The sequence below is a fragment of the Setaria italica genome, chromosome VIII (genome assembly GCF_000263155.2).
Source record: "Setaria italica strain Yugu1 chromosome VIII, Setaria_italica_v2.0, whole genome shotgun sequence".
Classification (NCBI taxonomy): Eukaryota; Viridiplantae; Streptophyta; class Magnoliopsida; order Poales; family Poaceae; genus Setaria; species Setaria italica.
The window spans coordinates 38,081,368-38,150,892 of record NC_028457.1 but is presented as its reverse complement, the minus strand read 5'-3'; the positions used below and the strand labels follow the sequence as shown (position 1 = coordinate 38,150,892).

The 69,525-nt window shown below is 43.3% G+C and overlaps 6 protein-coding genes and 1 long non-coding RNA gene across 15 annotated transcripts; 5 read left to right on the top strand and 2 right to left on the bottom strand.

The window, feature by feature from the left end:
• The first annotated feature begins 2,871 nt into the window (after positions 1–2,871).
• On the top strand, positions 2,872–5,452 carry LOC111258201. Of its 3 annotated transcripts, none has more exons than XR_002678809.1 (4): positions 2,872–2,955; positions 3,678–4,017; positions 4,220–4,997; positions 5,110–5,452. It is a non-coding gene; the product is annotated as an uncharacterized LOC111258201 (long non-coding RNA). The 3 variants fall into 3 exon arrangements; XR_002678808.1 differs by having other exon boundaries at positions 4,180–4,997; XR_002678810.1 differs by having other exon boundaries at positions 2,880–2,955; positions 3,873–4,017; positions 4,180–4,997.
• A 10,540-nt stretch (positions 5,453–15,992) lies between these two features.
• LOC101760261 (ATP-dependent DNA helicase Q-like 1) lies at positions 15,993–20,243 on the top strand. The gene is made up of 10 exons (XM_004980799.4): positions 15,993–16,248; positions 17,386–17,774; positions 17,987–18,247; positions 18,340–18,503; positions 18,663–18,759; positions 18,861–18,904; positions 18,994–19,108; positions 19,187–19,540; positions 19,632–19,856; positions 19,943–20,243. The coding sequence occupies exons 1-10, from the start codon at positions 16,128–16,130 to the stop codon at positions 20,045–20,047; spliced, it is 1,875 nt and encodes a 624-aa protein (XP_004980856.3). The 5' UTR covers positions 15,993–16,127; the 3' UTR covers positions 20,048–20,243.
• A 6,386-nt stretch (positions 20,244–26,629) lies between these two features.
• On the bottom strand, positions 26,630–27,118 carry LOC105915003 (protein MID1-COMPLEMENTING ACTIVITY 2). Its single transcript, XM_012848284.1, has one exon. The coding sequence runs from the start codon at positions 27,116–27,118 to the stop codon at positions 26,630–26,632; it is 489 nt and encodes a 162-aa protein (XP_012703738.1).
• A 962-nt stretch (positions 27,119–28,080) lies between these two features.
• LOC101784675 lies at positions 28,081–43,866 on the top strand. The gene is made up of 20 exons (XM_022828986.1): positions 28,081–28,155; positions 28,262–28,386; positions 28,463–28,544; positions 32,389–32,666; positions 32,831–33,339; positions 33,886–33,984; positions 34,234–34,310; positions 34,509–34,575; positions 35,141–35,239; positions 35,470–35,546; positions 35,755–35,821; positions 38,857–39,106; positions 39,204–39,685; positions 40,250–40,367; positions 40,452–40,897; positions 41,172–41,269; positions 41,741–41,999; positions 42,111–42,333; positions 42,484–42,619; positions 43,287–43,866. Exons 2-20 carry the CDS (start codon positions 28,289–28,291, stop codon positions 43,497–43,499), a joined length of 3,678 nt encoding a protein of 1,225 aa, XP_022684721.1. The 5' UTR covers positions 28,081–28,155; positions 28,262–28,288; the 3' UTR covers positions 43,500–43,866.
• Positions 43,867–58,097: 14,231 nt separating this feature from the next.
• LOC105915002 (protein MID1-COMPLEMENTING ACTIVITY 2-like) lies at positions 58,098–58,771 on the bottom strand. Its single transcript, XM_012848282.1, has 2 exons — positions 58,332–58,771; positions 58,098–58,191 (listed from the first exon to the last, which is right to left on the bottom strand). The coding sequence occupies exons 1-2, from the start codon at positions 58,769–58,771 to the stop codon at positions 58,098–58,100; spliced, it is 534 nt and encodes a 177-aa protein (XP_012703736.1).
• A 620-nt stretch (positions 58,772–59,391) lies between these two features.
• LOC101785068 lies at positions 59,392–66,283 on the top strand. 6 transcript variants are annotated; one of them, XM_022829415.1, is made up of 13 exons: positions 59,392–59,696; positions 59,813–59,990; positions 60,067–60,148; positions 60,438–60,673; positions 60,752–61,278; positions 61,870–61,938; positions 62,183–62,259; positions 62,468–62,534; positions 63,123–63,221; positions 63,466–63,542; positions 63,751–63,817; positions 65,651–65,910; positions 66,027–66,283. In XM_022829415.1, the coding sequence occupies exons 2-12, from the start codon at positions 59,863–59,865 to the stop codon at positions 65,743–65,745; spliced, it is 1,524 nt and encodes a 507-aa protein (XP_022685150.1). In that variant the 5' UTR covers positions 59,392–59,696; positions 59,813–59,862; the 3' UTR covers positions 65,746–65,910; positions 66,027–66,283. The 6 variants fall into 6 exon arrangements, with proteins under 6 accessions (XP_022685150.1, XP_022685152.1, XP_022685151.1 ...); XM_022829416.1 differs by having other exon boundaries at positions 59,398–59,696; positions 60,477–60,673; positions 61,840–61,938; XM_022829412.1 differs by having other exon boundaries at positions 59,399–59,696; positions 61,840–61,938.
• Positions 66,284–66,400: 117 nt separating this feature from the next.
• On the top strand, positions 66,401–69,061 carry LOC101785470 (heavy metal-associated isoprenylated plant protein 47). 2 transcript variants are annotated; one of them, XM_022829418.1, is made up of 5 exons: positions 66,401–66,512; positions 67,447–67,533; positions 67,781–67,841; positions 68,105–68,206; positions 68,339–69,061. In XM_022829418.1, the coding sequence occupies exons 3-5, from the start codon at positions 67,800–67,802 to the stop codon at positions 68,714–68,716; spliced, it is 522 nt and encodes a 173-aa protein (XP_022685153.1). In that variant the 5' UTR covers positions 66,401–66,512; positions 67,447–67,533; positions 67,781–67,799; the 3' UTR covers positions 68,717–69,061. The 2 variants fall into 2 exon arrangements, with proteins under 2 accessions (XP_022685153.1, XP_022685154.1); XM_022829419.1 differs by lacking the exons at positions 66,401–66,512; positions 67,447–67,533 and having other exon boundaries at positions 67,540–67,841.
• The last annotated feature ends 464 nt before the right edge of the window (positions 69,062–69,525 follow it).

Genomic DNA, 69,525 nt, shown 5'->3' with positions numbered 1-69,525 from the left:
AGAAGGAGAAGGCACTATCTAAAAAACTACCTTATGATATGACAGATGAGGAGTCCCAAGCTGCAGCGGCTGCTCAACATGAAAAATGGAGACAAACTTGTAAAGAAGAAAGGTTGAAGAAATAGAATCTGGAGAAACCACGGGATACGTGTAAATTTTTGTCTTTGATCAAAAGAATGGAGGAGGAACAAAGGAAAAAGCCAGAGAAACCTCCGCTATCTGATTACGATAGGCAGATCACAAAGCACAAAGCAGGTAGCTCATAAGAGGAAGATAAGTGGGAAATCTATTTCTCAACTCGGAGAGCAATCCAACCAATCGGCTGCCCCACTTGTGATACTTTCTGACTGGGAGAAGAACCTGATGGAATTCAGTAAAGATACTAATCTGACAATAGCACAACTTTGAGGGGAGGATCAAATCCCAACGCTCCCTGTGCCTAACAAATGGCAATATGAGTATGGTAAAGAGCGTGAAATATCTCCCAACAAAGATGTACAAATTGCACCAGTGGTACATGTAGGCTGCATCAGATGGTTTTGCCACGATGGAAGTTTGGATTAGTCATCAACATTACTTCCGTGGTGATGACATCATACATGTGCCCCTGGAGGAACCGTTCCAGCTATACAATCAAGAAGCACTAGACAAGTCACTGATCAGTTGCTGGGTCTTGGAAGTCTTGAGTATATTCCTCTAACTTCAAAATCCTCACTCTAGTCAATTTGCGATATATTAACCCCTATTCGATTTTGTATCGTGCAGGATGGAGATGCAATATTGTCGCAGGATGGGATACCATCACATAGGCTTCATGGAACCCTACATTATTTTTCAAGATAATCTAAGGAAAAAATGAGATGATACTATGAAGAATATATATAAGTTCCTCGACAAGCACTGGGAGAAAAGCCGCATATTACTACCTTGGCACTTCGAGTGAGTATTTTTCCCAACTCTTTCTTTTTCGAACTAGCACTTACACATAATACTAACTACCTTCAATTTGGATGTACAACTACCATTGGGTACTAGTTATTATTATCCCCGATCAGAGCTTAGTGACTATCTGGGACTCCTTGAGGAAACCCAAAAAAAGTTTTGATGACCTCATGGACACTCTGAACAAATGGTGGACTCGATTGCATCAAACTCACAAGTGTGATTTCAACGAGAAACTTGTTTTGCATATAGATTTCCCGGTATGTGTTCAATTCACATCTCGTGACACTTTCTTTAACACAATAAATATTTCATAACTTTTTTTCCATATATATAGTGTTTGAGATAGCAGGAGGGTACACATTATTGCGGATACTACGTTTGCGACTTCATCCACAAATTTGTGGGTCCGATACATACCACCGAACACCAAATAACCGTACGTATACAAAATTAATATGCTTATACTTCAAAAAAAGTTTCAATTCTTCAACAAATTTGGATTAAGTATTTCTAATTCATTTGCCAATAACACAAATGATGAACATGAAGGAAAAACTCCTCCACTCCGAAATTTTCAGGAGAATACGAGATCAACTATGTGGATTTCTTCTGGACGAGGTCACAAATCCTGCGTGGGAGTTCTATAGTTCAGGATCTAGTCTAGTGCCAAATTTTGATTAAGTTTCAATTGTAATATTATTCATATATGTGTATGCACAATATGTATATATATAATATTATCTTAAATGTTATATTAAATCTAAATAGAATTTTTCATAAATTAGCGTATTGGAACTAGTATACGTAAATATGAAATAAGAAACAGAAATAAGAAAATAAAGGGAGAAAAAACTTAGTACCGGTTGGGGATACCAAACGGTACTAATGAGGGCACCTCCCCGCGTGGCGTGGGAAACCTGTTAGTACCGGTTGGTATCCCCAACCAGTACTAAAGGGTACCTCTAGTACCGATTGGTCAGTACCAGTTGCGCAATCAGTACTAAAGGGGGTTACCGACCAGTACTAGTGACCCGACCATTTTGCACCGCTCCACACTGACGATCGATCGTCTTGTGCAAACAAGAGTAAAAGGGGACAAGAGTAAAAGGGGACGATGAACGATGTCGATCGATGGCTCTCGATATGCTTCTGCACGCAGTCGACCTCTGCATATATAGGTTCATCAAAGCCAGAGCGAGCGATTAAGGTTTCATGCATGCACAGTTGCATTGAGCCATTGGCTAGCTACTTGGTCTCGAGAAGAGATGGGCTTGGTCATAACTCATAAGCTAGTTAGCCCTGACCTGCAACAATGCATGTCTTGGATCAGGTGCAGGAGGGCTTCAGCACGAGTTACCCTGGCGCCATGTGAGTACGGAGTACCTTGGTTCGTGTTCTGGAAGCCTCTTCGTTTTGCTGCTGCTCCCGGATGGAGGTTTGGGGGACTCCACCGGACTTCCCCCGGGGGCAGAAGCAGAACAGAATGCAGGACGCTTCAGATGCATGCATGGTGGCTCAGTTTGTCTTGTGTGTTTGAAGAGATGCATTTGGGTGCAACTGCAAGCGCAACTGGGAGCAGTTGTTGTCAAATCGATCATTAGCAAATGGTTACTCTAGCACCTCATTGTCAAATCATGGACTAATTAGAGTTAATAGATTCGTCTCGCGAATTAGACTTCATCTATGCAATTAGTTTTGTAATTAGCATATGTTTAATACTCCTAATTAGTATCCAAACATCCCATGTGACAGGTGCTAAATTTTAGCGGATGGTACTCAAACACCCCCTTAATACTTCTAATTAGTATCTAAACATTCAATGTGATCGGAATTTTAGTCCGGACTGAATAACCCAAGCCTGTCGGAGATTGAATTCTTGATTTCACTGTTTGCTTGAAATCTCGCCTGACTTTCTGGGGACCAAACAGCTCAACTGATGACACATCTCGAGAGGGAACTAAACGTAGAAGACGACGGACTCCGTCTTCAAGAAATGCTAGGAAAACTGAGGTACTTTCAGCCTGCCTGTTGGGCTTATAATATGCTTCACAAACTGCATGATTTTACAGCAGTGTTCTTCAATATATAACTTTTCTTTTTTTATTCGGAAAACGCGACCCAGTCGTCCCTCCAAATGAATTGCACTGAAAATTCGAACTCCAAAGTCAAATGTGAAATTTTAAAAGAAAAACCAGCATCATGTTTGGATTCCTTTTGATCTTGTCACCATAAATTTAACTGCATCGAATTTTAGATACCCAGTATACTGCAATGATCGGTACTAACTGTTGGATTTAGGCGCCTGTGTGGCCTAATATGAAAATTCCAAAACATGCACAACCTTTAGTCTCATATAGCTAATTTAAGGAGAGGTTGTCTTGCTTAAATATAGGAGTCTCCTTTCTATGCAAAATAGGTGTATATGAGAGAGAAGGAGACCGTTGCTATGTATAGCAGGCTATTATTTGTGCGGTTTCTATTTTTTTATGCTGAGCCTAATGGCTCTTCAATGTGGTTGAAACTACCATTTTAAATAGCAATAAAGTGCGACCAGTTCTGCTATTTGATTGTAGCAGTTTCAATCATTCAAATGGGCAGTTTCTACTGCTTGATGAGAGTAAATTGATGCGCTATGAGGCCTATAACACCAGGAGACATCCTGGTTGTAAGGCATGCTGTCACACGCTCGTCTCTCACTCACGCACTCCATTTTCGTTGTGTCATTCAAATAGGTAGTTTCGACTTCTTGACGAGGGGAATTTGATGTGCTATGAGGCCTATAACACTATAACACCAGGAGATGTCCTGGTTGTAAGGCACGTTGTCACACGCTCGTCTCCCCACTCGCGCACTCCATTTTTGCTGTACTAAACCTCTTGCTATTGCGCCTCGTCGACCTTTGAATTCGACGTGCACCGGACTTGAAGGAAAGCGGGATCTCCGAAACTACTATCGCGCGACACTTGCACGGGGTGGCAATCAGGTTTTTTGGCAGCGTCTACACGCGACCGCTTAGTGATTCTGCAACATCTGCTTCAACACGTTTGACTTTGTTCTACGTGGGATCATTGAGTAATTTCCTTATCCTGTTCTAGTCAGTATGTTGCCTGTTTACATGTGTTATATCCTTGCATCATTTTTTATATGTATTTTTCCTCCAATTAAAATCTAAACTGTACTTTAGGCACGTATTTCCAATATCCAAAAACCTGATTGCCTATTTATGTGATCTAGTGACGGCAAATGCATTTGATGCCATTAAGAACTTCCGCAGATGGCAGACAAGGGCCAAGTTTTGGCTCATGTCATTGGGGCTATGGTGGGTGATATACTCTGTGTTTCCCTTCACAGAAGAGCAAACTATGCAGTTTGAGAATGCAAATAACACCGCATTGGGTTGCATCCAAACCATCTTGGCGGACTAACTCTATGATGTGTATATGAATTACACATCGACCACTGTGCTGTGGGAGGCTTTGGAGCAAAAGTATGCAGAAGCCGAAGCCGAAGCCAGTCGCTGGCTGTATGTGTGTGGAAAGTTCTTTGATTTCAGCATGGATAGTGCTAAATCAATTGTAACTCAAGCACACGACCTCCAGTTTCTAGTTGGTGAGATTGCACATTTGGGATGTGCTCTACGTCCAAAGTTTGTTGCAGTAGCGATTGTTGCTAAACTTCCTACAGAGTGGCGTGATTTTGCTACATCTCTGAAGCACAAAAGAGAAGATATTTCTATAGAAGATCTCATTGCAGCTCTTAATGTGGAAGAGAAGGCAAGGGTAAAAAATGTGCAGGTGAAGAACGTGCATAACAGTGTCAATTTTGTTCAAAAGAAGAAACAATTTAATAAGAAGAAAGGGTCCCAAGGCTAATAAGATTACTAGCTTTAAAGAGAAGAAAACAGAGAAGAAGGATTTGAAGGACATCACCTATTACGTGTGCGGTAATCCTGGTCACATTGCCAAGGATTGTCATGACCGCAAGGATAAGACCACTGAACTGAGCAAAAAGTTAACTCATGTGACCATTGGCAAGGCCTCGATTTCAGGAGGGTACGGTAAATCTCCTATTGTTTATTCTGCATTTCAGTCTATCGACTGGTGGGTTGATACTGGTGCAAACGTTCACGTGTGTTCTGATGTTTCCTTTTTTTCTTCATATCAGGCAGCAGGGGCTTCCAGCGTCCTAATGGGAAACGGAACGCGTTCTTCTGTTCTTGGTGTTCGTACGGTAGATCTGAAGCTTACTTCAAGGAAAACCATCTAATTGAAGAATGTCCAGCATGCGCCTGCGATAAACAAGAACTTGTTGAGTGGGTCTCTCCTATGTAGGAGTGGTTATAAGCTAGTATTCAAGTTGAATAAAGTTGTAGTGTCTAAATTTGGGGTGTTTATAGGAAAAGGCTATGACAGCGGAGGCTTGTTCCGCCTAAGTACTATGGATTCTTTTTATAGTTTGAATTTTACTACTGGTTTGAATAAAAATTCTGCTGATGTATGGCATTCGAGGTTCTGTCATGTTGGTTTTGATACAATTGCTAGAATGTCCAGATCTAAGTTAATTCCTAAATGTGATATAGTAAAAAATTCTAAGTGCCAAACTTGTGTGCAAGCAAAACAACCTTGAAAACCTTTCCAGGGAATAAAGTTTGAGAAGAATCTGGCACCACTAGATTTGATCCATTCTGATTTATGTGAGATGAATGGTGTTTTGACTAAAGGAGGAAAAAATATTTTCTTACTTTTATTGATGATGCAACGCGTTACTTTTATATTTATTTGCTGAAGTCTAAGAATGAAGCGCTGAACTATTTTATAATATATAAGGTAGAGGTTGAATACTAGTTGGAAAAGAAGATTAAGAGACTTAGGGATGATCAAAGAAGATTAAGAGACTTAGGGATGATCGGGGAGGAGAGTATGTCTCTACTAATTTTTCTAATTTCTGTTTTGAGCATGGGATTATTCATGAATTTACACTGCCCTATTCACCACAATCAAATGGTGTAACTGAGAGGAAAAACTGATCACTTACAGATTTGGTGAATGCCTTATTAGAGAGTGCCGGTATGCCTAAGATGTGGTGGGGGGAAGCAAGTCGTGCTCAATAGAGTTATCACCAAGAGAAGTGACATAACTCTATATGAGGCATGGAGGGGCAGAAAACCCAATGTCAACTTTCTACGAACGTGGGGATGCTTGGCGAAAGTCAACATTCTAGAGCCGAAGTAAAGAAAACTTGGGCCGAAAATAGTCGATTGCATTTTTATAGGATACGCTCAGAATAGTCCTGCCTATAGATTCTTGGTAGTTAAATCCGATACTCCAGAGATTATAGTTGATACAATAATGGAGTCTAAGGATGTTACTTTCTTTGAGGATATCTTTCCTATGAGACCAACTAGCAGTACTTTAGAAAATGTGGATGCAGTCATTCCTAACTCTGAACAAATTGAGAACATACCTCTGCGAGAGGCTACTGAGGAGGGTAACAATTTAGTCATGACTCTGTGCAGGAGACAAAGGGTTGAGAAATCTTTTGGAGATGACTTTATTGTATACCTTGTGGATGATGTGCCTATGACTCTGGTTGATGCTTATGCGTTTTCAGATGCTGAGTATTGGAAAGAGGTTATCCGTAGCAAGATGGACTCCATCATGGCAAATGAGACTTGGGAAATCACTGAATGTCCTGTTGGGTGCAAACCTATTGGATGTATGTGGATTTTCAAGAAAAAGATGAGACCAGATGGCATGATTGAAAAATATAAAGCGAGGCTTGTGGCCAAAGGCTTTACCCAGAAAGAAGGTGAAGATTATTTTGACACCTATTCACCTGCGCCTAGGTTAACCACCATTAGGGTGCTCATTGCATTAGCTACCTCCTATGGTCTACACATTCATCAAATGGATGTGAAGACAACTTTTCTTAATGGAGAGTTGGAGGAAGAGATCTATATGGAGCAACCTGATGATTTTGTGGATAAGGGATAGGAGGGTAAAGTATGCAGATTGTTAAAATCATTGTATGACCTAAAACAAGCACCCAAACAATGGCATAAAAAAATTGATCAAACCTTAACGTCTGTTGGTTTTGCTGTAAACGAAGCAAAAAAGTGTGTATATTGTCGCCATGGTGGGGGTCAAACAGTGATCTTGTGCTTGTATGTGGATGATATACTTATATTTGGGACTAACACTGTCGTGATTGATGAAGTCAAATCATTCTTATCTTCATGCTTTGACATGAAGGATTTGGGAGAAGCAAATGTTATCCTGAATATTGAGTTGACCAAAAATAAGAATGGGATTATTCTAAATCAATCTCATTATGTAGAAAAATAACTGTGTCGTTTTGGCTTTGAGAATGCCAAAGTATCCCCTACGCCCTACGATGCTAATGTAAAGCTAAGGAAAAATAAAGGCGAAGGGTTGGACCAATTGAGATATTCACAAATAAGCGGGCTCCTCTTGTATCTTGCTGGTGCAACATGTCCAGACATATCTTTTGCTGTGAGCAAATTAAGTCGTTTTACTTCCAATCCAGGAAAGGATCATTGGGAGGCACTAGAGAGAGTATACTGTTATCCATATGTATTGGAAGGATATAATGATTCCAACTAGATTTCTGATGCGGATGAAATTAAAGCCACGAGTGGCTATGTGTTTACACTAGCAGGTGCTGCAGTTTCATGGAGGTCATGTAAACAGACCATTTTGACGCGGTCAACCATGGAAGCTGAGCTTGTAGCACTTGACATGGCTACTGTTGAGGCCGAGTGGCTAAGAGAGCTACTCATGGACTTGCCACTGGTAGATAAACCAGTTCTAGCAGTCCTTATGTACTGTGACAGCCAAACGGTATTGATCAAGTTTATGAGTACTAAGGATAATATGAAGTCCTCGAGACATGTGAAGCGGAGGCTTAAATCTGGAAAGCTAAAAAACTCCGAAGTAATCGATGTGAATTATATTCGTAGTGAGAAAAATCTAGCAGATGCCTTTACAAAAGGGCTTGCACGGACTGCGTTTTCTGTTGCATACATGGACATGGGGATGAGACCCATTTAGTTGCAAAGTAATGGCAACTCATTTCCTTTGATATGAGATCCCTGATTTGGAAAATGAGAAAAAACAAGTTACTGTTGTAACGAGGAGTACCGACTATTTAAAATTACCCATATTCCATAAAATGTACTCTCTTCTGCATGGAAGGCTGGCTATTATGCCTTAATATGTTCTAGTGTCCACCGAGGGAAAAAGGTATCGTCCTGCAGGATATCTAAAATGAATACACCTATCTGAGCTAAACTGTTAGGTCACAGTTCATCAGAGTGGGGTACTCTCTGGAAAGCTCATGAGAAGATCAGGGAGCAAGACCTTTAAAGGCTCCGTTTGGACTTAGTGTTTGGTAGCCTAGTACTAGTTTGATCTTCAAAAGAAATTTGATAGCAAAAAGCTATGAATTCAAGGCTTAGTCCATTCACAAGTTATTGGAAGATGGACCTTGTTGATCTAGGTGAAAGTTCAACCCGTACGGGACTTATAACTGAAAATCTGGTATATATAAAGAATGTTCAGTACAACAATTTTTTTTTGTTCAATCTCACTGCATTGGAATTGGTGAGGGATTGTTGGATTTAGGCCCATGTGTGGCCCAATCTGAAAATTCCAAAGCATGCACAATCTTTAGTCCCATATTGCTAATTTAAGGAGAGGTTGCCTTGCTTAAATATGTGAGTCTCCTCTCTATGAACAATAAGTGCATATGAGAGAGAAGGAGACCGTTGCTACATGCATGCGCAACCCGCACGTATTTTCGCGTGAAAAATAGCGTGACTTGTGACTTGGGACGAGCACGACGCGTATGTGTATAGCAGGCTATTATTTGTGTGGTTTCTATTTTTTTTATGATGAGCCTGATAGCGCTTCAATGTGGTTGAAACTACCGTTTTAAATAGCAATAAAGTGCGTCGGTTTCTGCTATTTGATTACATCAGTTTCTGTCATTCAAATGGGCAGTTTCTACTGCTTGATGAGAGGATTTGATGCACTATGAGGCCTATAACACCAGGATACATCCTGGTTGTAAGGCACGCTGTCGCATGCTCGTCTCCCCACTTGCACACTCCATTTACGCTATGCTGAACCTCTTGCTAATGCGCCTTGTTGACCTTTGAATTCGGCGTGCACCGGACTTGAAGGAAAGCGGGATCTCCAAAACACTGCCGCGAGACTCCTGCACGGGGCTGCAAAATCAGGTTTTTGGGTAGCGTCTACACGCGACCACTTGGTGATTATGCAACATCTGCTTCAACACGTTCAACTTCGTTCTGCGCGGGATCATTGTGTAATTTCCTTGCACAATCCTGTTCTAGTCAGTATGTTGCCTGTTTACATGTGTTATATGCTTACATCATTTTTTATCTATGTGTTTTTCCTCCAAATAAAATCCGGACTGTATTTTAGGCACATATTTCCAACACTAACGGTTACCATTCTTTTTTTTTTTGAAGGAGCTGTTAACATGATCTCAGGACAATGAGATCCTAGAGATGCTAAAATTACTCAATCTGAAGTTTGACAAACAATCGAAGCAGAATAAGGATGACATTAGTGAAATACGCAAAGAATTGCAGGAGCTTATTGAAATAAGGATGACACTAGTGAAATGCGAAAACAGTTGGAGAAGGTTCTTGAAAATCAAAATGTTCAGAGCAAAGAATTGTAGAAGCTCCGCAAACAGTTAGAGCTTCATACTAACGGCACAAGTCATGCTTCTGATGCTCCAAGGTATTGTCTGCTACATACCATCATATCATTTGTTTTCCGGGCGCTACCAACAGTGAATAGTGAAGTTATTAGCTTCACTCTGTTTTTTCACTTCATAAATTAAAAAACACAATAATCAACACAATTGAGTTGAGTTGAGGGTAATAATGATACAGCAATTGAATTGAGGGTAATAATGATCAAACTGTAGAAAATGGACACGATAATCAACACAATTGGTCCAGAGAGGATTTTGAGTGCTATATGAAAAAACCACGTCGTGGAAATATGGCAACAGGAGATGTGGATCAGTCAGTAAAATCAATAGTTAGTAATTGCCGATTTAACCTTGTTCACGGGGCTAAATGTCACCTTGGTTCTACAATATTCGAAACTCTAGTAACAAGAAGGTTAGGCTTGGGGTGATGGTAGTGTCGCCAACTGAAGAACGAGTTCTAGAAGGATTATCAAATCCTTTCTTTGTGCGGGGCCATGACCGGCCAGGAAGACAAAATAACTTGCGCCATAACAGCTCAAACAGACAAAGTAAGTCTATTCTTTCTCAGATTCTATGATACAAGTTGTTCTGTGTTTGAAACTTTTTTAAGTTAGTAGTATTTCATTAATTGGAACCTTTTCTACTTCACATTGTTAAGAGTTTACAATCTCTACACACCTACTGCACGTGTAAGTATTAGAATTCTAGGCTTTTAATTGGAATATAAATTAGAATGTAATTTTGTGAAGCCGCTATCTAAAAAATATTTTTTATTTTCCACCAGAAGTGTATGAAACCAACTCTAAATAAAATAAAATTATATAATTTAAAAAATTATATACGCACATATATAGTTAATTTAATCATACTATTGTTCAAAACTTGGGAGTATATAATGAGTCATATTCTTTAGAATAAAATAAAATAGAAAAGAACTTTCTTAATTTCTTTAAATTAATATTATTGAGAAAGAATCTCGTTCCAACTTGATTAGGCACATTACCAGGCATTTTGATTATATTAATACTACTGTTTTAATTTGATGCTCTTAGTTTTGGTTTCTTTGGATGAAAGTTTAACACTTTTGTAGGGCAAGCTCTGGTTGACAATGATTATCAAGAACAAAATAGCCCAATGCCTAACCTGCCACACCCGTCACGGATAAATTCAACTCAAACCACAGAAATGGTAAGGCTTGAAATTCTTTTCTTTTTGCTCCTTTTTTGAAGAGAATGCAAGGAAATGCATGTTCTACCTGCATATTTATACCTCAAAATCAGTGAACATTAAGAATTAGTATATTGCTGGAGCCCTAGTACGAAAGGTGCATGCCCACACCCTTAGGCCTTAGCAGCCTCGCTGTAAACCAGCCTCCTTGTTTTGTGCTTTTATTCTGAATGATTTAGATCATTATGTTTCCTCCTCATTTTCAGGATTGGATATAATTGGGGGACAATCACAGCTTCCATTTTCAGATCTACCAGTGTAAGTAATTGAAAAAATAGGCCACAATTTATATGTAGGGCACACAGCCCTGACTATATCATGACACTAGGTTTTGATACACATAGTTAATCATGATAATCATAAAGGTGAGTGCTTAAGGTGGGTCCAAGGCTTTATTTTACTTCCACTCCATAATGCGGCACACTAGTTTTATTTGTCATCTGTTTGTTATTTTGTCCAACTACAAGCTTTGATACCACCATACCTTAATCCTAATTTGCTCAGGGTGGCCCAAGCTATTTGCAGACAAAACGGTATGACACTTCTGTTAATTGGATGGTGATCCTGTTTTGATTCCTACAAGTGATGGGTTAAGTGGGTTACTATGGGGATTTATCTCCCATATTTTTTATATGATTTGAACAGATAAAATATAACTTGCAAAATCCCATAATCCCGACTCACAAATTCGATCAACGATGCAGGTCGTGGTTGGAACACACACTAGCAAGTGCCTCGACTCACAATGAGGACCGCCCCATGCTGACCGGTTGAGACACACAAGTTCACGGCTCCAAAAAGAATATAAAAATGTTCAGCCTCCGACAGACTCCCAGTCGGTCGCAGGCTCGGGGGCTAGACCCACCAGGTCCGCTCGTGTGAACCTGAGGCTCGGGGGCTAGACCCACCAGGTCCGCTCGTGTGAACCCGGCGGAAGACAGGCTATTGACAAGTCTCCACCTTGGGGGCTGGGCACCAACGTCCACTCAGCTTGCCTCCGGTTCCAGAAAAGAGTACGAAAGTGCTCAGCCTCCGACTGACTCCCCAGTCGGCCGTAGGCTCGGGGGCTAGATCCACTGGGTCTGCTCGTGCGAACCCTGTGGAAGACAGACTACCGACAAGACCCCTCCTCGGGAGCTGGGTACCTGTGCCTGCTCGGCGCGCCTCCGCGGCCTTCACCAGATCTCCCCTCAGGGCCTGGGCGTCTATATCTGCCTAGGGGCTAGGCACCTGATTCTACTCGGCTACCCTACGCAGCGCGACGAACAAAGGGGAAAAACGCCGAAGACTCGGAAGACTCGGCAGAAATCCGCCTCCACGGCGCAATGGGCACAGGAAACACATATCGAACAAAAGCTTTCATTGAGCTAAAAATAGAAGCCTCAGGCTTTTACAATATCACGCAAAGCGTGTGAACACAGAAGCCCCAGGTTTTTACAATATCATGAAAAGTGTGTGAGAACAACCCTGGGACTACTCTACACCTCGGAACAAAGAGGCGTCAGGCACCAAAGAAGATAACAGAACTCACACAATAAATAGGAAGCTGCGCTCAAAGTTCTCTCCTCCCTCTGCGACGACCTAGATAAAGAAGAAAAAGCGTCGGAAGGGCCAGAGTACGAGCACGACATTTCGATGACGATGTGAGGACTACGATGACCTGGGTAAATTGCCTTGAGATCGAAGCGTCAGAGAAGCCGGAGTACGAGCGCGGTACTCTGACAACGACGTGCAGTTTTCGGCAGCCAAGGTGAAGAGCGAGGACAAGGAAGCCATGCTTCCCCTTCCTCCCTCGACGATGCCCTCGTCCTCCCATCCAGCCTTCGGGGCAAGTTCCGACTAGGGCGCACAATGCCTTCTCCTTACGAGAATTCTTCTAGCATCGTGGCCTCTGGACATGCTTGAAGAGGCTTCAAGGGAAAGGAACACCTGGCGCCTACTACGAGAAATATTCTGGCATCATGAGGAGTGGCCAAAGCTGCCCCTGGTAAAAAGCAAGAGCCTCAAGCCTACCAGCGCTACAACTCAAACCATGAGCACTCCAGATGTAGAGGCAGTCCTATTTATAGCCAGGCCACTAGCCACCATCCTGGAGTGCCACAGTACCCGCCCGTGACCGCGCAATAAAAGGTGCCTGGAATCGAGGCGACGGTATAATGACTGCGCAATAAAGGCGCCTGGAATTGAGGCGAAGGTACAGGGGCACGAGGCGTATGTACGGTACTGCATATAGCTTATCCTTATCTTGAAGGATACGGGGCCGGTCCCCACACGCGGCCCGTACCTCTTGCAACAAGACAAAAACAAACAACACTCTTGTGTGTTCCCCCTGACAAAGCACAAATCCGCCGACCGAAATGCGACTGCCCCTTCAAGGCTTCAACAAAGCCCTAAAGGGGCTCGGGGGCTCCTGACGGGTCTATAGATCTGGGGTCCCCAATGGGCTCGCTTCCCGCAACAACTAGCCCAACAAGAAGCATGGTTGGGTCGGCCTAGCAACACGATGCCAGGCCAAGGCCTTGATCCGGCTACCGACCGGCACCTCCAACCAAGAGGCCTGGTTGGCGTCCCGACCAGGCGAGTTCCCCTGACCGCGAATGTGCCGTACCGACCGGGACAACTGACCGGGGACGCCCACTCGGTGTCGACCCGGGGAGCAGGTAGAACGGATAAGGGAAAGCCCTCAGGTCAACCATCATAAGAAGAGCCGTACCGCACCACGCCCTGCGCACGCCCCGCACAACTGAGCACTATGCAACCTACCCGCCACAACAGAGTGGCCTGACGAGATGAACAGGGACGGAGGATGGCTGCCATACCATACCCGACGACGTGGGCATCGACAAGACTAGACAACGCCCGCACACTCTCTCTCCCCCTCTCTCTGACTTGTAAGGCCGTCCCCTTGAGCTATAAAAGGGGACGGACCCTCAACACGACAGATAGGTCATCAGAGCACGCGATAAGCACACACTTTCGAACACATAGCGCACGTTTGAGCTCTCGTTACTCTCTCTCACTTGGGCTAGAGTACGATCGGGATTCGTACACCCCCCTCTCGTTCCTCTCATGTTTGTACCCCCATTGCAAATTTCGAGCACTTGGGCTCAGGAATATAGTCGACTGACCAACTCCTACTGGACGTAGGGTCCGTTACCCGAATCAGTATACATCATGCGTCATTGAGTGCTAGGTCACATTCGATCAAACGCACGGCAAAATTATTAATATTTACTAGTTGGCCAGATTCCACACCGACAATACTCCTAATTAGTATCGAACATCCGATGTGATAGGAGCTAAAGTTTAGCCCTAGGAAACAAACACCCCGTGTGGGAGCTCGGCAGCTCGGCGATAATTCTATTTGGCACCGAAATTTTTGGTTGTGAAAAAGGAGCAGTAAGTAGCTTCGGTGGAACCTTGCCCGTAGCTTGTGTGGTTAGCATTTTGGCGGCTGTAAGCATCGATTTTGCACTCTGGTTTTTGGGAGCAACAAATGGTCGGTCATGCTTTCTCAATCGTCGGCTGGCTACGAGCCTACCGGAGTTACTACCTACGAGTCAGTCGTGCAGGCCCACGTGCGCGTGCGTGCGGCGCCCATGGGCCGTGTCCGTCCGTGTGGGCTAGCTAGCGAGGAGAGGCCGCGTCGCTGCGCGTGGGTCCACAGTATGGACGGCAGGCAGCTGCCCCGTCGATCCGTACGGGGTGACGCGGCGCACAGTGAAGCTAGATACGGCCGCTCACAAACCATAGCCATAGCCATCTGCAGAGCAAGCAGCGCGCCCTAGGTTCCCGTTCCGTTCCGTTTCCCCATGGCCATCACGTCACCGCCGTCCTTCCTGTAAGTAACGCGGCCGAACACGTTCACAGAAAAAAAAAAACGTTGCCAACACAACAAATTGAGACGAAACGATTTATTGGTTCGAATCGGCCCACCAACAACCCGCTCTACTCCTTCCTGGGCTTGCATGGACGTGGTTAAGCAAGCCCACCACATGGACCGCCCACCGGCCCACAACCCTGCCAGCCCAACTAACTAACCTCCCCGTTCCGCGAGCCAGCGGCAGCCCATCACCGCCAATCCTCTATGGCTTCCGGTAGCCGGTTCGTGCCATCAACCTCGTACCGTTGGATCCATCCCGAGCTTCCTCAGCCCTACTAAACCATACCTTCAATTTAAAAACCGTTTGAACGTGATATATTTTGGAATTAATGCTCAAAAATGAGATCCAATATGATACTTTAATTTTTTATGTAAAAAATTCAACATTTCAATAGACTAGTTCAACATTTTTATATGATATTTCCATATTTTTAATACACTACTCCAACATTTTTTCAAAATATGTTGAATTGGTTTTGGTAAAATGTTGCACCGTTTAGAAAAAATATTGAATATTATATTATTTCAGCATTTTTCCTCAAAATATGAATTCTTTTTGGTTTAGAAAAATGTTGAATATTATGTTACTTCAACATTTTTTAAAATATGTTGAATTGGTTATGTTAAAATGTTACACCGGATTAGAAGTCGGAAATTATAATATTTCAACATTTTTCAAAATATGTTGAAATGGTTTTGTTAAAATGATGAATGTTATATTATTTCAACATTTTTTTAAATATATTAAATTGGTTCTATTAAAATGTTACACCAATTTAGAAAAATGTTGAATCTAAAACTTCAAATTGTTGAATATAATAGCTTGATGTTTACTCATGTTATTTTAGAAAAAGAAAAGTAAATATCACCGGCTTTAACTAGAGGGAGGAAATAATAAAGAAAAAGTTACATCCGTGCCACGTGATGATGGGCTTCTGACCATTTGCTGCTTGCCTGCCTGAAACCACTAACGGGCGCGCGGACCAAAAAGTAAAAGCTCCGAACTGCTTTTGTTCTTCATGGGCTGTTTTGGGCTATATTCGTTGGGCTGCTAGCGAATCAAAGATATATTAACTATCCATAGGCCCAGGCCCAGCACCCCCACCCCCACCCCCACCCAACCCGCTACGGAACGGAATTCACAGAGCGCGCCGCCGCACCCGTCCGTTCCCGCCACTTTCCCTTCCCCCCCTTCCCGACACCACACTCCGCTCCGGCGGCGGCGGCGGCGGCGGCGGCGGCACTAGGATCCCGGGCGCGCGGCGGCGTGGGAGCCCGGACCCTGGCCACTGACTCGCCGGCGATGGACCGCGCGCGGAGGGACCGGGAGCGGGAGGACCGCCGCCTGCTCGACCTCGCCGTCGACTGCGGCTTCGACCGCAACGTCGCCTCCAGCTGCCTCGCCCGCCTCCTCGAGGTCTACGGTACGTGGGCCCCCCCCCCACCCCGGCCGCCGCTTCCCCCCTCCTCAGGCCGCGGCTGCTCCCCTTCCGATCCGGGCTGCCTGTGCCTCTGCGGCCGGCCATCAATCACTTCTGGAGGGAAAAAATTCCGTGACCCTCCTGAGGAGGCTGAGATCCAGATGTTTCTCTGCCTCGTTTCCCCTAGTGAAAAAGTGGTCGGACTGGTAGTTTGAGGAGACGAGGAGCTGCAAAACCTTTTCCTTTTTTTTTTCTACGATGCTGCCCCTGTACTACTGGGTGTGAACCAGTGTGATATCTTTTTTTTTCAATGTGGTGGCTGTTGTCTAGGAGAATGTATGGGTATGTTCCTCACCTTGTTGGCTCTAGAATTGGGGCAAATTAACGAGATGTTGCTTGTAAGTGGTTCAGTCCGAAAATGTATCATGTTTTGAATATTGTTAGTACCGCTGCAACTGTTTGGGAATGGTGGAATACGACCAGTACACATACCGTGTACTTTTGGCTGCTGCGCTGCAGGGAAAATAAAAAATTTTATGTGCTGCTACTAGACCTGCCATTTTGCTTAATTTTTGTTGTTTGCTTGTGGTGGTGCAAGGTTGAATTTTATACGTTTCTGTGGCTGATTTCCCATAGTAAAATAATAATGGCTGTTTATAGTTTCAGTAAAAGAGGAGCTGTTCAACCTTTTTTATTATACAATATTGCTCCAGTGATGACTATGAACCTTTTTTTTTAAAATATGTGATTATGTTTTCAGTATTATCATTACTGATTTACTGCTGGAACTGTTTGGGGGTATTTGAACACTATCCTCATAATGAAATATTGACTATTGATATTGAGGAAAAGAGGAGTCATTAAACCTTTAGAATATTGCGTCCATCGTCCATAGTGAGTATGATTGTATGAATCAGTGTGTCAATTTTACATGTGGTGGCTAGGAATATGATAATATTTCATTATGCTTCTCAGTTTTCTTTTCACAAAAAGAAAGTTGTACTGTACTACTTCAGGGGCAATCAGAAAGGTTGTTGCACATTTACATTGTTGAATCTGGAAACCTGCTCTCATGTTTGTTTTTGTAATGTTTACTGGGATTGTCTGCTCACTGAGATATGGTTGCTTCTTCTGGTGCAGGGGAGGATGGCATGGGTTTGGTTACCGTCGAGAGCTGTGGCGATGATTTCCTTGCCTCATTGGCTGATGCTACGCAACCTACTGATGACTGGGATGACTTGAAAGGGATTGAGACAGAAGCATGTGGCAATTTGAATGATATGATGATGAAGAATGTACCTGACTGTAATGGAGGAGCTGCTATGGACAGTTGTCGTACCGTTAGAGAGGCAGATTCGTTTAGTCGCCATGCTCCTGATGATTTGGAGGCTTTCGATTCCCCCCCAGATGATTCAGATTTTGACATGGGGGATGGAATTGATAACTTTCGCAACAATTCTTCCAGTACGCAAAGGCAGGCACAATCTCGAAACTCTGGAATGCAGAGCCGAAGCTCGGCAAAGTCTACTGTAAGCCACTTATCTTGGTCTTCCTCTACTAGTCATTTCCATTCTCATTTTAGTTTTGCGTAAGGTGATACCATAACTTAAGACGATTGAGCCTTAAGTTCATACAAGATACCAAACATGCTATTATGGTGTTCTGTGCTTTCAAACAAGTTTATGTGGCCTTTTGCCTTTCTGCTGCTAATTTTTGCTCATATTTATCTTTCCTATTGAAGGTGACCAGGGGAACCAACAGATACAAGTCAACAACTCCCACTTCAAATAGAGAGAGGCACCCAGCTGCATTTCATCAAAAGAGAGAAACTCTGAATTATGAACAGCTTAGCTGTCTTGACGATGTCAACTTTGCTAATGTTGTCATCTTTGGCAACAAAAGCTTCAGACCTCTGCAGTATGAAGCTTGCAGGTCTGCAATGGATAATAAAGACTGTTTCATACTTATGCCAACTGGTGGTGGGAAGAGTCTTTGTTATCAGGTCAGCTAATTCAATGTTCTTGTTCAGCATTGTTCTTTCTATTGGTTGGTGTCAGGACCTGGAACACTTCATCAAAATTACTGTTCTTGCAGCTTCCAGCAACATTGCACCCAGGCGTCACTGTTGTTGTATGCCCTTTGCTGTCACTTATCCAGGATCAGATTGTGGCATTAACCTACAAGTTTGCGATACCGGCAGCATTCTTAAATTCTCAGCAAACTCCTGCTCAGGCATCTGCAGTAATCCAAGAGCTCAGGTAAACATTATGTGGTCTCTGTAACATTCGTGATTAGATCTATAATTTACCTTCCTTTGGAATTTCCTGTCGTCCTGCAGAGTACCTAATCACCAATGAAACAAATCACATATTGCTGTATGCATGACATACTGTCATGATCTGATTATCTCATTGCAGATCTGTCAAGCCATCCTTCAAACTTCTGTATATTACTCCAGAAAGAATTGCTGCGAACTACACATTTATGGAGATCCTGAGAGGCTTAGATCAGAGGGTACTAGTCTGAAACTTCGTCTTTTAAATTCTACTTCTGCAGATACACTTTTTTTATTTAAGTTTAGCTGACAAAAAGGTATTATAAATGTCTTTGAATAGGGACTGCTAGCAAGGTTTGTGGTCGATGAAGCACATTGTGTAAGGTAATACATCAATTCAGCATCCGTGATGACTGTTTTAGAAGGAAGCGGCTATATCCTGACAGTATTTCATATTTTTGTTTCTAAACCAGTCAATGGGGACATGACTTCCGTCCTGATTACCGTGGTCTAGGATGCCTCAAGCAGAACTTCCCTAGGGTCCCAATCATGGCTTTAACTGCAACAGCAACTGAATCTGTCCTTAAGGTAATAAAGCACTCTCTCACACTACAGCTTGCATACGATTGCACAAATTGCTTACTGTTAAGTGGATGGAATCTGCAGGACGTACTTGGTGCTTTAAGGATACCAAATGCTGTAATTCTCAAGAGGAGCTTTGATAGACTAAATCTCAACTATGAGGTGATCGGCAAGACAAAAACTGCCCAGAAGCAGCTGGGTGATCTCCTGAAAGAGCGCTTCATGAACAAGTCTGGCATCGTGTACTGTCTCTCGAAGAATGAGTGTGCAGACACTGCCAAGTTCTTGAGGGAGAAATACAAGATCAAATGTGCACATTACCATGCTGGCTTAGCAGCTCGTCAGAGAACCAGTGTCCAAGAAAAATGGCACAGTGGGGAGGTTAAGGTCATCTGTGCTACCATAGCCTTTGGCATGGGGATCGACAAGCCTGACGTGGTACGTGTTTTCAGCCTTTGTTTGCGTATACCTCTGTCTGTGGTCTGTTGGTCTCTGCAAGTTTCGTCACGCTAATATCTTCACCATGCAGCGCTTTGTCATCCACAACACCATGTCGAAATCAATAGAAAGCTACTATCAGGAGTCCGGGAGGGCAGGAAGAGACGACCTTCCGGCACACTGTATTGTCTTATACCAGAAGAAAGACTTCAGCCGTATTGTGTGCATGTTGAGGAACGCAGACAATTTCAAAAGCGAGAGCTTCAAGGCAGCGATGGAGCAGGCTAAGAAGATGCAATCATATTGTGAGCTGAAGGTAAATCTACAGATCAGTACACTATGTTGCCAAAAGTTGCGCATAAAACTGAACAATATGGGTGATCATTTCCCTATTTCTTGCAGACTGAATGCCGGAGGCAGGCCCTGCTGGAGCACTTTGGTGAACACTACAACAGGCAAAGGTGCAGAGATGGTCCAAGCCCTTGTGACAACTGCCTGAAGACATAGTTTTGGGAAAATCAGGCTTGGCCATATTGTCAGTGATGCTTGGTGATGCTTTGAGCTTTTGAAGGGTGTCTCCCACAGGATCTAGAGATGAACTTGTCACGTCAGGTTACACCTGTCTCGATCTGTATATATAGCATCCAGAGCCCAAACAAGTGCCACAACTTTATATGATTGTAATGCGTTCATTTCAATGGCCTCTTGAGGTGCATGCTTTACTCTGTTGACTTGCTAAGCACAGCAAGAAGTTATCAAGAGATCCTCGTTGCTGGAGACCGTGACGATTGCGAGGTCCTCGTTGCTGGGTCTTGTTCTTGGTGTAACCACTCGTGCGAACTGTTGCCTTCCCTGGAGCATCATCGGGGAAGGGTTGATGTTGAGGAAGGCCATCGCCAGAGAGTGGGTCGGGAGGAATGCTGTCAGTTGCAATCGGGGAAGGGACCTCACTAGGATTTTCTTGTGGAGACAGTGTAGGGGGACTCGAGGAAGACGAAGGGACGACGGTTCAATTGCCTGGAAAACATTGTTGGTGTCCCAGAAGAAAGGGGTGCGCTGCGGGCAGTTGTTGGGTCCAGAGGTCAGGGATGGAGTTTCTTTGAACCATGTATGTTTTACATGAGGTGACCAGCAAGTAGTTGGGATCATAGAGAAGTTACAGGTAAGTGAGGATCCACATCGTTCGATGAAGCATTGGAGACCGTAGAAAAGATCACAATCTCGCTGGATATGCCTCCATTATTTGTAGTGCCAACATTGGATGTTTTGGCGGCTGATTCTTGGGTAGTTGGGGGTTAAGCCCCGGGAACAGTAACTGCCATCTGCTACAATGACAGGCCTCGAAAAGGTAGCAGGCTTAAAAAAGGTTGGGCCTTGAGATCCACTACCCAAAGCAGTCCGTTGACCAGACAAAGTTTGAAAATAATTTGAATTTCGGAAATGCAACCGCTCAAACACCGAGCGTCTAGGAAAAGATAATCTCTGGAAAATCGGGATTCTTGGCTGCTGAATAGATTTCTGGCTGTGGGGCATTGATCTTGAGCGGGCAAAGGAAAAACCAGAAGAAATCCGACCCAAGGGTATAGCACTAACCCTGAAAGGGGAGTTGATCTTGAACGGGCAGTAGGAAAACCAGGAGCATTCTGACCCAAGGGTGATGAAATCCGACCCAAGGGTATTGCATTAGCCCCAGATAGGGGAGTTGATCTTGAACAAGCAGAAAAAGAACCAGAAGATTTCCGACCCAAAGGTAGAGCCTTAGCCCCAGAGAGGGGAGCTAAGTTTGATTTCACTGCTTCTGCATAGGACAACCTGTTCTTCTTAGGAGGAACTCTTTCCCAGCGAAAAGATGGACCAGAATCCAATTTGGAGAAAGAAACAGCTTTGGAAAAACCAGAATCATGCAGAGCAACCTGTGAGGTTTATTCCTATCCTGCTGCTTGGATAGCTGGATTTTGATGTGGGTCGACGGCGGCGGATACATCATTTTGATCGAGGTTGGATGCTTGATTTAACTGTCATTTGGTGGAAATGATAGTGTCATCTGTCATGCTCCTGTGTGGGCTGCTGGTTAATTTACGATAATTTTGCTGTTGTTGGTTTTTTTTCTTTTTTTTAAACTTAGGACCCGGCTGAGATTACCGGGCTCGTATTATTTAAAAGAGGAGATAGTGACAAGGTCAAGGTCCAAAAAAGGAAGAAAAAGTGGCAGAACAACCCAAATTAACCTGGCTAAAGTGTGCTCAACTTCGCCTCACATGCGAACACTTTAATCAGGTTAACCTGATAGTCTGTCGGGTTTCACCTGATAACCACTTATCTCGGATCAAAACAAAGTATACTCACACGAAGGTGAGTCCAGAGATTACAACAATCCAAGTAGATTAATACAGATCCAACTTCACTTATTACACCACATGAGTTCGAAATTGCATAAAGTAAAGTGTTCAAAGTTTAAGCAGCGGAGAATAATGATAGACTAGACATCGATGCAGAGATGCCATGGTGAAGTCTGCCATGTCACCAGTTACTGCGATCCTCGCCGACCGAGGATGGGTCCCATTCGACCGTCCAACCCGGAGGGAGCTGGGTCGGCCAAGTCAAGCTAGCAGCACAGTCATCGACATCTACCATATCACCTGAAAAACAAGCCAGCAAGACTTAGGCGGTAACTACTCCACCGACTCCTAGACATGCAAGGCTTTTTGGCTGAGGATTTGTTTTGCCAAAAGCATCTATAGTATAGTAGGTCCTTACTTTCAAGTTTTAGCATCAGATTCTAGGTGCTTAACCATTCTAAGTAAGCACTTATTCTAAGCAAGCATGGTGATCAAGCAATTAATTTCAAGCATCAGTATTTCATGATCATCCTTTGTTCTACTTCTTACTCAGTGCAGAAATGCAATCAAGCAGTCTCAAACTATGAGAGGCAGCTTGCAAGTTGAACCTAACCCCATGACATATGCGTACCTTGCCGGGTCCACACATGCCAGCCGTCCCTGTCAATCCCCACGCACGTGTCAGGGCCACTTCCCTTGGATACAATGCCCCACGGTCCCGGACGACGCCATACCATGACTGCACTTGTACCCACATGATGCACTAGGGGAACTGAGTTCCAGAGAGAGTGGGGCGGGCTGCTCACGTCCCGGTTCAATCAGGTTCTAGGCTTCCCCATCCCATACTAGGTATGAGATTAGTACTTTCAAACACTTGACCACAACTCTAAACACATTTTGACCTTAGCAGCTTTCTTCTAGATAGATGGGGCAATCCACCAATTTAGACCAATGCCCGACCCCACCCGTCATCCTTATGGTTCCAGTAGAAGTAAGCAAGTAACTCCTATAACTCGCGAGTGACAGGAAATCACTCGACTTTTATCGAGTCCCTTTTTAGCATTGAAGCTACTCGACCTATCATACTATTGTTCAAACATAGGTACTTAGGATCATGCAGCTATGGTTTTAAACAACTCCTGTGAACTTAAATGCGCAAACATTAGTATAGATATTGCATGAACTTTAAATTTAGGATTATGCTCCGGGGCTTGCCTTCCTAAACTAAGTTAGTAGGCGGGTCGTTGGAAGCTTGGCTGGGGTCCTGCTTGGCCTCGATCTGGTGCAGCTCTGCAGAAGGTTCCTCCTCGGCCGTCGGAAGCAGCTCGTACATCCCGTCAGCAAGATTCGCTTCTACACGAGATGCATATGCAATAATTCAAGATTTCATGACTTCATATGCAAAATGCATTTCAGATGTTATTGCATAAGTACAAAGTTCACAATGACCACATTCACCTAGATAAGAATTTAAGTTTGTTTTCTTCGTGAAGTAAGGTTGTTTTGCGATTTAAACCTTGGGTTTGATTTGATGGTGATTGTGTACATATATATTGTTTCGAACACTTGAACTTCATAAAGAAAGGTGGGTTCATCTAGGGTTGCTCAACTTTCATTTGGAAAGTTATCCTATTTCTGAATTTTTAAACAACTCAATTTAACATTTACTATTTCACTCTTCTTATTCAATATTTGTTATTATTCCATTTAACTAGTTATTAAATTTAAAAATTGTTTTTGATTGCATCAAGTAATATATGGTACTAAAAATTTAAATTTTACAGAGGCTTCCTAACCACATCAGTGAGCTACTGTAAAAGTTTGGGATTCCTTTTGCTTCTACAAAAATTACTAAAATTAAAACAGTACCCTATGGAAGATTATATATATCTATTTTTATCTCAAGTTTCAGTGACAGTTTGACTCTGAAATTTTTACAGGAGGTTCCTAAGTCTTAAGAGAGGCTATTGTAAATTTTTTTAAGATTTATTGAGCATGCTAACTATTTATCCTATTTTAAGTGTATTAAACCTCATGCACTTATTAAACTTGGCAAAACATGTATCCAACAGTAACCAGTATTTTTCCTAGGGAAACATGTGTATTAGGAACTCAACAAAATTGATCTTGTATTTTTTACTATTTTTCTTCCATTTATAGAATAAATAACAAGATTAAGCCTACCATTCTAGTATTTGACTCAAATCAGTATGTTTAACCTCTACACTAGTGTTGCAAAATTCATATCTAGAAGAATCATGTCAAAAGTGATTCAACAAAGGTGGATTCACATTTTTATCATTTTCCATAATTTATGGTGCATTTATTAGCTTAAACACAAAATAAATCCCAGAGGGAAATCTACAATAGTAACATGCCCACAATTATTTTTCCGTGAAACTACTCTTCACCAGGAATCTAAGAAAGTTGGATTTGTATTTTTAGCATTTTTCTACATTTTCCTACACATTTCAAAAGTTTAGCCGTTTTAAATCCAAATAAAACAGAAAAGGTTAAGGTGGTTTCACATAGGGGCCGTTCTAACTTTCAAAGTTTCACAGAAAGGTCCTGGCTTTTTATGCGTTAAACCTCACAAAGATTTAGGGCCTTGCAATTGGGTCCCTGGCTTTACCAGCGGCTTGCTGGCATGATTCCGGCGAGCGGCGGCGGCGAGAGGATGCAGGAAGGGTATGGGGATGCTTAGGAGCTCACCGCGGTTTGATGCGCTGAGGAGGTCGAGGGTGGAGGATGGCCGGAGGCGACTGGCGACCGCGAGGTGGCTATGGCGGTGGGGGGAGCTTCGGCTTCGGTGCCAGTGGTGGCTGTGGCGGTTGAGGGAGGGCTCGGGGAGCTTTAGTGGCGCGTGCGTGATGCGCTGGAGGGACTAGGGTTTTGTGGTGGGGGCTGGAAGGCGGCGCTTGACGGTGAGGTGGTCGGGCGGCGTGGTGAGGTTCTGACGGAGGGAGAAATGGCGCGGTGAAGTGCCGGTGAGGGGCTTGGCCTCCTTTTATAGGGGTTGAGGGGGTTGAGGAGAAGATAGGGGCGCCGGGATAAGCTCAGGTGGTGATTGGGGAGCACAGGCGCAGCCGGTGACTGGCGATGTAGGAGTGCAGGCGGCGATTGGCCGTGGTAGAGCTGCGCGCGTGGGCGAGCGGTGGCCACTAGCGGAGGAAGATCATGGCGGGATGCTGCTCCTTTGCCTCGTGCGCGGAATGGCCAAGCACCGGGCTCATGCGATCGCGTCAGGAGCGGCGGTTGGCTAGTCTGGCGGCTTGACGTGGCGACGACAGCTTGCAGAGGGGCGTGGCGCGCGATGGTCACTGGCCGATGCAGATGTGGCGGTCGGGAGGAGATGGTGTGCGCTGGCGGTTGGGTGAGCGCCGGGGTTGTCTGGTCATGTCACTGATGAGGATTGGCCGGTGGCGCTGTGCCGGTTGAGCGGCACCGCGTGGCGCACGCCGTGCGCGGTCACCAGGGCCAGTGCGCGTGAGTGGCCGCAAGGGCAGCGTGTTTGGGGTGAAAAAGGTCCAAAATTTGAATTGGAAGTTCAAATTTTCCAAACATAAAACTTGTTAACCAAACTCTACTCTACAACTTCTACCAAGGCTTATGGGTGAAACTCTGGCTATCTTTGGAGATAAACAGGAGCAAAAACTGGTGGAACGCCGGGCATGTCCTGTTTTGAAACTTTCCCCAAATTTGCTGAAATTTGAATTGAAATTTGGATGCCTTCCACTCAAAATCAGAAAATATTCAAATAAACAAAGTTGTTTGTTTTGAGATGTTCTACAACTTTTATATTGGCCAAAAGTTGAGTTGTTATATAAAATTTGATTTTCCACACTTACCCCTTTTAGTGCTTTTTGAGGCATTTTGAACATTTGAAAATTTGAAAAGTCCCTAAAGTTTGATATTTGAACTTTGGGTGTGTTTTCTTCCTTCCCAAACTAATTTGTTGGTTTTTCACATTTAGTTTCTTGTTTGGCCCTATTTGACTTCAATTTGTCCTTTTTGGTGCTTTTATAAATTTGAAATGCATTTGAATGAGCAAGTGGCAAAAAGCTAGAGGTTAAGTATGATTTAGGTGCTTAATACCTTAATGACCCTTTTGCAAGTTTAATTGAAACTAGGGATGTTACAAAAAAAATTATAGCTGTAAGACATGAAAAAAAGCGCTCACTCCATTTCGACGATAGCGCCCAGATTTGGTCTTGCTCCCGCCAAGATCTAGCATCGTGCTTCCTCTTTGTTTTTACAGAGCAGTTGGTGTAGACTGTTGAACTTTTGCTAGAAAACTCTTGCATTGCATTCCTTCCAAATTTCCCAGCACACGACATATCCTAGTTGGTGAGAAATGTGACTACGTGGTGGAATTCAATTTGTATACATTACCCCAATAACCTTTATATACGACATATCTTAGGAATGTAGTAGTTCAGAAAGGACATTTTCGGAATGTAAAGTGGCTCACGGGTCACTATAAAAAGTGAGCTCTACCAGTTGTAAGGAGAGATTCATTATTTTTTAGAACTTCCGAGTATTATCTCTTTCCATTCACATCTGTTGGTGTCGAATTCACTTAAGACCAACACTCTAGTACTCCAAGCAAAAAGTAGAAAATCATTGAAATGTTGATAGCCGTCCTAAACGGCGCTGACCCCGTGGCATCCTAGTACTCCAAGGCAGGCCGCTTGGAAGCACCTCCATCTGTGTCTTCCCCACGCGATAGATGATGTGGCTTGCTGGCTACTCATTCCTGGCTGATGTCGATGATGTGAGTGTGATCAGGAGCAGCCGTAGATGACGACGTGGAATCCCCGGGGGTTGGTGACACGCCGAGGAGGAAGGCGGCGTTGATGGAGAGGATGAGGCGACAGTAGGAGTCGATGCTGTTGCGCAGATCGCGGAACTGCCTGGACATGCCCCTGCCCCTCAGGACACGTAAAGACGGCGTGCTCTCGCTGCAGGACCGGACGAGGTCGTCTGCGTCCATGAGTGCATTGGTCACGAGATGCCCCAGCAGCTCCAAGTTCTGCTGCTGCATGATCCAGCAGCCGGCTGGCGAGAGCAGGAGCAGCCAGAGCATCCGCACACTGTCCTCCAGCTTCCGGCATTCCTTCTTAACCTCATGAAACTGCCAGAAGCAGCTCGCGATGATGGTGATGAGCGTGATGGCGTCCACTCCAAATAGCTGAAGCAGATTGGCCGCCTTCCCGACCATGTCCCAAAACCCGGCCATTTCGCACCGCTCCGCACTGACGATCGATCGTCTTGTGCAAACAAGAGTAAAACGGGACGATCAACGATGTCGATTGATGGCTCTCGATATGCTTCTGCACGCAGTCGACCTCTGCATATTGGGGGATAACGGGATGTCTCTGCATATATAGGCATTGGCTAGCTACTTGGTCTCGAGAGAAGAGATGGGCTTGGTCATAACTCATAAGCTAGCTAGCTAGCTAGCCCTGACCTGCAATGCATGTCTTGGAGGAGGGCTTCAGCACGAGTTACCCTGTGGCGCCATGTGAGTACGGAGTACCTCTGGTTGGTGTTCTTGAAGCCTTTTCGTTTTGCTGCTGCTCCCCGATGGAGGTTTGAGGGACTCCACCGGACTTCCCCGGGGGGCAGAAGCAGAACAGAGTGCAGGACGCTTCAGATGCATGCATGGTGGCTCAGTTTGTGTTGTGTGTTTGAGGAGATGCATTTGGGTGTGTCAACACCCCGGGACTTTAGATGGAGCTCCCAGGGAGTCCACTGGACTTGCAAGACGAAGCAAAACAAGTTAGTCGCGCCGAGGGAGCAAAACAAGTGGGAGGAACTAACGAGAGCACACTGTGGTGTTTCATTCCGGCCCGGGCGGGACTTGAGGTGGAGGTCGCAGGGACTCCGCGGGACCTCCCAGCGGGCCCGCCTGACCCTCTTTGACTATAGCAATTGCATACTGCAGTCCAGCTGGAGCGGAGGAGCTCATTTTGTTTGGATCGAACGGAAGCGCTGCAGCGGGTGAGAGCCCGAGAGGAAACGGTGGATCGTCGAGGTGTGTGGCGAGCTGTGCCGGCCGGCGTGTCGTTTAGCAGTGGGCCACATCGCTCGTCCAAGCGAGCTGCAAGCTTGGTGGTCTCCACCAAACTTCACCATCCCTTCTGCTCATCTGTCCTTTTCCCCCTCTCTCACTGCGCGGCTGAGGTGGTGGAGGGGCAGGCGGTGGCGCGGGATCCGCCGCGCGGCAGGACATGCGACGCAGCGGCGCGGGCCAGCGCCGGATCTGCTCGCCAGGTATACATCTTTGGCAAATTTGGGCCAAGGTTTAGTAATACATTAAGTTTCTGAAAAGATCTGTTCAATCTCAGTTGTGGAGATGGTGTGTGTTGTTTCCTTGTAGACGGAGCCTCACAAGGAAGGGGGCGTCATGGGCAAGCGAGTGAAGTCAACTCACAAGGAAGGGGGCGTCAGGGGCAACAGAGGGACGTCGCTGACGGACCTCGAGTCCTACTCCACGAGCGCGAGGTAAGCCTGTCGGAGATTGAATTCTTGATTTCACTGCTTGCTTGAAATCTCGCCTGACTTTCTGGGGACCAAACAGCTCAACTGATGACACATCTCCAGAAAGAACTAAACGTAGAAGACGACGGACTCCGTCTTCAAGAAATGCTAGGAAAAATGAGGTACTTTCAGCCTGCCTGTTGGGCTTATAATATGCTTCAGAAACTGCATGATTTTGCAGCAGTGTTCTTCAAATGAATTGAAGCAGTGTTCTTTTTTGATTCGGAAAACGCGACCCGGTCGTCGTCCCTCCAAATGAATTGCACTAAAAATTCGAACTCCAAAGTCAAATGTGAAATTTTAAAAGAAAAACCAGCATCATGTTTGGATTCCTTTTGATCTTGTCACAATAAAGCATCGAATTTTAGATACCCTGTTAGCCCAAACTGGATCTCTTTCTCATTCCACACCAAAGGGCAATTCCCAGTTTAGTACATATATAGTCTAGGTAACTTGGTAGCTAAGGAAAGGGGCAAAATAGGAATAAAAACTAATAGAGCTACTAGACTTAACTAACAATCTCCCCTTAAGTCTAGCAGGTGTTACATAGAAAGAAGAGCATAATTGGTGATAAGGTGCACGTAGGCACGAACCACCCACGGATACTAGTGCTCATAGGCACTAAGTGCACACAGACGCTACTAATATATTATTCTGAGTGTTGATGTGGTTGCCTTGACTCTCCCATCCTCAACGAACTTGAGCGGATTTGCTATCCGGCATCCATCTGCATATGCCAGACCGCGTGTCCCTCAACCTCAGCGAAGGAGTGAGACTCACCGTTGTTGCGCGTCAGGTGAAGCACGACACCGGTCCCATCCCATCCCAGCACCTCCGTCCCATCCCAGCACCTGTCCCGGCACCGGCTGGTCGCCAAGAATGTTCGGTGGAAACCCGGGGACCGGGGTAGGCATGCTCGGTGAAGAAGAGCTGCCTACTCCTCCAACTCCCTTGAAGTGAACGTACTAGTAATATGTCAAAGCCGAGCCACCATCCACCATCTTACCCTGCACCATCTCCTTGGTGCCGAGCAGTGCCACCTCCGCGTAGAGGTCATAGAGGTTGTCCTCCCCCCTATCCATCTTGGCAAGGAGGTGGCGGCGTCGATCCCAGATACGAAGCTTTCCGCTGTCGATCTCCTCGCGCGACCCATTCTCATCCAGCTGCTTGAGGCTGATGATCGAGTTCCTCAGCGTGGGAATGTAGTACACACCGGTGAGGAGCCGGTGTTCGCCAGTCTTGGTGACAAGGACAACGAAGCCGATGGCCTTGATCTCCATGGCCGAAGAGTCGTCGAACTTGATAAAGCCGCGCACATTGACATCCAAGTCAGAGAAGAACTCCCAAGGCCACCACTGTCGAGGAACCAACTGTTGATCTTGTCATTGCTGGTACCGTTGTCAAGGGAGACGTGTGCACGCGGCTCGTCGAGGTGGAGGAGAGCTGTCACGGCCGGTGCCGTGGGAAGAAGCTCAATCGTCTCGTGGGCTAGGAACAAAGCCGGCTCCTCCTTCTCCACAGCCTGCACAACGTGGGCCTGGCCACACCTCAGTTGGCGGCAATCCTTGGCCTAGTGGCCAGTCCTGCCATAGCTGTAGTAGGTGTCATCTCAAGCAGCCTCATGCTCACTGGCGGCACTGCCCTAGGCGCCTCCTCGCGCCTTGGGCACCTTGCGCTGCTTGCTGCGCTTATGGCCGCCTGTCGAGGAAGAAGACTCCCCCTCCTTCCGCTCCTTCTAGCGGGCGACCCACCTCTTCTTGGTGAGGTCGACTTAACCACCGAAGATGATCTCCTCGCCAGAAGAAGGCTCGTCGCGGTCGTCAAATGCCTTGAGTTGCCCCGTCAGCTCCCTGATCGACAACGTCGAGAGGTCGAGTAGCGCCTCGATGGAGATAGCAAGCTGCGAGTACTTCTTCGGGATGACATGTAGGAACTTCACCACAGCTTTCTCCTCATTGATCTCATCGTCGCGGTTCTACTCTAGTCACTGCATCAGGCTCGAGAGGCGGAGGGCGAAGTTATCGACGTCCTCGCCCAGCTTGAAAGCCAGACCATCCCACTCCTGCTGAAGCTTCTGTAGAGTGGACTTGTGGGTGCGGTCGCTGCCAACTCAGGCCACAGCGATAGCGTCCCAATAAGCCTTGGCAGTCCTCTTCCCTAAGAGGTTCGCCGCCAGCTCCATCGGGACCGCAGCAAGCAACGCCTCAAGCGCTCGCCAGTCCTCGTGGCTGTCGACATCGCCGTACCGGACCGCATGCCACATGTCCCGCACTTGGAGCTTCACCTTCATCACCAGAGACCACTCCATGTAGTTGGTCTTCGTCAAAATCAGCCACTACATGCTGCCGAAGGACTCCCGGACGATGGTCTTCACAACCCTCAGTGGTTGGTGCCTGGAGTCAAGGTCGGAGTTGGAGGCGGAGTCGAGGCTGGAGTCATGGACGGAGCTCCTCCGGCTCTGAGGACGTCTGCCATCCGTGCCTCAACGCAGGTCCTGGACCCACCGATGCACCCCTGCGTGCCGCTATCGGTCCTCATCCTCCGACTCGGGATGATCACAGTGCACCTCAGCACCAGCGCCCTGCACGGCGTGCCTCAGCTGCATCTCATCATGACGCTCCATCTCGCGTGTCGCCTCTACCTCCTCACGTAGCCGGTCCACCTCCAGATGCCGCCGCTGCCTGTGCCTCCACCATGGCTAGGCAGGCTGCCTCGACTGCACACGCGGCCGCAACCTTCACAGCCGTTGCATGTGCTGCCTGAGCTGCAGCTGCCTCTCGCGCCTCGGTGTCGCGCAACGCCGATCCTCCTCCTCGCGTGCTGCAGCCGCACGCTGTGCCTGGTGCCGCTTTGCTACAGCCTCCTCATTGGTAGCAATGCACTGCTCCTGCTCCCGGTGCACAACGCACCGCTTCGCTGCGGCCTCCTCCTCACGCCGCTCTTCTTCCTCGGTCGCCACCTTGCGGCGCAGCACCTTGCTCGTGGACAAGCGGTGGGAGGAGGTATGGGAGGAGCCCTTGGAGCTCGCCGGGAGTACTAGCACCGTGCTGGCCACCAAAGCCGTGACGTCCATGGGGCTTGCGTCGCCCGCGCCACCCGCGGCCGGTGCTCTCCTGGAGCCAGCCATGGGGAAGGTGGCAGAGAGCCAGTCGGGGAAGAGGTCAAGGGAGAAGTCGCTGCTGCTCCTGGCCGCCACGCAACGCTACTCCTGCTGCCGCTACACCGCCCTTGGAGCCGCGTGAGCCCGAGCAGCTGCCATTGCTCCGTGCCTGCGCCGGAGCCACCACATGCGCTGCCCGCCCTAGTCACCCGCACACGTCTCCACTCCTGGCCGCTGCGTCCAAGTCTACCGCTGGCGCACCACTGTCGCTCACTGCCTGCTGGCCGCCCTGCACGCGCCTGCTGCTCGCGTCCGCCGCATGCGCCGCCCTGGCCTGCTGTCCACGTGCCGTCCAAACCACCGCACATTGCTCCTCGCACGTGTCCGCCACCCTCACCTCCGAATTGAGCTGCTTCCGCCCCGCTGAATCAACCCATGCCCCTACTCGATCAGCGCGCATTGCCGCTCGATCCTCATGGGAGAGGGGCCGCACCGCCGGATCCGGACGTGGGGAGGGTAGGGGAGGGTGTCCGCTAGCCAGATCTGTCCGGGGAGGGTGCGCCGGTGGGGTGGGCCTGCACCGCCAGGTGGGGTTTCAGGAGAGAGGTGGGAGCCCGAGAGAGACAGGAGGAGCACGGATGGGAGAGAAAGAAGGCTCTAGATACCAACTGTTAGCCCAAACTGGATATCTTTCTCATTCCACACCAAAGGGCAATGCCCAGTTTAGTACATATATAGGCTAGGTAACTTGGTGCCTAAGGAAAGGGGTAAAATAGGAATAAAAACTAATAGACATACTAGATTTAACTAACATATCCAGTATACTGCAATGATCGTAATAATAGTTACCATTCTTTTTTTTGAAGGAGCTGTTAACGTGCTCTCAGGATAATGAGATCCTACTGATGCTAAAATTACTCAATGTGAAGTTTGACAAACAATCGAAGCAGAATAAGGATGACATTAGTGAAATACGCAAAGAGTTGCAGGAGCTTATTGAAAATAAGGATGACACTGTTGAAATGCGCAAACAGTTGGAGAAGGTTCTTGAAAATCAAAATGTTCAGAGCAAAGAATTGGAGAAGCTCCGCAAACAATTAGAGCTTCATACTAACGGCACAAGTCATGCTTCTGATGCTCCAAGGTATTGTCTGCTACATACCATCATATCATTTGTTTTCCGGGCACTACCAACAGTGAATAGTGAAGTTATCATAATAATTTCATATATACTAGGAATAGATTCAGCAGTTTATTAGCTTCACTCTGTTTTTTCACTTCATAAGTTAGTTTTTCCTTCTTTCACAGATCACAATCAAATCAACTGCAGCCACCTCGATACCGACTGGTATTCACATCTGGGAATATTGACACAATTGAAAAAGGGCAAACCATAGATATAAGTGTAGCTCTAGTTGAGGGTAATAATGATCAAACTGTAGAAAATGGACCCCTTGCTTCTGCTACAGTTGAGTTGGTTGTCGTTAACGCAGAGTTCAATGAACATGATAATCAACACAATTGGTCCAGAGAGGATTTTGAGTCCTACGTGAAAAAACCACGTCGTGGGAATGTGGATCAGTCAGCAAAATCAATAGTTAGTAACGGCCGATTTAACCTTGTTGACGGGGCTAAATGTCACCGTGGTTCTACAATATTCGAAAACTCCAGTAACAAGAAGGTTAGGCTTGGGGTGATCGTAGTGTCGCCAACTGAAGAACGAGTTCTAGAAGGACTATCAAATTCTTTCTTTGTGCGGGGCCATGACCGGTCAGGAAGACAAAATAACTTGTGCCATAACAGCTCAAACAGACAAAGTAAGTCTATTCTTTCTCAGATTCTATGATACAAGTTGTTTTGTGTTTGAAACTTTTTTATGTTGGAAGTATTTCATTAATTGGAACCTTTTCCACTTCACATTGTTAAGAGTTTACAATCTCTACACATCTACTGCACGTGTAATTTTTAAAAATCTAGACTTTTACTTGGAATATAAATTAGAATGTAATTTCGTGAAGCCGTTACCTAAAAAATGTTTTTTTATTTTCCACAAGAAATGTATGAAACCAACTCTAAATAAAATAAAATTATATAGTTTAAAAAATTATATACACATATATATATAGTTAATTTAATCATACTATTGTTTAACACTTGGGGAGTATATAATGAGACATATTATATAGCATCAAATAAAATAGAAAAGAACTTTCTCAATTTCTTTAAATTAATATTATTGAGAAAGAATCTCGCTCCAACTTGATTAGGCACATTACCAGATATTTTGACTATATTAATACTACTGTTTTAGTTTGATACTCTTAGTTTTGGTTTCTTTGGATCAAAGTTTAACACTTTTGTAGGGCAACCTCTGGTTGACAATGATCATCAAGAACAAAATAACCCAGTGCCTAACCTGCCTCACCCGTCACAAATAGATTCAACTCAAACTGCAGGAAACAGTAAGGCTTGAAGTTCTTTTCGTTTTGCTCTTTTTTGAAGAGAATGCAAGGAGATGTATGTTCTACCTGCATATTTATACATGAAAATTAGTGAACATTAACAATTAGTATATTGCTTGAGCCCTAGTACGAAAGGTGCATGCCTGCACTCTTATATTAGGCCTTAGCAGCCTGGCTGTAAACCAGCCTCCTCCTTTTGTTCTTGTATTCTGAATGATTCAAATCATGATGTTTCCTCCTCATTTTCAGGATTGGATATAATTGGGGGACAATCACAGCTTCCATTTCTAGGAACTAATATGTTTTCTACAGAGCCATGTACCGGTGTAAGTAATTGAAAAACTAGGCCACAATTTATATGCAGGGCACACAACCCTGACTATATCATAACACCAGGTTTTGATACACATAGTTAATCATAATAATCGTATAGGAGCTAGGTCCAGGGCTTTATTTTACTTCCACTCCATAATGCGGCACACTAATTTTATTTGTCACCTGTTTGTTATTTTGTCCAACTACAGGCTATGATACCACCATACTTTAATCCTGATTTGCTGTGGGTGCCCCAAGCTATTTGCAGACAAAACGGTATGACACTTATGTTCATTGGATGGTGATCCTGTTTTGATTCCTACAAGAGTGATGGTTTAAGTGGGTAACTTGTTTTGTGTTTGAAACTTTTTTAAGTTGGTAGTATTTCATTAATTGGAACCTTTTCTACTTCACATTGTTCTCTACACAGCTACTGCACGTGTAATTTTTAGAAATCTAGACTTTTAATTGGAATATAAATTAGAATGTAATTTCGAGAAGCCTCTACCTAAAAAATGTTTTTTATTTTCCACAGAAATGTATGAAACCAACTCTAAATAAAATAAAATATATATTTTAAAAAATTATATACACATATATATAGTTAATTTAATCATACTATTGTTCAAAACTTGGGGAGTATATAATGAGACATATTCTTTAGCATAAAATAAAATAGAAAAGAACTTTCTTAATTTCTTTAAATTAATATTATTGAGAAAGAATCTGGCTCCAACTTGATCAGGCACATTACCAGGCATTTTGACTATATTAATACTACTATTTTAGTTTGATGCTCTTAGTTTTGGTTTCTTTGGATGTAAGTTTTACACTTTTGTAGGGCAAGCTCTGGTTGATAATGATCATCAAGAACAAAATAGCCCAGTGCCTAACCTGCCACACCCGTCACGGATAAATTCAACTCAAACTGCCGGAAACAGTAAGGCTTGAAGTTCTTTTCTTTTTTCTCTTTTTAGTAGAGAATGCAAGGAGATGCATGTTCTACCTGCATATTAGTGAACATTAACAATTAGTATATTGCTTGAGCCCTAGTACGAAAGGTGCATACCCGCACCCTTCGGCCTTAGCAGCCTGGCTGTAAACCAGCCTCCTCCTTTTATTCTTGTATTCTGAATGATTCAAATCATGATGTTTCCTCCTCATTTTCAGGATTGGATATAATTGGGGGACAATCACAGCTTCCATTTCTAGGAACTAATATGCTTTCTACAGAACCATGTACCGGTGTAAGTAATTAAAAAACTAGGCCACAGTTTATATGTAGGACATACAACCTTGACTATATCATGACAATAGGTTTTGATACACATAGTTAATCATAATAATCGTAAAGGAGCGTGCTTAAGGTGGGTCCAGGGCTTTATTTTACTTCCACTCCATAATGCGGCACACTAATTTTATTTGTCACATGTTTGTTATTTTGTCCAACTACAGGCTTTGATACCACCATACCTTAATCCTGATTTGCTGAGTGTGGCCCAAGATATTTGCAGACAAAATGGTATGACACTTCTGTTCATTGGATAGTGATCCTGTTTTGATTCCTACAAGTGATGGGTTAAGTGGGTAACTATGGGAATTTATCTCCCATAATTTTATATGATTTGAACAGATAAAACATAACTTGCAAATTTTGGTCCTTTTATTTACCTGTTATATTGCTATAGACAAGGCCAAATAAAATGTTTCATCATGATCTCTCTCATAAACTGGCCATGTCTGATAAACTAAATGTTAATTTCATGCTCTCTGATTTGTAATGTTTAGTATTTTTCTTTTTATCGTACAGCATGTCACTGTTGAATCACATTTTCTAATCTAATACTTAAAAGAACATGTTAATTTTGTTGTTCTGGTTTCTGCAGTTTAGATTCATTATTTTTATCTATGAGTAAAACTGCCCATCTTCATAAACCATATCCATAGAAATATGCGCAGATGATGACAACTTCTAAAGATATCCTCGAAATACATCATCCATATATATCCATCATCACATATACTTTTTCCAAGGAGAGCTCACCATTACCATCCTCTCAAACGCATAGACTCCCTTTCCATTTCTTATGTTGTTATATACATCATCACAAATGGTTTAGAAACCTCCCTTGTCATAGATAGCTTCTGAATTTTTTTTGAAATGTAGATAGCTTCTGAATTAATGGTGTAGATTATTAAGATTACAGGAGCTAATATCTTTACTGTCAACGCCTAGAATTCATCCCACTAATACAAGTATAACAGTATAGATTGATATAAAAGTATTGTAAAAGAGGTGCAATCGTATTTTTAGCAGCAAACACAATAGGTTATGTTCAAAATGGAAACCTGCATTAGAATGTAGCCTCACACTGGCATGGCAAATTAATTAGGCCAGTTTTACTCATTTTATGTAATTAAGGAGTTAATTTAGCATTACAGTCTAAACATTTTTATAATAGCAAGCCAACCTAAGAGAAATATCGATAATATCCACAGCAACATGCAAATGATTCACCTTGTTTGTGTGTACACTTGTTTCTTTTACATCGATCCATGGCAATGCTGAATTCACCTAGCTGTATTAATTTTGAATATATTAATTTTCTTTCTTTCATCTTTCTAATAACTATTCAGTTGATGAATCGTCATTGGTAGTGGATGATTCTTTCAGGGACCCAAGTTTTATGGGCAATGCCCATGTTCTGATTCACACAAGTGGTGGGTTAAGCTGGTTATTTATGTGGATTTTTCTATATTTTTGACATGTCAACGTGTGACCTCATTTTAGCCACTTAAACATAATATCTTAGCCATTTACCCACACTCTAGAGAAAAAAAGAAAATGGAACCATGTCCAAGGTAAAATTTGAGTGGTAAATAAAATTTCCATCTACAGACCATCATACTTACAACCATATGTTAAGGTTGACTTAATAGCCTCATAAACCATATCCATAGATATGCGCAGATGATGACAGATATCCTCGAAATACATCATCCATATATGTCCATCATCACATAGACATTTTCCAAGGAGAGTTCACCATTACCATCGTCTCAAACACATAGACTTCCCTTTCCATTTCGTCTGTTGTTACATACATCATCACAAATGGTTCAGAACCTCCCTTGTCATAGATAGCTTCTGAATTAATGGTGTAGATTATTAAGATTACAGGAGCTAATACTTTACTGTCAATGCCTAGAATTCATCCCATTAATACAAGTATAACAGTATAGATTGATATAAAAGTATTGTAAAAGAGGTGCAATGGTATTTTTAGCAGCAAACACAATAGGTTATGTTCAAAATGGAAACCTACATTAGAATGTAGGCTCACACTGGCATGGCAAATTAATTCGGCCAGTTTTACTCATTTTATGTAATTAAGGAGTTTGTAAGTTAATTTAGCATTACAGGCTTATTACCAAATATTATTATAATAGTGAGCAAGCCCAAGAGAAATATCAATAATATCCACAACAACATGCAGATGATTCACCTTGTTTGTGCATACACTTGTTTCTTTAACATTGATCCATGGCAATGTCGAATTCACCTAGTTGTATTAATTTTGATTACATTAATTTTCTTTCATTCATCTTTCTTGTAACTATTTAGTTGATGAATTGTCATTGGTTGTGGATGATTCTTTCAGCGATCCAAGTTTTATGGTTAATGCCCATGTTCTGATTCACACAACTGGTGGCTTAAGCTGGTTATTTATGTGGATTTTTTCTATATTTTTTGACATGTCAACGTGTGACCTCATTTTGGCCACTTAAACATAATATCTTAGCCATTCACCCACACTAAAAAAAAAGAAAATGGAACCATATCCAAGGTAAAATTTGACGGTAAATAAAATTTCCATCTACAGACCATCATACTTACAAGCATATTTTCAGGTTGACTTAATAGTCTTTGTATATATTCTACTACTAAAATGAACTAAAAGAACCACCATCTTTACTCTCATGGTATAGAATTCATACCATTAATACGAGGGGAAAAGAAACATCTACACCATATTGATTTCGTGGTCCAAATTCTAATGGTATAGGATGACAATGGTATAGACTGACAGTTGTGGTTTTAGCAACAAACAAAATAAAACACTATGTTAAAAAAATGAAAATCTGTATCAGTATGTAGCCTCACATTTCCATTGGAAACTAGGTTATTTTATTCAAGATTTGTTTTGTTGTTAAGGTGTTTGGATGCTAATTTAGCATTAGAAGCTTATTTGTTGGAGTATAAGTGAATTGACCACCTCTCCCATCAGCTTAAGCTTTAGGGTTGAACTTGCATGCAACTAAATATGAAATTGCCCACCTCTCCTCATCAGCTTAAGGTTTTGGGTTGAACTGGTTGGTGCATGCAACTCAATATTATTGCACAATATTTTTTTAGGGGTACCCTTTACTTTACCCAGTTTTTTAAGTTTGGCCTCTTACATTTTCACTTTGCCCATAAATGCTGCAACTGAATTAAGCACTCCTCCTTCTACTACTAATTAAACAGATGATTTGATTTATAGTTTTATTCTGCAGATACACGATTCAATACAAACCCAACAACACTTGCAGTGCAACTTGCATGGGATAGGCCTAATGTGGAGCCGAGCAAGCGCCATTGGAACCTTCTTGATCAGCTCATGCCGCTGCCAAAATTTAATAATTGTGGTTTACCTACTACGCGCCTCATGCAAAAGCACTTAGACCCATTGACTATCAAATCAAAGGAAGTCATGCAGACTCGCCGGAACAGAGGTGTTATCATTGAGCCACTTGAGCCTGAAGAGTGCGTTCCTCAATTCATCCTCAGTTACATAGAACTGTCAAAATTGTACTGCGTACTTTATGTCACTATCAATAACCATCTTGCTAACTTTTTTCAGGCGACAACTGAAGAGGAAGATGTGCAGTAAATACAAATTGCGATTTGTGAATAAGGTGTGCGAGGCCTATCACACAAGGGATCGAATAAAAGCAGATGATGGGAGCCTTCTCAAAGTTGCTTTGTTCGATGAGAACAACAGAAAGATCACATATGGTCCCCTGTCTTCAGCTTCTGTTCAGATCGTTGTTCTCCATGGTGACTTCAACGACCACGGTCAGGATTACTGGACTTCAGAGGAGTTCAGTCGCTACGAAGTGTGTCCACGGCCTGGAGAAGAAGCATCATCAGTCCTAGGAGGTAATTGCATCTTAGTTCTAGCTGATGGAGAGGCATGTCTTGGTGATGCCTTTTTCCAGATGACATCCTATTGTGCTAGAACTGGAAAGTTCAAGATGGGTGTAAGGCTAGCTAGCACCCAAGAAGAGAGAATTCAAGAAGGAGTATCAGAACCATTCTCGGTGAAGGATTGTCATTTTGCAGGTACATGTAAGCTTGAACTATTTTAGATACTCAAATTAATTTGCCAATATTGAATTTGGGATGAGAAATGGATGTTTGACTTGGATTTGACCTACAAGTACATGCATTCACACAATTTCACAAAAAGTTTTAAAAATTTGATATATTTTTAGCAAACAACATTTTACAATTTTATGGTATGCTAGAGAAATGGCTGGAAATCTATCAAACGTTAGTGAGAGCATACTAGTAGTAAATGCAATAAATATACATTTGATATTTTAAAAAAAAAAATCTTGTTCAATCTATATAAAAATTGCAAACATGTGAAACTTGTATCTTCATGCAAAAAGATAAGAACTGAAGCCAGACAAATGAAATCTATTAACAAAAAAATTCTATTAATTAAGAATCTACTATTTTTTACACATTAACATGATATGATTAGTTTCTGTATGTTGATCTGGGTCCATCCATCTGTTTTTTTCGTTTGTCTATATTTTTTTTTCCATCAGAATACAAATCGAGTCGCCTGGTGCCATGTGGTGAGACTGATTAGCTAGTTACTCTGCTGGTTGCATGCAGGAGAGTGTGGGCGTGTCACTGGCATATGGCCGGAGGATGACACTGCTAGAATTAACCATCCTTTGGTGGTGCAAGCAATAAAAGCTGCTTATGATGAAAATATGAGAATACGAGAATGGTTTGTCCATATCATCAGCTCATAAGATCAGCATCTGATGCCTTAATTTCCTTCTCATAGTCTTGAAGATTATTGTTGTTGCAGTCAACCGCACAAGAGGAAGATCGTTGAAATCGCACTCAAGATCAAGGAGGCCGTGGAGACGGTTAAGCAGAACGAGAAGGAGTGCCGTGACATCAAGAGGTGCGCTGCCAGGGTCAGCGCTCTCCTCAGGAACCTTGACGAGACGACGGAAACGATGAAGGACGAGGTGATGCGTGACGCGCTGGAGGATCTGGCCAAATCCCTGGAACGCGCCCTCGAGCTGGTCACGGAGTGCCAGCGGAAGCACATCTTTCGCCGCTTCTTGGGAGCAGGAGACATGGCCAAGGAACTGGGCCGGGTCCAGGATGATATAGAGAGGAAACTGCAGCTGGGGAACTTCGCCACCAATGTCCAGACCACCATCATGGTGACAAACATCCAATCTGCTGGTGATCTTCCTCCTCGTCCTCCTCCACCCCGATCCCAAGGGGAAGTGATTATTGATGGTAAGGAAAAGCTATCAAATTATCAATACCGTCTATTGCATCTTGGGTCCTTGTGCATCATTGGTTCAAGTAGCAGCTAGGATAATTTTATTCCGTGATCTAAATAAAGCATAGTGTTTTATTGCAACTTTACTAGATCTGTGTATCAAAGTGATGTTGCTCCAACAGTTTTCTTAGATCAACTGCTCCTACAGTTTCATGCATGCGTGTTTAGGCATTAATATAATCTAATTCAAGCCCTGTTCCTGTGTGGGTTAATTTTTATACAATATAGGCTTCACAAAGTTCAGTTTATCTGAATTGAAGGCCGCTACAGAGAACTTTTCCGAAGGAAACATGATTGGAAGTGGTGGCACTGGTGATGTTTACAAGGTACTCCGATCCGTTACTTGGTTTGTTAATTCTAGGTTTGTGTACTTTTCCATATAATCACGTAGGTATCACTAGCTAGTTGAATATTTCCTGTACAGGCAAAGACAGGTTAAGACTATTTTTCTTCGTGTAGCAAATAATTTCAAATTTAAATGCATACTAAATGTTACAAATTTGCTGTCCCAAAGGGTAGGGAATAAACTAATTGGTATTAATTAGTCTGTGCTCAAACCCGCAATCACGCCTAAACCTAAGCCTTGGCTGTTGTGTCCTCCGATAGCTCCTATAAGTCCTCCTTTGTGGCATTTTAGCTTCGGTTCATGGACTTCGATGAAAATTTTGAAGCCTGAGGCCAGGGCGCCATTGAACTTTTGGCGAAACTTTAGTGCTAAGATCAGCAGTTCTGCTTTTTCCCTTCTGTTCTTTTAAAAACAAAAATCGACCATCTGACATGGTGTTTATACTTCTCAGGGTGTCCTGCAGGACGGACAAGTCGTTGCCATAAAAAAATTGCATTATATTCGTGACATTGACGAAAGTGGGCTATACGATGGAATTAATGCTTTTGTAGATTTGAAGCACAAAAACATAAGTAGACCTCTGGGATATTGCCACGAAGTGATAATGGTCTTGATCAGAGATAATGGAAAATGTGTTAGAGCTGAACACAGAGAATTTTGTTTTGTCGAAGAATACATGGAAAACGGAAGTATGGAGAAGATTATCGACGGTATGTTCTGTACAAATACTGGTTACAGTTCACCTCTGGACCAAGCATCCCTTAACTTTGATGTAACTGATCAATAGTTGCTTCTCGTTGCATGATATGTGATCTCTGCAGGGTCTCGATTTATTGGTTGGTCCTGCCGCTTCAAAATGATTCAGGGGATAGCCCAGGGGCTACATTACCTGCATGAGCAACGTGTCGTCCATAGGGATCTGAAACCAGCCAACATCCTCTTCGATTCTGATATGAATCCTCGGATCAGTGATTTTGGCGTAGCTCAAAAGTTGGACCTTGGTGTTGAAGAAACCAGCGGCGACACCAACATAGCTGGCACAGTGTAAGACGTTGCTCCAATATATAAATAGTATTTCCATTACCTGATTAACTATATATCGTGAGCTTATACGTGCATGAAGCTCTTTTCTTTAACTACTTCAAATTTTACCTCTGAGATCACCATTCATTTTTATTTTATTTAATCACCCAGGGATTACATGCCTCCAGAGTACCTGTTCGAAGGAACTGTGTCAACGAAGTGCGATGTGTATGCTTTTGGCATCACCCTCCTTGGGACCATTATTGGCGGTATGAGCATGTCTAGGCCCCAGGAACCAATTCGATGGGTAAGTACCTCTAAATAAAGCTTTTTTACATTACAAAAGTAGTTGGGACTTTTAGCTGACTAAATTTAGGCCTTGTTTAGTTGGCTAATTTGGTAGATGCAAAGTTACTGTGCCAGCACTGTAGCACACTGTAGCGTTTCGTTTGTATTTGTGAATTATTGTCCAAATATTGACTAATTAGGCTCAAAAGATTCGTCTCGTAAAGTACAACAAAACTGTGCAATTAGTTTTTAATTTCGTCTACAGTTAGTACTCCATGCATGCACCGCAAGTTTGATGTGATGGGGAATCTTCTTTTTGCATAGTGTCAAAGTTGGGAGTTGGGAGGTAACTAAACATGGCCTTAGTTGTTATGGATCCAAACATGATCTAGCTAAAGTTTAGGTAGCTAAAGATTCTTTTACCTAGTTGAATCCAGCTAAACTAGTTAAAGATAAAATTGCCCCTCCACCTTCATCGGGAAAAATTTCTAAAATGGGAGGGAAGGTTAGGATAGACAACTACCTCTTCAACTATCATTTAGCTAGTGGATCCAACAGTCCTAGCTAAAGTTTAGCTAGCTAAAAGAATGTTCCTAAAATTTAGCTAGCTAAAAGAATGTTTCTAAAGTTTAGCTAGCTAAAATTTAGTTGGGTGGATCCAAACATGACCTAATATATGTTCTCAGGCTTTCGAAGCTCGGGATGATGTACGGACGGAGTTGTTTAAACCGTCATTGTGTTGCAAGTCTCAGCTAATGCAGATCAAGAAGTGCATGGAGATTGGGCTCCTGTGTGTTGAGGAAGACAGGGAGCATAGGCCCACCATGGCGGATGTGCTTGCGATGCTAAATGGTGTGAAAGAGTTGCCAGCTCTAAAGCAGCCATGGGGCATCGAGTAGGGCAGAAGCGGCCCTGCAACCTTATTTATCCGGATTGCTTGTGCCTCTAATTGTCCCTAAAGAAGAAACATGTGCCTCTGGTGACGTGGCTTGACCGCTTAAATTACTTTTTACTCCCCTTCTCACTTGTATTGATAAAGAAGGCTGGAGGCGTAACACGTCCTTGTCTAGAATTTGTTTTAGAATTTGTATGGTCAGGCCATTCTTTAAGAATGTAAATTAAGTAAGAGTGCATTTAGTTCATAGATAAGTAGCTCATACAATGCATCATTTCATCTTTTGATTTGTTGAAGACTGCATACATTACTCTTTGTAACTAACTTATACATTCCTCCTTTCACGGATTCAACCGCCCCCCCCCCCCCCAACAACACACACACAAAAAAAAAATTCGTGGAATTCATCAAGGTGATCCGATGTCTCTTTACCTTCCTCATGTGCGCTGAAGGCCCTGTTGTCTCTCCTCAAGTACGCTGAAGGCCCTGTCATCTCTCCTCAAGTACACAGGCCCTCAGTTTCTTGTTATTTGCCCATGATTGCCTGTTGTTTACCCAGGCCACAACTCGAGGTGGACAAAGGTTGATGGATATTGTTGACATCCAAAAGTGGCAGCAACGCTGGTCTGGCGGGTGCCCACCGATCTGACCAACTGCCTCGATCGGTCAGACCGGTCACCCCAAGTCCGAGATGAAATCTGGAGTCCTGGTCGAATTGGAGATAAATCGGGATTTTCTCGTGGGAAAAAGCCTCCCACCCTATAAATATAAATGGCCCTTGCCGATTGAGGGCTAACAACCCAATCGTCAAACATATTTTTACACTTTTATCTCAAACCCTAGCTTTTCCAACCCCTTTGATTTCCTCCTTTGTCTCAACGACGTTTGAGGTCGTTCTAAGTGGCTTGACCGATCTCAGAGCAACTCTAGGCGCATCATCTCCGACGAGGTCCCTCTCGAGGTGGTGTTTCTAGGTTTTCACGGCATCCCTGCGAGGACCGGTCTGACTAGCCCCCCTGACCGGTCTGACCGGCCAGGTGCAAAAGCACGTAGCAAGGTGATTGCTTGGTGCACGCGTGAGCTAGCTCAATTCGTGTGTTGACTGGAAAAGGCGTCAACACATTTTGGCGACTCCGCTAGGGATAAAAGATCTAGTTTCTATAACCATTCCGGAAAACCCTGGTAAGATGGGATCTACTATGGACATTGACAAGGACAACATCATCACAGCCTCTGTGGAAGATCTCAGCGAGAGGAGCAGCGGAACCTTGCGACGCTCTAGAAATATATCAAGATGCAATATCTCATGGGCGTCAAGAAAGATTGCAAGGGCAAGATGACGAGAGTGCAGGACTTCGAGTTGCCCGCGATCAAGATGAAGGATAGCATGGTCGAGGAAGTACGCAATGTAAGTAATCTCCCCTCCGATCAAGCCGCCGTTAATGATGAGCTCCGTAAGAACCTTGCTGATCAAAATAGGATCACTTCTACATTAGGACGAATAGATTAACTTGTAGGAAGTAAATCTGTCTCATGTAATAAAAATAATTTTTCGCAAGTTGTTTCACATGGGGCTGTGCATACGGGTCCATCGGCAAATACAGGAGTTGTTCTTGAAAACCCTACATATGGCATGTTGTTGAACTTTTACGTGGGACAAACACCGCCCCGGGCTCAACCGCCAAAGCCGAGCACAGCTGAAGTGGTCAAACTGGTCCAAACAGGCTGTCTGACCGGTTAGGCCTTTCAGGCCGGCTAGTTGGCCATTGTTCCCGAAAAACCTGTGCCGCTTGCTGTTGTGCCTAGCTCAGTTGTTTCTGACCGTGTTGGTGAGCTTGGGATTAACCCACCCTCGATTAGCACAATAGCGTACACGTCGCCTCCGATTCCCAACAACACTATTGCATCTAGGGGAATTTCGAATGACGTGTTTTCTGATTTGCACCGCATTCAGAACGGCAACCCACCCCACACGAGTACCATGAATACATCAGCCCCAGAGCACTCATAGTTACACTCCCTTCGAGAAATTAGAAGATCTAGGGAGGACATGTTGGCTTTGATGCAAACTAAATTCGGCATAGATACTGGTAGTTCAAAATTATATCAAAAGCTGTATCAAGCTGATTTTGACTATGTCCACTACCCTATCGATGGGTGCATGCCTGATTTTGTTAAATTTAGTGGTGAAGATAACTGAACTACTTGGGAGCGCATTAGTTAGAAACTGGCTCAATTAATCAAAGCGGGTTATTATAATACTTTGCAAGTTTGTTTGTTTTCTCTGTCATTAACCAGAACCGCTTTCGCTTGGTACTCATCCTTATCTCCCAGCTCTATTGATTCGTGGGAATAGTTAGAGAAAAAATTCCGTGATCATTTTTATACTGGGAATTTTCAATTAAAGTTGATGGATTTAACATTGGTTAGGCAAGGCAAGGAAGAATCTGTCTTTGATTACATAAGATGGTTCAAAGAAACTAAAAACCGGTGCTTTAATTTGTCACTTTCTGATAGTGATTTAGCCAATCTTGCACTTAAGGGTCTGAAACCTTCTATTAGGGATCGGCTAGAAGGTTTTGAGCTTCACACTATTGCACAAGTACTTATGAAGGCTTCAACAATGGAGCTTAGAATTGCTAAAGAAAAGGATAACTTTAAGTCTCGTTGGTCTAACATGCATGCTATTGAATATGATTCCCATAGTTCGAACGACGATGACAATGTAGTTTATATTACTGAATTTGTGTGGCCTTCCAAAGCTAAATCTTACTCTTGTGCATCTCTTAAGCCAGCCCAAAAGAGTCGGCAAGAAGAAGTAAAATTTACTTTCAATGTCTCCAAGTGTGATTGTATTTTTGATGAACTGCTTAAACTTGGACATCTGAAAATATCTCATACTATGCCTCCACTTGAAGACCTGAAAAGAAAAGCATATTGCAAGTTTCATAATTCTTTTTCTCATGCTACCAATGATTGCGATGTGTTCCGTCAGCAGGTTCAATCTGCTGTAAATGAAGGCCTGTTGACATACCATGAGATGCAAGTGGATAAAACACCGTTCCCTATCAACACAATGGATATTCAGCAACCCAAGGTACTGGTTTGGCCACATCAAGCTGAAGCTATTAAGGGTAAAAATGTGGTGATCGGGGAAAAGAAGCCCGATTTGAGAGGCAAAGAGACCCGTTGAGCCTGTTGATCAGGCTGAACCAGTCAGACCGGTGCAAGGGACTGGTCAGACCCAGGACCGCCCCCGAATGCTGAAACCAAAGCGTCCAGAAATTGGGACTTAGAAGCTTAACGTGGCAAAAGATCAGGGAAGTAGCCCCAGGGAAAAAGTCACCTTTGATATGGTTTTGGACAAGTATACCAAAGAAAAGGCCGCTACAAGCGATCGGACGGTAAAAAAGAGAATGAGGTCACCTACTCACCAAGGGAGACAAGGTTCACCGCCACAAGCGGTTATTAGGCAAAGAGGTGACCAGGTGAAATCAAGGCAGTGCCCCTCCACATCGTGGGCTCCTCTAGCATCAAATCCTCCACACCCAGTGTGGGATGACAATGGGGTAATGTGGGTACCCTATCAATCTGTGCAGCAACCATCTTTCCATCCTGGATGGGGAGGCCCTAGAAAGTCAGCTTTGGATAGAATCTCGCACCCCGTGCAAGGCTAATGGGCGCCTTGCTCATCTGGTCAGGGTCCACAGATCAAATCGGTCTATCCCAGCACCCCGGATTTCTCCTCCGAAGCAAGTGTACCACCCTAAGCAGAGGGAGGAGGAGACTCAGAAGATGGAAGTAGACTCAGAGAAAGGCCGAGGGGAAGCTATTATTCAAATTGGGTCTATGAATGTTCCCGTTGAGGCTAATGCAAAAGGATCGGTTGGCGCAAGCAATCTGGTCATGTCGTTTGATCAGAAGATTCCTACTGCCAATTATCACGAAGCTAGCAGCAGCGGGTCAAGCTCCAAATATTTCTTGCCAAGGTGGTGTCCTCCCGGGTTGACTCGCACACAAAGGAGGAAGTTGTTGAGGTTGAGGCTGCAAGAGAAGAGGGAACAAGAGCTAGAAAAATAGAGGGATGAGGCTTTCAACGAATACAGACCTATAGCACCTCAGAAGGAGTGGAGAGTAAAGGCTGACGACCCAGCTCCATCGGTCAGACTGGTTGAGGAACTGGCCAGATCGGTTGAGGAACCGGTCGGATCGGTTGAGCTAGAGACGTCGTCTGGTTTCACTCTTTCTATCCCTATGGCTTGTGATAATGAGTTGACATCGGTTCGTGACTCGGAGGATGATGAACAAGTTGTTGATTACAGTACTTCGCCTGAGAGCATGACCCTGGATATAAATGTGATTCATATGTCGATGGATGGTTATGTACTCTTGGAGGAGGATTTTACTCACCTTGACTTTGGGCCTAAGGATGTAGTGTTCCAGAAGCCTAAAGCCATTGAAAATCATCTGAAAGCACTCTACATGCAAGGGCATATCAATGGGAAGCCAATTTCTCGAATGTTGGTTGATGGGGGGCAATTGTCAACTTAATGCCCTATTCTTTGTTCAAGAAATTGGGAGGATCAGATGAGGAGCTGTTCAAGACCAACATGACTGTCAGCGGTGTGGGAGGAGGCAATCCTATGGGAGCTAAAGGTGTTATCTCTATGGAGCTCACCGTTGCGAGCAAGACGTTGGCTACCGCTTTCTTCATCGTCGAGACCCAAGGTAACTTTAGTTTAATTTTGGGTCATGATTGGATTCATGCAAACAATGTGTCCCTTCTACATTGCATCAATGCTTAATTCAATGGATCGGCGATGAAGTAGAGGTTGTGCATGGTGATACGTCAGCTTGTGGTGCTGTAGCCGATAGTTCTACCATGAGTGCTCATGATAATGTTAAGTGCTTATCTAGCATAGATCTTTCTGATTGTGAGTACATTACCTGCACAAAGGATGGTTTTGCCGCTGTTGTATTAAAGTTGATTGATGATCGGCTAGCCTATCGCATATGATGTAATGGATGTAAATCTAGAATGACTGCAATAGAGGCTAGAGCACTATCGGGTGCAAAAGAACGATATGTGTGAGGCCACTGAGGACCTTGATGACATGAGTAAATTAGGACAAGAGCTTACGTCGGCCAATCCTTAGAAGAAGTGGATATTGGTGATGGTACTGTACCAAGACCGACGTTTGTAAACAAAAATCTTGAGCCTACTTTTAAGATTGATTTAATAAAGTTGTTAAAAGAGTATGTTGACTGTTTTGCATGGAATTATACTAAAATGACTGGTTTAAGCCGCAGGCTAGTTGAACATTGGCTGCCTATCAAACCTAGTTTTAGGCCTCATAAACAACCTGCTAGGCATTTTAATCCTATTATTTATGACCGAGTGAAAGAAGAAATCAATGGTTACTTGATGCTAAGTTTATTAGGCCATGTCAATATGCTGATTGGGTTTCTAATATTGTGCCTGTTGAGAAGAAAGGCATGGGCAAGCTCCGAATATGCATTGACTTTAGAGATCTTAATAGAGCTTCGCCTAAAGATAAATATCCTATGCCTATAACCGATGTACTTATTAATGTTGCATCTGGATATAGAATGATTAGCTTTCTTGATGGCAATGATAGGTACAATCAATTTTTTAGGCCAAAGAGGATATATCCAAAACGGCCTTTGTGTGTCCAGGATTTGTCGGTTTATTTGAGTGGATCATTATGATGTTTGGTTTGAAGAATGCTGGTGCTACTTATCAAAGGGCTATGAATTTGAATTTTCATGATTTTCTTGGAGTAGTGGTGGAAGTATATATCGACAACATTGTTGTGAAATCGGCCAGGCCCAAATCCCATTTGGCTGATTTGAGACCTGCATTTGAGAAAATGCATCGATATTATTTAAAGATGAATCCACTCAAATGTGCTTTTGGTGTATCGGCTGGAAAGTTCTTGGGCTTTGTAGTGCATGAGAAGGGTGTTGAGATTGATCCTAAAAAGATTGAGTCTATTAGAAAACTACAAGCTCCTACCTACAAAAGAGAGGTGTAGAAGTTCTTGGGCAAGGTGAATTACTTGAGGAGATTTATTTGTAACTTGTCCGGGAAGGTGAATGTGTTTACTCGTTTACTTCGGTTGAAGAATGAAGCTAATTTTACTTGGGGGGCAAAACAACAAGAAACGTTTGAGGAAATCAAGGATTATTTATCTTCACCGCCCGTTCTTCAGGTGCCAAAGCATGATATTCCTTTTAAATTATATGTGGCAGCTGAAGAAGGCGTGATTGGGGTTATTTTGACTCAAAAGACTGAAGGGAAGGAACACGTTGTTACCTATGTGAGTAGAAGGTTATTGGATGCCTAAATGAGGTACACCTTTATCAAGAAATTGTGCTTATCATTGTATCATGCTTGCACCAAGTTGAGGCATTACTTGTTATCAAATACTTGCATAGTAGCTTGTCAAATCGACATAATTAAAGACATGTTGCAAAAACCTATTTTGAGTGGTAGAATCGGCAAATGGGCTTATGCTCCCATCGAATATGATCTGGTTTGTGAACCGTTGAAATCAATAAAAGGACAAATTGTAGTCGATTTTATCGTTGAGCATAGAATTAATGAGCAACTTGATTTAGATGTTGGTTATATCAGTATTACCCCTTGGATGTTGCATTTTGATGTATCAGTTTGCAAAAGTGGCTACGGTGTTGGTGTGGTGCTTATTTCACCAAGTGGGGCTGTTTTTGAGTTTCTTAACCGATTGGATCACAAATGTACCAATAATCAAACTGAATATGAGGCTTTGCTATTCAGTTTGGAAATTTTACAAGAGATAAGGGTAAAACATGTCGAAGCTTATGGTGATTCCCTATTGGTGGTACAACAAGTATCCAAGGTATGCCAATGTCTAGATGGATTTTTGAATGTCTATCTTGATAAATGTATGGACATCATATCTTGCATGGATGAATTTACTATTTATCATGTACCAAGGGAAGAGAATCCGAGAGCTAATGCTCTGGCACAACAAGCATCTTGCTATAACATCTAGAAACGGAACTTTCACGAAAGAAAACTGACACTTTGCGAGGCTGAGTCTTACGTCCTGGAGGGACCGGTCCAACCGGCCTCCAAAACTGGTCTGACCGGTTCAACCGATCTAACCGTCCAGACAGCCGGTTTGACCAGTCTATCTGGTGAAGATTCTACTTCGGCCATGGATCGTTCCAAATTTGCTAAGGACGAAGTGGAAGACTGGAGAGCACCTATGGTTAATTATTTACTGGATCCTAAATACTCAATTGACAGAAAGGTCCAATGGTGGGCACTCAAATTTACTTTGGTAGAGGGTGAGTTGTATTGTCGGACGATTGATAGATTGCTTTTAAAATGTTTGGATTCTTATCAGGCCAGATTAGCTATGGCAAAGGTGCATAAAGAAGTTTGTGGTATGCATCAATCGGCTCGCGTGATGAAGTGGCTCCTTAAGCGAGCTTGCTTTTATTGGCCTAATATGATAGCCGATTGCTTTTGTTACTACAAAGGTTGTGAAGAATGTCAAAAGTTCAGGGATGTTCAGTTGGTGCCTGCTTCGCCGATGCATTCAATTATAAAGCCGTGGCCGTTTAGAGGATGGGGATTGGATTTCGTTGGCAAGATTCATCCTTCTTCGTCAAAGGGGCATTGTTTTGTGATTGTGGCTACTGATTATTTTACCAAGTGGATTGAAGTAATTCCCCTTAAGAATATGACACATCGAGAGGCAATTGAGTTTATCAAGGAGCATATTATACATAGATTTGGTATTCCGTAGACTTTGACTACAAATTAGGGAACTTCATTCATATCTAAAGAGGGGCGTGAGTTTGTGGAATCTTATGGAATCAAATTGCTCAATTAATCTCATTATGCTCAAGCCAATGATCAAGTGAGTCTAGTAACAAGATCTTGATAAAGCTCATCAAGAAGAAGATAGAAGATAATCCTGAACGATGGCATGAGGTATTATCTGAAGCTTTATGGGCTCATCGTATTTCTAGACACGGCGCAACTAAAGTTACTCCTTTTGAGCTTGTCTATGGTCAAGAAGCCGTTTTACCCACTGAGGTAAATCTAGGTGCATATAGGTTGGCTAAACAAAATAATCTTGATTTCGATACTTATTATGTTTTAATGATGGATAATATTGATGAAGTGACCAACAAGCGGATGGAGGCTTTGGTTAGGATTGAAAGGGATAAAATTTGAGTGGCTAAAGCATACAACAAGAAGGTCAAGACCAAGGCATTTCATGTAGGATATTTGGTTTGGAAGACTATTCTCCCTGTAGGAGCTAAGAGCAATGAATTTGGGAAGTGGTCCCCAAGCTGGGAAGGACCATACAAGATTACCAGCGTGCTCCATGGAAATTCTTATATGGTGGAGGCTTTAAGTGGATTTCAGCTACCTACAGCTCTGAACGGGAGGTACTTGAAAAAGTATCATCCAAGTGTTTGGCAGGACGCTTAAAGACAATATGGCCGATATTTGGAAATATCGCCCTTAGGACAAATGGCCGGTGGAATCCATCACCCTTAGATTTATTTCTTGGTACGCAAGATTTACCAAGAAACAGGGGGGGCATGTGTTGACGCCCAAAAGTGGCAGCGACGCCGATCAGGCTCAAAGCCGGTCTGGCGGGCGCCCACCGGTCTGACCGGTTGCCACGACCGATCAGACCGGTTACCCCGAGTTCAAGATGAAATCTGGAGTCCTGGTCGAATTGGAGATAAATTGGGATTTCCTTGTAGGAAAAGGCCTCCCACCCTATAAATATAAAGGACCCTGGCCAATTGAGGGCTAACAACCTAATTGTCAAACATATTTTTACACTTTTATCTCAAACTCTAGCTTTTCCAACCCCTTTGCTTTCCTCCTTCATCTCGACGGCGTTTCAGGTCGTTCTGAGTGGCCTGACCAATCTCAGATCAACCCTAGGCGCGTCACCTCCGTTGGGGTCCCTCCCGAGGTGGTGTTTCTAGGTTTTTGATGGCGTCCCTGCGAGGACCGATCTGACCGGCCCCTGACCGGTCTGACCGGCTAGGTGCAGAAGCGTGCGGCGAGGTGATTGCTTGGTGCACGCGCGAGCTAGCGCAATTCATGTGTTGACTGGAAAAGGCATCAACACATATTCTTGAAAGATATTAGCGAGGGTCAAGCCAAATGGTTAACATTGCCAAGTCTTCTATTTTCTTTAGTGTCAATTGTACTGACACAGCCAGGGAGGTGGACAAAGGCTGATGGATTACCAACTGCAGTTGGGAGGAGTAGTAAGGAAGCTTTTGAAACTATTCCTAGTAAGATCCGTGGCCTTATGGGAGGATGGAGTGAGGAAAATCTGAGTTGTGTAGCTCGAGAAACTTTGATCAAATCGGTTGCACAAGCTATACCTACATACCCCATGAGTTGTTTCTTACTGTCTCCCACTGAGAGACCAAGTTGAGAAGTGCCTTGGTCTATTTATGATGAGTGATTGACTCGATGATTTGAGACTTTACCATTGAGTCCATATTTCATATGTGCATGATTATGCTAACGGCTAACCGGATGTGTTGTGTTGTGTGCGTTGTGTTGTGGTGTTTGTGTAAACCATATGTCGTGTGTTTTGTCTCTTGACTTGTGATGTGCAGGTGTAGGATGCGACATGGCGGTCGACGGCATGAGGTGAAGGTCAAGCGAAAGGTTCATGCCAATATACTTGGGTTGTGAAGGGTGGACACGAGTAGGCTTGGACCAAGGGACCCGAGGAGTTTGGGCAGAGTCATGGGCGATCCACATGGTGCACGGAAGAGCCAGAGTACACGGGTGGGATGGAGACGGCATCGGTCGAGTCGAGTGGGACAGAGGCGAGTCAAGTAGGCGGCCCGGGAGCCAGGAGTGAAAGATTTGGAGGCGACGAAGGCTTGGCGGAGGCTGGACATGTGTCGACATTGGTGAGTCACGTCGGGTGCGGCGTGCATGAGGGTTTGACCGGTTTGGTCTCAAAACCGGGAATGAGGGCTGTTGAGGCAGCCACCTCTTTAGGCTAGTTGGGTTGTGGGCTACTCATTTGTTTGTGAGAGCCTTTGGTATAGAGAGAGGGGGAGAAAGGAGGGATCTTTGTGTTGATTTTTTTGCCATCCTAGCTTGGATTGTGCTTAGAAGTGGCTTGCAACCCGACACGGTGAAGTAATCTAAATATTAACTCTCATGCACACATGTTTCACCTGCTAGTCCCGAGCGTTTTTCTTTTTGGGCATTTTTGGGTGAATTTTTGTTGAATTTTGGTTCGTCCGAGGCAGATTTCTTGAGGCAAATCAGTGCTAGGACGTGTGTGAACAAGGCTAGTGTGATTCTCTAACAAATCCCTTACCGAGCACCGCGGATTTGAAGATTTCCCCGATTCATTCTTCACCTAGGGTTCCTCAAACTTTTTGAAATTGGAGTTAAAGGCTAAATCTTTTTGGATGTTTTCAGTTGGAATAGTTTGCCTATGATCTACCGAGGCTGTGGTTCGAGTTTCAGGTGAACCGGATTTGATTTGCCTCGATTTGGAGTAGAGCTCGTGCTGTTCTGTCCTCCGCGGGTTGTTCGGGAACAGGAAATTCTAGTGCTCTGTGACACGTGCTCATCGATTTGGTTTTTAGTTTTTCTACGTGGCTGTGATTTTTATTTTTTTTGGCTCGAGGGGGCTAAAGTTTAGCTCTGTCTCATCAGATATTTAGATATTAATTAAGAGTATTAAATATAATCTAATTATAAAACTAATTACATAGATGGAGTGCTAATTCGTGAGATGAATCTATTAAGCCTTAACTAGTCCATGATTTGACAATGTGGTGCTACAATGAAGAATTAATTAGGCTTAATAAATTCATCTCGTGAATTATCCTAGGGGTTCTGCAATTAGTTTATAATTAGTATACGAACATCCGATGTGACAGGACTAAATTTTAACCGTGGTATCCAAACACCCTGGATCGATTTTGCTTTGGGTTGTTCCGTCCCTTCTTCAGCTAGAGCTTGGGCAGGCTTGTGACAGTGCCAGCACACGGCAACAGCTGCAGGCGATTTGCTTTCAGCTTGCGCTGCAGGGACAGCACTACGGAGATCGAGCTTGACTTCTCTCAGGTAGCGATTCATCACTTTTTCCTCAGGCCCAAGAGAAGGTAAACAAGTAGTTCGTAGAGAAGATTAATTTTCCATGGACTATCACTTTCATGCTATAGTGACCAATGATAAGTCAATCATTGATTGTTTGCTTGTGAACGTGCATTGGCTATTTGATATATGTTTAATTATTTCCTTCAGCTCTTTGGTTGATTTAGCACCGGAGTTCTGCTCTTAGCTTGTATTCTCAGATTGCTTTTCTTCAGAGCTTCAGGCAGCTCGATTCAGTACAGTAGCAACTGCTGTTATTTGTTCAGTTTTCAATTAATTGTGTGCCCACCAGCTGGGCTGCTTTGTTTCTCAGCTCTGTTTAGCTCACAATCAAGTGTTCTCATTTGCTTGCTAGTTGCATTGTTGCTATTTCTATTTGTCTGAAGGTTCAAGCATCTCAGCTCGGTTGAATTCATGCGAAATGTCTCTGTCTGGCAACAATAGATTTTTTAGTCTTTGCATGCTTGCGTTGGCCTGTAGCTAGTTAGTATCTTGATCTATTCAGTTCAGTGCAGTAGCATATGGTCAGTGTGGATTTAATCTCTTTGTGCAAGCTTTTCGATATGTCATTTTTGCGTTGCTTCCGCTACGCTTTGAGCGTCCCTGATCATTTCTAGGGTGAGCTTGTCACGAGTTGACTTGTATCATTTTAGTTATTAGACGCAAGGTGTGTTTGGGTTGGCAATCGGGATATATGTCTTCTTCTCAGAGATAATTTTTATAAGCTCTCATTCACCCTCCTCTGGTCGCGTGTCCCGATCCTTCACCCACCACTGGTAAGAAAACGACATCAGCCATTTCCAACTATTGGTGGGGCAGTGCAGTTGATAGTAGGAGAAAAACGTGCAGGGAGCAAAACGTGCCACACCTACAGACGAGGGTTCCTCAGTCAAAGGAGAGCTATGGGCCTATGTATAGGCGTAAAGCAATGACTGGAGACAAACAAAAGCAGAGGTATAGTGCATAGGAACTTACTTCAAACAGAGGAACGGAACCTGGCGTGAATCACTGCCTCCTCCGATCACCACGGACATGCTTTCCTCTTGACTGTTCGATTGAGCCGATACCGAGCCCTTATCTTTTCAGAAGATGTGCAACGAAGGATACCCAGATTAGGAATATGGCTAGCAGAAAGCAGCCTCGAAGATGCTCGAGTGTAATCACTTCTCTCACTACGGAAAGGAAGCAGGGCCGAGGCGAACAACACAAGCCGCTTAGCAAGCAGGAAAACAAGTAGGCGAAAGAAGAGAAGTAGTGTAACTTGGCGATGCAAGCCTGTCCCAGAGTGTTCAGCGACTCGGATTGGCAATGCCTGATCCTCGCAAGTTCAGAATTCCAACTGCTTCAGAAGCAAGGACCGGCCGGCTTCAGAAGCATTTACACGAACACCTTGCGGCCGTTTGAGATGGGAGAGGCCATCAGGCTCCACGGCACCTCGTGGCCGCAATAGCTGGCTCTCATCCTCTCGATCATGGAATTGCAAACTTTATGGTGGAGACAGAGAGTTCAGAGCAGCAGCGATGAGTGATGACTGTATGAACAGTATGGAGCAATCAGTCCCAAGGAGTAACCATTTCCGCATGGTTAGACTTTCAACCATGTATTGCAACAATGCTGAGTTCTTGAATCTCTGTCAGCACTGAGCACACCAAGTTAACAGGTCAGGCAACGCATTCAGGTCCGGTCTACAAACAGCTCCTCTCTGCTACTGGATCCCCTCCGTGCGCTTTCTACAACTTCATCTGGAAGGACCGTGTGCCGCCGCGGGTCCAGTTCTTTGGGTGGCTCCTGATGCAGCAACACATCCAGTGCAGAGCCAACCTCTTGAAGAAGAATGTCCTCCACGATGCCAAGTGCGAACTCTGCCATGCTGCTGTGGAGGACTGCGACCACATCATCTTCACCTGCCCCTTGGCAGCCCAAGCCTGGTCCACTCTAGGCATCAACGTCCAAGGATGCAGATGCAGTACCTCCACTCTATGGGATGTTCCCCATCCGACAACACAAGCCATGAAGCACTTTCAGAGTTTCATCCTCCTGTTTTCAACCAACAATGTTGTTTTCAACCAATCAGCCCCCTCCCACTCGCAACTGTGGGCCGACTGCAAGCAAGATGTACAGCTCTGAACCACAGATGGCCCGTCGCCAAACAACAGGAAATTGAGTCCTGGTGTCTGATTTTTTCTATCATGTAGCAACCTATAGGAAGATGCTCTCCCCTGTTTTTCCTCAAAATCTGCTGAAACCATTATGTAAACTGTTTTTGGCTTGCCCAAAGTCTATAAATGAAATTCAGGTGGGGGATGCTCCCCCCCTGACCCTCAAAATAAAAAAAGGTCAGGCATGGACTTCAGCTTGACAGTTAGCCAGAGAACTGGAGGAGATTGTAGTGGCACTGACATGTCAGCAGTCAGCAGTGAGCAGAGACTATTGTTGAATTCCAATAGTCTGATTCTGTGTAGTGGAGAATTTCTCACATGGCACGGTTTGTCAAACCTGCTAATTAGGCCGATGGGCCCTGTCGGCCGAATGGGCTGGGCCATGCGATTTGAAGTGGCACAGTTTCTCACATGACTGTGTTTGATCCGGAGGTTCCTCTTGCAGAGGAGGCCGGCTGTTTTCAACCTACCATCCTAGTAGGAACAAAAAATAGTACTAATTTTGTGCTGATCAACACTATGCTAACCATTATGGGGGCACAAAACTGGCGTATATTGTATTCCACCTTTCGGTTTGTGGTCTGCTCACAAGAAAAAAGTAAACACTAAAACTTTCAAATTAAGATGTTGAATGCGTGCTCCCAAAATTCTGAATATAGTTTTTTTTTCTAAAATTCAGATCAGTTATAGAGACGAGACAAATTGATATAGTTTAGCCGACTGAAATCAGCTTGGCTTCCAGCCTAACACGTGCTGTACCTCCCATTCTTCTGCGAAATTTTTGTAAAATAGCAATAAATGTCACTTCAATTTTGAGATTTCACCCTGGAAGACTTATTATTTTGTTTGCAAAGTCCCTATGCTCAGGTTTGTTGAAAAACCACCAACCCCACCACACGAAAAGAGTTTGAATCTGTAACATTTTCCTCGAATGCAACTGAAGTAGAGTGCGTCAAGCCACAAATAGTCCAAATTAAAACGAGCAAAAAGCATCTCTTGGCAGATATATCCCTTTCGCATGAGGTCATCGTTGACATCAATGTAGGAAATTGCTTGCATTTTCTTTAAACGAGCATTATTCTTCCATCAAGTGTCCGTTTTCAACATGAGAACCAACAAAATTGGTTCCATTATTAATCCATTTTTCTACGGCATGTCGTCTTCAGTGTGAGGAACCAATAATCTAGGTTCAAACACAAGGAACTAATTTTCCATCTCATTTTGCCTAGCGGTAGTTGAAATATCAAGATCGAGCTCATCAGAAATGCTGCACGCCAGAAAATAGAATACCTAATGGTTCAATGTTTCTGTTGGACTGGAAACCAGCAACAGTTACATGGTTCACCTGAGTCCTGCATTTGAATGCATGAAAGCGTTCAGTTCAGATTGCCGGTGTTGCACCGGCCGAGCAACGTACGTCGAGAGTTGTTGTGTCTTCTGAACATGTAACTAAACATCTAGCTGCCGGATATCGGAGCGAAAATCTGATCACCTGACAAGCGAGGACGGAGGAGGAGGGTTGGCTTGCACGACGAGGAGGAAGCCGTTGATGGAGAGGATGAGGCAACAATAGGAGTCGATGCTCTTGCGCAGATCGCGGAACTGCCTGGACATGCCCCTGCCCCTCAGGACACGCAAAGACGGCGTGCTCTCGCTGCAGGACCGGACGAGGTCGTCTGCGTCCATGAGTGCATTGGTCACGAGATGCCCCAGCAGCTCCAAGTTCTGCTGCTGCATGATCCAGCAGCCGGCTGGCGAGAGCAGGAGCAGCCGGAGCATCCGCACACTGTCCTCCAGCTTCCGGCATTCCTTCTTAACCTCATGAAACTGCCAGAAGCAGCTCGCGACGAGGGTGATGAGCGTGATGGCGTCCCCTCCGAATAGCTGAAGCAGGTTGGCCGCCTTCCCGACCATGTCCCAAAACTCGACCATTTCGCACCGCTCCGCACTGACGATCGATCGTCTTGTGCAAACAAGAGTAAAAGGGGACGATGAACGATGTCGATCGATGGCTCTCGATATGCTTCTGCACGCAGTCGACCTCTGCATATATAGGTTCATCAAAGCCAGAGCGAGCGATTAAGGTTTCATGCATACACAGTTGCATTGACTAGCTACTTGGTCTCGAGAAGAGATGGCATGGGCTTGGTCATAACTCACAAGCTAGCTAGCCCTGACCTGCAATGCATGTCTTGGAGGTTGAGGAGGGCTTCAGCACGAGTTACCCTGTGGCGCCATGTGAGTACGGAGTACCTCTGGTTCGTGTTCTGGAAGCCCGGATGGAGGTTTGAGGGAATCGACCGGACTTCCCCCGGGGGCAGAAGCAGAACAGAGTGCAGGACGCTTCAGATGCATGCATGGTGGCTCAGTTTGGGTGGACACAATTGACAGGCTGACACGGTAATGACCTGTCTCCAAGAACAAGTGCAAGTGCAACTGGAAGCAACCGGGAGTAGTTGTTGTCAACAGCCCGGGACTTTAGATGGAGCTCCCAGGGACTCCACTGGACTTGCAAGGGAGTCGCGCCGACGGAGCAAAACAAGTAAACAAGTGGGAGGAACGAGAGCAGGTCGCAGGGACTCCGCGGGACCTCCCAGCAGCAGCACGCCAGACTGTGGACGGCGATTTGGGGCAGCAGGACACGCCAGACTCTGCTCATCTGTCCAGAGAATATTCTTCCCCCTCTCTCACTTCCGTCCAGCTGTAGCAAGCGCCAAAGTCGTACATACCTTCTGCTCATCTGTCCGGTCGCTCTCCTCTCTGCGCGGCTGAGGTGGTGGAGGGGCAGGCGGCGGCGCGGGATCCGCCGCCCGGCAGGACGTGCGACGCCGCGGCGCCGGATCTGCTCGATCGCCGGGTATACATCTTTGGCAAATTTGTGCGAAGGTTTAGCAATCATTAAGTTTCTGAAAAGATCTGTTCAATCTCAGTTGTGGAGATGGTGTGTGTTGTTTCATCTGCTTAATGAAATAGACTTTACAAAAAGAGGAGCTGCATCACAAACTCACAAGGAAGGGGGCACCATGGGCAAGCGAGTGAAGTCAACTCACAAGTCAACATCACAAACTCACAACGAAGGGGGGCGTCAGGGCCTCAGGGGCAAGCGAGTGACGTCGCTGACGGACCTCGAGTCCTACTCCACGAGCGCGAGGTAAGCCTGTCGGAGATTGAATTCTTGATTTCACTGCTTGCTTGAAATCTAGCCTGACTTTCTGGGGACCAAACAGCTCAACTGATGACACATCTCCAGAGAGAACTAAACGTAGAAGACGACGGACTCGGTCTTCAAGAAATGCTAGGAAAAATGAGGTACTTTCAGCCTGCCTGTTAGGCTTATAATATGTATGATTCTGCAGAAGTGTTCTTCAATATATAGCGTTTTCTTTTTTGATTCGGAAAACGCGACCGGTCGTCCCTCTCCAAATGAATTGCACTGAAAATTCGAACTCCAAAGTCAAATGTGAAATTTTAAAAGAAAAACCAGCATCATGTTTGGATTCCTTTTGATCTTGTCACCATAAATTTATCTGCATCGAATTTTAGTACCCAGTATACTGCAATGATCGTACTAACAGTTACCATTCTTTTTTTTTTGAAGGATATATTAACATGCTCTCAATACAATGACATCCTACAGATGCTAAAATTACTCAATGTGAAGTTTGACGAACAATCAAAGCAGAATACTGAAAGTAAGGATGACATTAGTGAAATGCGCAAACAGTTGGAGAAGGTTCTTGAAAATCAAAATGTTCAGAGCAAAGAATTGGAGAAGCTCCGCAAACAATCAGAGCTTCATACTAACGGCACAAGTCATGCTTCTGATGCTCCAAGGTATAATAATTTCATATATACTAGGAATAGATACAACAGTTTATTAGATTCACTCTGTTTTTTCACTTCATAAGTTAGTTTTTCCTTCTTTCACAGATCACAATCAAATCAACTGCAGCCACCTAGATACCGACTGGTATTCAGATCTGGGAATATTGACACAATTGAAAAAGGGCAAACCATAGATATAAGTGTAGCTCTAGTTGAGGGTAATAATGATCAAACTGTAGAAAATGGACCCCTTGCTTCTGCTACAGTTGAGTTGGTTGTCGTTAACGCAGAGTTCAATGAACATGATAATCAACACAATTGGTCCAGAGAGGATTTTGAGTCCTACGTGAAAAAACCACGTCGTGGGAATGTGGATCAGTCAGCAAAATCAATAGTTAGTAACGGCCGATTTAACCTTGTTGACGGGGCTAAATGTCACCGTGGTTCCACAATATTCGAAAACTCCAGTAACAAGAAGGTTAGGCTTGGGGTGATCGTAGTGTCGCCAACTGAAGAACGAGTTCTAGAAGGACTATCAAATTCTTTCTTTGTGCGGGGCCATGACCGGCCTGGAAGACAAAATAACTTGTGCCATAACAGCTCAAACAGACAAAGTAAGTCTATTCTTTCTCAGATTCTATGATACAAGTTGTTTTGTGTTTGAAACTTTTTTATGTTGGTAGTATTTCATTAATTGGAACCTTTTCTATTTCACATTATTGTTAAGAGTTTACAATCTCTACACAGCTAGTGCACATGTAATTTTTAGAAATCTAGACTTTTAATAGAAATATAAATTAGAATGTAATTTTGTGAAGCTGCTACCTAAAAAATGTTTTTTATTTTCCACCAGAAATGTAGGAAACCAACTCTAAATAAAATAAAATAAAATTATATAGTTTAAAAAATTATATACACACACATATATATATATATAGTAAATGTAATCATACTATTGTTCAAAACTTGGGGAGTATATAATGAGACATATTCTTTAGCATAAAATAAAATAGAAAAGAACTTTCTTAATTTCTTTAAATTAATATTATTGAGAAGGAATCTCGCTCCAACTTGATTAGGCACATTACCAGGCAGTTTGACTATATTAATACTATTGTTTTAGTTTGATGCTCTTAGTTTTGGTTTCTTTGGATGAAAGTTTAACACTTTTGTAGGGCAACCTCTTGTTGACAATGATCATCAAGAACAAAATAGCCCAATGCCTAACCTGCCACAGCTGTCACGGATAAATTCAACTCAAACTGCAAGAAACAGTAAGGCTTGAAGTTCTTTTCTTTTTGCTCTTTTTTGAAGAGAATGCAAGGAGATGCATGTTCTACCTGCATATTTATATATCAAAATCAGTGAACATTAACAATTAGTATATTGCTTGAGCTCTAGTACGAAAGGTGCATGCCCGCACCCTTAGGCCTTAGCCACCTGTCTGTAAACCAACCTCCTCCTTTTGTGCTTGTACTCTGAATGATTCAAATCATTATGTTTCCTCCTCATTTTCAGGATTGGATGTAATTGGGGGACAATCACAGCTTCCATTTCCAGGAACTAATAGGCTTTCTACAGAACCATCTACCAGTGTAAGTAATTGAAAAACTAGGCCACAGTTTATATGTAGGGCACACAGCCCTGATTATATCATGACACTAGGTTTTGATACACATAGTTAATCATGATAATCGTAAAGGAGAGTGCTTAAGGTGGGTCCAGAGCTTTATTTTACTTCCACTACAGAATGCGGCACACTAATTTTATTTGTCACCTGTTTGTTATTTTGTCCAACTACAGGCTTTGATACCACCATACCTTAATCCTGATTTGCTGAGTGTGGCCCAAGCTGTTTGCAGACAAAACGGTATGATACTTTTGTTCATTGGATGGTGATCGTGTTTTGATTCCTGCAAGTGATGGGTTATGTGGGTAACTTGTTCTGCGTTTGAAACTTTTTTAAGTTGGTAGTATTTCATTAATTGGAACCTTTTCTACTTCACATTGTTAACAATTTACAATCTCTACACAGCTACTGCATGTATAATTTTTAGAAATCTAGACTTTTAATTGGAATATAAATTAGAATGTAATTTTGTGAAGACGCTACCTAAAAAATGTTTTTTTTATTTTCCACCAGAAATGTATGAAACCAACTCTAAATAAAATAAAATCATATAGTTTAAAAAATTACACACACACACATATATATATATAGTTAATTTAATCATAGTATTGTTCAAAACTTGGGGAGTATATAATGAGACATATTCTTTAGCATAAAATAAATAAAAAAGAACTTTCTTAATTTCTTTCAAATTAATATTATTGAGAAAGAATCTCGCTCCAACTTGATTAGGCACATTACTGGGCATTTTGACTATATTAATACTACTGTTTTAGTTTGATGCTCTTAGTTTTGGTTTCTTTGGATGAAAGTTTAACACTTTTTTAGGGCAAGCTCTGGTTGACAATGATTATCAAGAACAAAATAGCCCAATGCCTAACCGGCCACACTCGTCACGGATAAATTCAACTCAAACTGCGGGAAACAGTAAGCCTTGAAGTTCTTTTCATTTTTCTTTTTTTTGAAGAGAATGCAAGGAGATGCATGTTCTACCTGCATATTTATACATCAAAACCAGTGAACATTAACAATTAGTATATTGTTTGAGCCCTAGTACGAAAGGTGCACACCCGCACCCTTAGGCCTTAGCAGCCTGGCTGTAAACCAGCCTCCTCCTTTAGTGCTTGTATTCTGAATGATTCAAATCATTATGTTTCCTCCTCATTTTCAGGATTGGATATAATTGGGGAACAATCACAGCTTCCATATCCAGGAACTAATATGCTTTCTACAAAACCATCTACCAGTGTAAGTAATTGAAAAACTAGGTCAAAGTTTATATGTAGGGCACACAACCCTGACTATATCATGACACTAGGTTTTGATACACATAGTTAATTATGATTATCGTAAAGGAGCGTGCTTAAGGTGTGTCCTGGTCTTTATTTTACTTCCACTCCATAATATGGCACACTAATTTTATTTATCACATGTTTGTTATTTTGTCCAACTACAGGCTTTGATACCACCATACCTTGATCCTGATTTGCTGATGGTGGCCCAAGCTATTTGCAGACAAAACGGTATGACACTTCTGTTCATTGGTTGGTGATCCTATTTTGATTCCTACAAGTGATGGGTTAAGTGGGTAATTATGAGAATTTATCTCCCATAATTTTATATGATTTGAACAGATAAAACATAACTTGCAAATTTTGGTCCTTTTATTTACCTGTTATGTTGCTATAGACAAACCCAAAAAGGTTTCATCATGATCACTCTCATAAGCTAGCCATGTCTGATAAACTAAATGTTAATTTCATGTTCTCATGTTTAGTATTTTTCTTTTTATCGTATAGTGTGTTACTGTTGAATCACATTTTCTAATCTAATACTTAAAAGAACATGTTAATTTTGTTGTTCTGGTTTCTACAGTTTAGATCTATTATTTTTATCTATGAGTAAAACTGCCCATCTTCATAAACCATATCCATAGAAATATGCGCAGATTATGACAACTTCTAAAGATATCCTCGAAATACATCATCCATATATATCCATCATCACATAGACTTTTTCCAAGGAGAGCTCAGCATTACCATCCTCTCAAACGCATAGACTACTACCTTTTCATTTCTTCTGTTGTTATATACATCATCACAAATGGTTTAGAAACCTCCCTTGTCATAGATAGCTTCTGAATTTTTTTTTGAAATGTAGATAGCTTCTGAATTAATGGTGTAGATTATTAAGATTACAGGAGCTAATATCTTTACTGTCAACGCCTAGAATTCATCCCACTAATACAAGTATAACAGTATAGATTGATATAAAAGTATTGTAAAAGAGGTGCAATCGTATTTTTAGCAGCAAACACAATAGGTTATGTTCAAAATGGAAACCTGCATTAGAATGTAGCCTCACACTGGCATGGCAAATTAATTAGGCCAGTTTTACTCATTTTATGTAATTAAGGAGTTTGTAAGTTAATTTAGCACTTATTACCAAACATTTTTATAATAGCGAGCAAGCCTAAGAGAAATATCGATAATATCCACAGCAACATGCAGATGATTCACCTTGTTTGTGCGTACACTTGTTTCTTTTACATTGATCCACAGCAATGTCGAATTCACCTAGTTGTATTAATTTTGAATATATTAATTTTCTTTCTTTCATCTTCCTAATAACTATTCAGTTGATGAATCTTCATTGGTAATGGATGATTCTGATTCACACAACTGGTGGGTTAAGCTGGTTATTTATGTGGATTTTTTCTATATTTTTGACATGTCAACGTGTGACCTCATTTTGGCCACTTAAACATAATATCATAGCCATTTACCCACACTCTAGAGAGAAAAAAGAAAATGGAACCATGTCCAAGGTAAAATTTGAGCGGTAAATAAAATTTCCATCTGGAGACCATCATACTTACAACCATATGTTCAGGTTGACTTAAAATGAACTAAAAGAATCACCATCTTTACTCTCATGGTCTAGAATTCATACCATTCATAGGAGGGGAAAAGAAACATGTACACCATTGATTTCGTGGTCCAAATTATAATGGTATAGGCTGACAGTTGTGGTTTTAGCAACAAACAAAATAAAATAATACGTTAAAAAAATGAAAACCTGTATCAGTATGTAGCCTCACATTTCCATTGGAAACTAGGTTAGTTTATTCAAGATTTTTTTGTTGTTAAGGTGTTTGAATGTTAATTTCGCGTTACAAGCTTATTTCACAACATTTTGTGTGTGTGTGTGGGGTGGGGGTACCCTTTACTTTACCCATTTTTTTTACTTTGGCCTCTTACATCACTTCGCCCATAAATGCTGCAACTGCTAATTAATTGAGCACTCCTACTACTACTAATTAAACAGATGATTTGATTTATAGTTTTATTCTGCAGATACGCGATTCAATACAAACCCAACAACACTTGCAGTGCAACTTGTACGGGATAGCGTCAATGGAACCGAGCAAGCATCATTGGAACCTTCTTGATCAGCTCATGCCACTGCTAAAATTTAATAATTGTGGTTTACCTACTACGCGCCTCATGCAAGAGCACTTAGACCCACTGACCATCATATCAAAGGAAGTCATGCAGACTCGTCGGAACAGAGGTGTTATCATTGAGCTACTTGAGCCTGATGATTCAGATGAAGAGTGCGTTCCTCAATTCGTCCTCAGTTACATAGAACTGTCAAAATTGTACTGCGTACTTTATGTCACTATCAATAACCATCTTGCTAACTTTTATTCATTTATATAACATTTTTCAGACGACAACTGAAGAGGAAGATGTGCAGTAAATACAAATTGTGACTTGTGAATAAGGTGTGAGAGGCCTATCACACAAGGGATCCAATAAAAGCAGATGATGGGAGCCTTCTCAAAGTTGCTTTGTTCGATGAGAACAGAAAGATCACATATGGTCCCCTGTCTTCAACTTCTGTTCAGATCGTAGTTCTCCATGGTGACTTCAATGACCACGGTCAGGATTACTGGACTTCAGAGGAGTTCAGTCGCTACGAAGTGTGTCCACGGCCTGGAGAAGAAGCATCATCAGTCCTAGGAGGTAATTGCATCTTAGTTCTAGCTGATGGAGAGGCATGTCTTGGTGATGCCTTTTTCAAGATGACATCCTATTGTGCTAGAACTGGAAAGTTCAAGTTGGGTGTAAGGCTAGCTAGCAACCATGAAGAGAGAATTCAAGGAGTATCAGAACCATTCTGGGTGAAGGATCGTCATTTTGCAGGTACATACATGTAAGCTTGAACTATTTGAGATACTCAAATTAATTTTCCAATATTGAAGATGAGAAATGTATGTTTGACTTGGATTTGATCTACAAGTACATGCATTCACACAATTTCACAAAAAGTTTTAAAAATTTGATATATTTTTAGCAAACGACATTTTACAATTTTATGGTATGCTAGAGAAATGGCTGGAAATCTATCAAACGTTAGTGAGAGCATACTAGTAGTAAATGCAATAAATATACATTTGATAGTTTTTTAAAAAAATCTTGTTCAATCTACATAAAAATTGCAATTATGTGAAACCTGTACCTTCATGCAAAAAGATAAGAACTGAAGCCAGACAAATGAAATCTATTAACAAAAAAATTCTATTAATTAAGAATCTACTATTTTTTACACATTGACATGATATGATTAGTTTCTGTATGTTGATCTGGGTCCATCCATCTGTTTTTTTTGTTTGTCTATATTTTTTCCATCAGAATACAAATCGAGTGGCCTCGTGCCATGTGGTGAGACTAATTAGCTAGTTACTCTGCTGGTTCCATGCAGGAGAGTGTGGGCGTGTAACTGGCATATGGCCGGAGGATGACACTGCTAGAATTGACCATCCTTTGGTGGTGCAAGCAACAATAGCTGATTTAGTGACTAAATAAAATAAAATTATATAGTTTAAAAAATTATAGACACACATATATAGTTAATTTAATCATACGATTGTTCAAAACTTGGGGAGTATATAATGAGACATATTCTTTAGAATAAAATAAAATAGAAAAGAACTTTCTTAATTTCTTTAAATTAATATTATTGAGATAGAATCTCTCTCCAACTTGATTAGGCACATTACCAAGCATTTTGACTATATTAATACTCCTGTTTTAGTTTGATGCTCTTAGTTTTGGTTTCTTTGAATGAAAGTTTAACACTTTTGTAGAGCAAGCTCTGGTCGACAATGATTATCAAGAACAAAATAACCCAATGCCTAACCTGACATACCCGTCACGGATAAATGCGGGGAACAGTAAGGCTTGAAGTTCTTTTCTTTTTCTCTTTTTTTAAGAGAATGCAAGGAGATGCGTGGTCTACCTGCATATTTATACATCAAAATCAGTGAACATTAACAATTAGTATATTGCTTGAGCCTAGTACGAAATTAAAGGTGCATGGCCGCACCCTTAGGCCTTAGCAGCCTGGCTGTAAACCAGTCTCCTCCTTTTGTGCTTATATTCTGAATGATTCAAATCATTATATTTCCTCCTCATTTTCAGGTTTGGATATGATTGGGGAATGATCACACTTCCAATTCCAGCTACAGAACTGTCTACCAGTGTAAGTAATTGAAAAACTAGGCCAAAGTTTATACACAAGGCACACAACCCTTACTATATCATGACGCTAGGTCTTGATGCACATAGTTAATCATAATAATAGTAAAGGAACGTGCTTAAGGTGGGTCCAGGGCAGCAATTAGCAAGAGAAATAAAGAGGCAGCAATTAGTAAAGGAGTAGCTAGCTGTGTATATAGCTCGCTAGAGGACTTCTTCTCCTACACCACATCCCAGCTCCTGATTGCATTCAGTTTTCCACTTCAGTCTGTTGCTCAAAACTACGCGTACCAATCACCCCATCGAGCGTGGCATTTCGGTTCTGAACCTTGCAGCGCCACGCCGCCGGAAGAATCAGCGACAATGAAGGTGCATGAGTCACTTCCTGTTCCTGCTGTTCGTCCACCATTGTTCTTCTTTCCTGTTCTGATTCGGAGCGAATGACGATGATCACGCTGACATGGGGATGGGGATCCATATTTTTGTTTTGTCTCGTCGCAGAAAAAGATCGTGATCAGGGTGGAGATGACGTGCGACCGGCGCCGGGCCAAGGCTGTGGCGCTGGTGGCGGCCACGCCCGGGGTGAGTTCCGTGGCGGTCGCCGGCGACGCCACGGACCAGCTCGTCGTCATCGGCGACGGCTTCGACTCCATCCGCCTCGCCAGCGCGCTGCGCAGGGAGGTCGGGCCCGCGGAGATCGTCCAGGTCGCCGCCGAGGCCAAGGAGTGCGGGTGCGACAAGAAGCCACCCACAGCCGCCGCCGCTGTGCCCCTGCCCCCGTACGTGCCGAGGGCGAGGTCCTGCCAGTACCCGCCGCAGCAGCAGCCGCTGAGCTTCGTATACGAGCCACCCGCCGCCAGGTTCTGCTTCATAATGTAGAGGACACACGACGTACGGATTCCTCTGTTTTGAAACGGTGCGCCGCGCGCGGCTACGGCCTACAGGTAGGACAACTTCCTTCCACGAATGACCGAAGGGTAGAGGTTTTTTTCTTAAAAAATAATAGTAAAGGTGTAGATTTCGTTGGGCTTTGATATCCACCTGTTGTGTGCGTGCCGTCTGCTTTTATGGGCTTGATTTTTGTTACTGGGGAGGAGCTTGATGGACCCAAGACTCTGTCTGTATGTAGCCCATTTATGTTAACATTTCCCATCGCACTTTTAGATAAAAATTTCGAATTCGAGACAGATTCAATTGCATCCATTTCACGATATAACCTTGAAAGGCCATAAAAGGACTGTTAAAAGTTTCTGTTGTAACGAGTACGAAGTCGGGATCGCGAAAGATTGGTCGGCTCAATGTGAGTCAAGCATGGTATTTTTAGAAAGACTTTACAATGATCGCGAGAGTTTCTGTGGTAACGATCGAGTACGAAGTCTTTTCCAAAAAAGGAGTTGCCAAGGAGAAGATCACCGGTAATAAACAAAAAGAAATTCAGAGCTCCAAATTTTTTCGCATCCGGGACGAATGACCAGGCACGGGATGTCAGTGGTAAATGAACAAATGCCATTATTGACCTCCTCCAAAAAGGAACAAATGCCCCTATTATTGTTCCTCAGAAAATGAGAACCTATTGGATACCAACACATCACCTCGATGATTGGCAAATTCAATGTTAGTTTTCCGGATGCTGATGATCGGTGAAGCTGGCTTCAGTAGGTGGCACCCCGGCAGCCGCCACAGGATTT

Excerpts from the sequence above, each read along its gene's own strand:
- LOC101785068 (XM_022829412.1), top strand. The coding sequence starts at position 59,863 with ATGGGCAAGCGAGTGAAGTCAACTCACAAGTCAACATCACAAACTCAC. Across the intron at positions 60,149-60,437 it reads GAAATGCTAGGAAAAATGAG|GATATATTAACATGCTCTCA; the intron begins GTACTTTCAGCC and ends TTTTTTTTGAAG. Across the intron at positions 63,543-63,750 it reads CTACAAAACCATCTACCAGT|GCTTTGATACCACCATACCT; the intron begins GTAAGTAATTGA and ends GTCCAACTACAG.
- LOC101785470 (XM_022829418.1), top strand. The coding sequence starts at position 67,800 with ATGATCACACTTCCAATTCCAGCTACAGAACTGTCTACCAGT. Across the intron at positions 67,842-68,104 it reads CTACAGAACTGTCTACCAGT|TCTGTTGCTCAAAACTACGC; the intron begins GTAAGTAATTGA and ends TTTCCACTTCAG. Across the intron at positions 68,207-68,338 it reads AAGAATCAGCGACAATGAAG|AAAAAGATCGTGATCAGGGT; the intron begins GTGCATGAGTCA and ends GTCTCGTCGCAG.
- LOC101784675 (XM_022828986.1), top strand. The coding sequence starts at position 28,289 with ATGGGCAAGCGAGTGAAGTCAACTCACAAGGAAGGGGGCGTCAGGGGC. Across the intron at positions 33,340-33,885 it reads TAACAGCTCAAACAGACAAA|GGCAACCTCTGGTTGACAAT; the intron begins GTAAGTCTATTC and ends ACACTTTTGTAG. Across the intron at positions 35,547-35,754 it reads CTACAGAACCATGTACCGGT|GCTTTGATACCACCATACCT; the intron begins GTAAGTAATTAA and ends GTCCAACTACAG.
- LOC105915002 (XM_012848282.1), bottom strand. The coding sequence starts at position 58,771 with ATGGTCGAGTTTTGGGACATGGTCGGGAAGGCGGCCAACCTGCTTCAG. Across the intron at positions 58,192-58,331 it reads CCTCCGTCCTCGCTTGTCAG|GACTCAGGTGAACCATGTAA; the intron begins GTGATCAGATTT and ends ATTCAAATGCAG.
- LOC105915003 (XM_012848284.1), bottom strand. The coding sequence starts at position 27,118 with ATGGCCGGGTTTTGGGACATGGTCGGGAAGGCGGCCAATCTGCTTCAG.
- LOC101760261 (XM_004980799.4), top strand. The coding sequence starts at position 16,128 with ATGGACCGCGCGCGGAGGGACCGGGAGCGGGAGGACCGCCGCCTGCTC. Across the intron at positions 18,905-18,993 it reads GATGAAGCACATTGTGTAAG|TCAATGGGGACATGACTTCC; the intron begins GTAATACATCAA and ends TTTCTAAACCAG. Across the intron at positions 19,109-19,186 it reads CAACTGAATCTGTCCTTAAG|GACGTACTTGGTGCTTTAAG; the intron begins GTAATAAAGCAC and ends TGGAATCTGCAG.